This window comes from Sinohyriopsis cumingii, chromosome 19 (genome assembly GCF_028554795.1).
Source record: "Sinohyriopsis cumingii isolate HCF-2022 chromosome 19, ASM2855479v2, whole genome shotgun sequence".
NCBI classification, from domain to species: domain Eukaryota; kingdom Metazoa; phylum Mollusca; class Bivalvia; order Unionida; family Unionidae; genus Sinohyriopsis; species Sinohyriopsis cumingii.
The window spans coordinates 1,942,237-2,014,325 of NC_142979.1; the positions used below are offsets into that span (position 1 = coordinate 1,942,237).

Consider the following 72,089-nt stretch of genomic DNA (forward strand, 5'->3'; position numbering starts at 1 on the left):
AAACTGCTATGCTACTTGTTTACACAAATTGATTATGCGAGGAGCGACGTATATGACGAAGAAACAGGTTAAATGTTATCTCGTATCAACAATGTAGGATAACGATTCACCATCCATCATTCTAGTCGTAAACCTCGTCATATAGTTCCTAATATTTTTCTGTGGAAGAAAAGGGGATCAACAGTTTCCAGTTTTGAGTATGAAGTTATCTTTTTTAAGGAGAACTACTGCCAACAGACCATCGTCTACAGTACTGGTAGGTATTATAAAAGTAAGGTTAACTGTGTGATGAACCATACAATGTTTTTAAGAAAGCAACAAAACCACTACAACCACCAACAACAATACAAATGAAATTGTTAAGTCAGTGTAAGGATCGTTTCATGATTAAGCCTAAGAGTGTGTGCCTTTAGAATGCTAAAGACGGATCGCAATACAAGCCATTGTTAAGCCATCTGGAGAATCTGCAGAGATATGTATTAACCGTTTCGGAAACAGAATTTGACATGATAAAACTCTTGTTGAGTGTATGATGGTAACTTTTTCCATTGGCTCGGTGGAGAGACAAAGGTTACGAACAATCCGAATTGACAGTACTACTGCAAATACCAATGTTGGTTCATTGTTAGGTGGCGAAGAAAGTATTTACGGACAAGAAAACTTACGCACATCTACCAGATGGGTTGTTTACTGTTCTACAAGAGTGAGTATCATACTTATAACATCTAAGAAAAGTAATGCATATTTGTAAGTAAGTAAGTGTGTGTGTGTGTGTGTGTGTGTGTGTGTGTGTGTGTGTGCGTGTGTGTGTGTGTGTGATTTGGATTTTTAACGTAACCTTAACAATTTTTCAGTCATATCGCTACGATGTCTGCAGTGTGGCAGTGTATAGTGATGTCTAGCACTGAGGAATCATGCCGCAGACATGTAGCATGATGTCCCACCAGTCACATTATCCTGACACCAGGCCGACCAGTCCTAACACTAACCGCTTAATGCTGAGCGCCAAGCGAGGCAGTTGTTAGTACCATTTTTGTAAGTCTTTGGTATGACTCGGCCGGGGATCGAACCCACGACCTCCCGCATCCTATGTAAGTAAGTAAGTAAGTAAGCAAGCAAGCAAGCGAGTGAGCAAGCAAGCATGCATGCATGCATGCATGCATGTATGTATGTATGTATGTATGTATGTATGTATGTATGTATGTATGTATGTAAGTATGTATGCATGTATGTATGTATGTTTGTATGTATGTATGTATGTATGTATGCATGTATGTATGTATGTATGCATGCATGAATGCATGCATGTATGAATGTATGTATGTATATATGTATGCATGCATAGTTCTTTGCATACATGTATATAATTTAATGTTAATTTCTCTCTAATGTTATATATGAGCGAACGAGAGAGTAACATATATATCTGTATAATTTGCGCGCACTGTATTTATACTTAACGATATAGAATGCAACACTAAAAGAATATATCCAATAAAAATAATAATAATAATAATAATAGTAATGATAACATTTTTCATAGGAGGAAACATTCATCAACTAAAACCAATCTTCGATATGGTCTTCTTAAAAATAACAAACTGTAGCACAGAGATTATTTACATAACGTATCAAAGAAATGTCATCAATGACCATGTAATCCAAAATGTACAGTTTAATCTGTTTCTCTCAAATTTACCCATGGGCAAAGAAGAAATACAAGCCTTAATGAATTGCTAGTTAATTGCAAAAGATGGTATGTATAAATATAATGCGGGTTTAGCTATAGATGGTACTTAAAATATCATATACAATCCATAATAGTTTTTGGAGTTGTAATTGGTGGACTACAGTGATTTATTTTAGGACAAAATACTTTTCTCCTTTACCCCGAGTTACTATATCTAACAATAACCATTACAGCTTTTGCAAATGGTATTATTACCCTGAGCGGATAATATGTGACGTCACATGTAGTCATGTGATATGTTAAATCTGTTAAATGTTTTCTATTCCTTATTGTTGTCTGGTGGAATATTAGTGATGCCGCCGTGGGATCCGACACAGTATCCCACGAGACAACACTATACGAGAACAGTCTTATATGGAGTAAGCAATAAAAGAATATTATAGAAGTACCAAGTCCGCAAGTTTTGATTCAAAGTCAGACACTGTATTTAAAGGAAACATTAACTCGTCTTCAGTAGCAGTTTTTAAACTTAACAATAGATAAATAAATAAATGGAGATATAAATATATAAACAAATCAATGCATAAAGGGAGAGGGGGTAAAGAGTAAGAAGGTCACGAACTAAAATATAGATATACATTTATGCATTCTGCCTATGTTTCCCTGCATCCCTAGGAAAATGACAAGCAATTTATGGTGCTTGCCATCGACTTTGGTACCACCTACTCCAGCTGGGCATGTTCAATGCGACATGAATATGAAGAGAATCCTACCAAGATCTACGTCCGCCAATGGATTGGCGGGGAACATTTCTCGCCGAAAGTACCTACAACCGTTTTAATCAGACCTGATGGGAAGACACTGGAGGCTTTTGGGTACGAAGCGGAGGATCGATACGCTGACCTCGTGGAGGAAGGACAGCACAAATGTTGGTACTACTTCGAAAAATTTAAAATGAAGATTTTCAATAACAAGGTAAGTACCCTATGTACGGATAATCCCTATGTACGTGTAATCCCTATGTCAATACTCATTAATTGTATGGCTTGTATGTTTGCTTCTTTTTTTCCTGCCGTGTCCACGAAACTGTTTAGTAGACATGCCTAATTTGAACTGAGATGAAGTTGTATTGAGAAGAAATATGCAAAGATTCGATTAGGAACTGTGCATTATAATTTCTAGCACGAGACAGAGTCTCATTCAATTTTGTATACGTACTTAATAAATTTATTATAAAAACGATGTTTTTTTTAAAAAATATTTTGATTTGTGTGCTTGAATTTTTGCTAATTTAAGAGAAACTTTATATAAATGTTTTCAAGTTTCGGGAAAGACATCTTTTCTGCTGCAGACTGCTTTCTTGTATAGTTATTAGTTATTAGTGTGTTTTAGGGTAGTATGAATAGCAAATATGATAAAGCAGTTTGCACAGACTGTTAAATTTTTTTTTCTTTGTGGAAATTGAAGCATGAATGGTTTAGAAGCTCACGGATACTATAGTTTCGTTGTAGGTTAAAAGCCTTTAAAATGATATGCTTACAGTGCTTTAGTTGAGAGGGGAATGAATGCTATATTTTCAAAAGTATATTTCGAAGATTTTGAAAATAATATTTCATAAAACTTTCTGCCTGGGTGTTTTACGGGCAATGACAACTTACGTTTCCAAAGACACACTGATACAAGTACTTATAGTACTGCATTTTTATTACTGACACATGGACAGCATAAAAGAGTGGTCTCAAGCGCTTGCTTTTACCGATCAATACATCTCAGGTCTGCCCGCGTAGGATCGAGTCTCGGACAAATGTGGGTATGTGAGAAAGCTTGTCAATAGCTTGGGACGATGGTTCTTATCGGGATTTTCCCGCGTTCTTCCCCACCAGCTATAATGCCTGACATGCGTAGCCTATCATGCGCTGATTAATGGCGTTATACCCACAACAATAACAACAAGAAATAAAAAGGGCAGATTTTTTTGACATTATTTAAATTTTCATTAAAGGGTCCTCGCTGCTATTTTTCCCTCTAATGCACTGGGCCTAGCGACTCATTTATGGATATTATATTTCCAATGTAGATTCAAGTATAGAACTGATGTCAGCCTTGCTGCTGAGTTGTCGGGAAACCTTAGAGTAAATGTATTGATGTAATGAATATAAGTGCTGTAAATGGACCTAGGCTGTCCCCCTTCTTTGTTTGGCATTGAACAAATCTATATTAGGAGATGAGAAAGTTAAATATTAAAAATTGAAATTCACTAGACCAGTAACAATTGTTTGTACAAATCATTAAGTTTAATAGACAAAGCTACCTTAAATTAAAGTGAATACAATGTAGAGAATTATGAATTAATTAAATACCGTTAGATCATTACACTTATGACCGACAAATTAATTGCAGTGTTGAGACAATGTTTCATTTCACTAAATAAATATTTTTACTATCGACTCTGGTCTGAACAATCAGCAACAGTGTAAATTTGTTTCCCATTTTCATGTAGTTGCAGATACAACTCAAAATATTTATTTGCTGGAATATTTTATCATAGACTATGGTCTTATACAGACGTGTAAAATAATCTTTTAAGGAGAGAAGTCTGCGGTTTTTGTTACAATTTTGGACTAAAAAGCAACACTTCGGCTCCTTGGATGTAAAAACTTGCTGTAACAAAACCTTCCCAATTTATCGTGTAAAAGAGCCTTGAATCGAATCCCTCATGGCAGTTAGGTTCAAACCATATTGCAGAAATGACTGACTTACAGACTGCCAGATAATAAAGTACGGATAGGCTTTAACGAACTATGAATATGTATTTATAGTTTATGAAGTTTGCATCAGAACACACTTCAGGCATTATCTTTTATCAAATTATTTACACTGCATTACATTACGTTAATTTTCTTGTGTTTTGAAGATATTCAGACACGTCCAATACAATTATTTTATCTTTTCATATCTGTTTATTTCTGATGACATCAACATTAAACTATCTTTTATGTCAAATTAATTGTACCGAAGTATAAATGCAAATTAAAAGCTTCACGTGATCTTAATTAGTAATTTGAAAGTATCATAGTGCCAGAATAAAAAATTGAAACTTCACACAAAATAATAGTTGTGACGCAAGCACACGTAGCTGCAAAATATATATTCTAATTTATTGGTTCAAAAGAATTTGTCAACACTTCATGTTAAAGAGATATGTTAAGTGCTTTACAAGAAACGGCATACGCACATGGTAAAGAGCCATTAGAGAATCAGCCGTTATCGTCAGACAACCAATCAAATTCAGCAAGGATATCCAGATGTCAAAACTAGACAGTTTGGAATCGTTTGATCAATAGATACCAAAACATGAGACTATAATTGATGAATGTACCAAAAGAAAAGATTGTATTGTATTGTATTGTATTGTATTGTAGAGTATAGTATTGTATTGCATTGTATTGTATTGCGAAACCAGTTAGAAAGTGTTGAAAGTGCATTTTAAGTGTAAGCTGTTGTTAAAAAAGAAACAGTCGGAACGTTTTCAAAGCAAAATGCGCCCATCTCTCCCATAAAATGAAGTGCGCCTATAACTGTTAAATTGAACTTGTATTAATTAATTGTCGTTGCTTTAACTGTATGCATGTCGTAAATGTCTGCTGCCACTTGTCCTTCACATAACAGATATAACTCTTATTAAGGTGATAATGTTTTCTTTGCGAATGTAAAGATTGGTTGGTTTGCAATCCTTTCATTTCCACTTTATTTATTTCCTTCTTATTTCTTCCAAGCAATGATTGATATTTGTGTGAGCAAGTGGACTTCGAAATCGCAGTAAAATGTTTTGAATGCTTCTTTTTATCAGTTGTCTACGAAGAGGTGTAACTTCGTTGCGTCTTATAAAACGGTATAAAACATTCAGACAATGCATTGTTCTTTACAAATTGACTTTATATATGATCACCAAGCCAGCAGGACATCCATCAACAACTATACCTTTATTTTCAACATTTTGCGACATTCCTATAATCATTTCAATTGTTTGAATGATTTAAGATTAGTGTTATATTTCTCCATGCCTATGGTTAGGCCTAAAGCAGCTATTTCATCTGCACTATGTAAATCAGCATCTTTACTAAAGAATGGTAATATATCAATTTTGCTGCTTGAAATTAAAGGTAAACCTTTTCATTTTCTTTTATGTAATTTCGTAATACAGTTACTTTTAACTTATGTTTCTGCCATGAAAACATGTTAATATAAACAAATTATCTATTTATGTCGACATTGTTGCTTTAATTATAGACTTATAAAATAGTTAAATCAACTTTCAGAAAAAAGGTTAAATTCAATGCAATGAAGCTTTGTTTCATTATTTATGTTTTGAAAATAAATGACAGTTGAGTGTTTTACTTTTCTGTACCTTCTGCTAATTGTCATCACAGTCTAATTGGTCGAATAGTTTTATTTATGTTCCGAAAACTCCTGAGTAGAGCCAGTCTGGAGATTTTCACGTTTAATTGTTATTATTGTTTTCGTATCTCAATAAGCGATTAAGACTCATGTATGCTAATAATAGCTCAAGTAGATAACAACAGCAACAACTTTCTTCATTGCAATTATTTGAAAATGTTCAATGTTGTATGTACAGGAGTTATCCCGTAAGACGATGGTGGAAGATATTACCGGTAAACCACTACCAGCCATTACGGTATTTTCCCGAGCTATACAATTTATGAAGGAGGACTTTTTGCTTCAGTTTAAAAGCAAGATAGACGGGACAATGGAGGACCGCGATATTTGTTGGGTGTTGACTGTTCCCGCGATTTGGAATGAGTCCGCCAAGCAGTTCATGAGGCATGCGGCTGTAACAGTAAGATATGTAGAAAAAGAAATTAATTTGTAATCCAGATGTTACGGATTTTTTTCTTGTCGACAGGTGGTGGCAGGTCTACGTCAAACTTTAATGAATAATTTATTGTGTATATTTATGTACAACACGCACCCAACTGCGAACAGGAGAGATCTATGTCTGTCATCGCATGTTGAGTAGATAGACCAGGGTCTATGCATTTCGCATGAAATCATGTGCGTAAGACTCATATTTACAATTGTATTTTGCGGATAGGGGCAAATTACAAGCAAATGAATGTGGCAAAGAGAGGTCTAAGTGAAACCATGTAGATGGTTATCTGTGTAAGATACTTTTATGTGAATACTTTTGCTTTCACCTTTAATTGTATCGGAATGGTATTATTATTATTATTATTATTATTACAAGTAGTAGTAGTAATAGTCTTATTATTTTACAGCAAAAACATGAGATTACTATATCTGAAAAACTGTTAGAACACAGTGGATTCATCATTTAGTTTTTCTAAAACATTTGAAAGAGCTTCTGGTTATTTCTACGAAGAATTCTTTCATCGATGTTGTTCCAAACATGATAGCAGTTTGGGATTAGCGATAACCTAAAAGTTGTAATTTTTTATAGTGTTTTCTCCAATACATATAAATCATATCGAAATGATAATCTTAGTAGGGGCCACGTCTAACTTCATTCGCTTACTTAGCTCGATTTCCTTAAAGAAAACCATGGTTTAAAGACCCAAGTCAGTATAATCACCATGCAGATTCTTCCTCGTAGGAAATGTATTACTAATATTTGTTTCTTTCTTTGATACCCTGAGACTTTACGCATGACCCTGGCTATCCACTGTGTCAAGTTTTACTGAAATTCGATATTTCTAATAAACAGGCATGCAGTGTGCGCCGAAAATATCTTACAATAATTGATAGATATGGACACTAACGTTGGAACGTTCCGACGAATCGGGTTTCTCCTTCTGATGTAGGGAGACTGCGACGGTCGTCATCAACAATATCTAAGTTTATAACATGCAAAATATTTGACGAGTCAAAATTCTCTCGTCCAAACGCTTTAGTTGATAGTTTTGTATGTTGGTATTCTAATTGTCTCTCGTTCAGGAATATTCATACAGAACCTGCATTAGACAACTTGTTCGAAACCAAAAATATTATTTGTAGAATGTTTATACCATGAAATATTTGTTTATGATTTCAAAAGGCCGGCATTAAAAACCAACATCTGTGTATAGCACTGGAACCGGAGGCAGCTTCATTGCTGTGCAACTATCTTCCAGTGAAGAAGTTCACAATCACTGGGTCACTATCAACGTTGCAAACGTTTCAGAAGGGATCCAAATACATGGTCTTGGATGCGGGAGGTATAACTGTTTCTTACTTTTTTATGTTTATGTTTCAAGTATCAATTTTACTTCCGGTCGTCTCTGTGTTTCTCTAATTGTCTTTATTTCATGAAAAAGACACCATTAGGTACATGTGTAGAGCATTCTTTAAGTTTCGTGTTAGCCGAAAATCCTTAAATCAGAGCAAACAGTTTCATGCAAAGGTTTCAAGTTAGTTTCAATTGTTTTTTCTTTGGTGGTTTCTTTGCGATGGGGCATTATTCTATTTATTATTTTTGTTAGACTGCGTATATGCGTTTTTGTTTTATATCCCGCTAAACTATAATTCGAATAAACAAATCGTACTGTTGCAGGTGGAACTGTAGATATCACAGTGCATGAGATAATCGGTGGAGGCAAATTAAAAGAGCTCTTCAAGGCAGGTGGCGGACCATGGGGAGGAACTACTGTTGATGAAGCCTTCAAGCAGTTCGTTATTCAATTGGTTGGATACAGTGTCTTCCAAAAGTTTTCTACAGAATGCACCGACGATCTGTTGGACATGTTTAGAGGGTTTGAAGTGAAAAAGAGAGAAATACAGTCACGAAAGGACTCCATGATCGCTGTTCGAATTCCAGTGTCTCTGATGACACTATTCGAAGACGAGATTGGGGAAACACTTCAAGAATTTATCAGTGAATCAAGCGTGTTCAAAAACCAGGTGAAAATAGCTCATGGCAAGATCAAAGTAGATGCTGCAATTTATAAAGATTTCTTTCGTAAACCTGTACAAAATATAACATCCTTCGTACGCACTCTGCTTCAAGAAAAGCAACTGACAGGCGTGAAATCCATCATAATGGTTGGAGGTTTTTCTGAATGTCAAATGCTTCAAGAATCTATGATGTCGAATTTCCCAAAAATCAGCATCATCATCCCACAAGAGCCTGGTTCGGTTGTACTTAAAGGAGCCGTTATATATGGTCATAACCAGGGTGCAATTGTAGAGCGTGTATGTAGGTACACGTATGGTATTGCGGGAGCAAAACCGTTCATAAAAGGAATACACAGAGAGGAGTTTCGAGAAGAAACCGACGTGGGACCACTGTGTAGCGGTGTCTTTGTTAAGGTTGTTGAGGCCGGTCAAAGCGTCAAATTGAACGAGCGCCGAGAGGCAGGTATATTTAAACTAAATATGGAAGATCAAGATACATATTCTTTCCCCATATATGTTTCAAATAAGGCATCACCAATGTATATAACAGATGTAGGATGTGAACAAGTCGGGTGTGTGTCAATCTCTGGCTTAGACAGATCTGTACCATTAAAGGATAGACACGTCGCTGTTTGCGTCATATTTGGAGGAACTGAAATTGAAATGGAAGCAAAAGAAGTTCACACGGGTCTAAAATCTACTGCTATTTTAGACTTCCTCCAATGACTATTTAGACGCTCAGTGCCTCATACTATTTATGTTTGACTATACTCACTATTCAAGGTTAGAAATATTGTTTAAAACTAGAATGAAAGACAGCTTCATCTGGAATATACACTATACATTGATTTCGTTGTATTCTAAATTGCCAACGTTTTAATAAAATCTGCTCATCCAAAACCTTGATGACAGGAAATAAGGTACGATTTTTATAGAATTGCACCATATATAAAGGAGAAAAGAAGAACAATGTAAGCCTAACCCAAACATTATGGTTATACAAGTGAATTTTTCAAATGCTTTTGGAAAGATCTTGGACCTTACTTAGCAGTGGCACTCAAACAGGGAATAATGCATACATAAAGACAGAGAATAATGCATACCTAAAGACAGGGAATAATCCATACCTAAAGACAGGGAATAATTAATACCTAAAGATAGCGAATAATGCATACCTAAAGATAGGGAATAATCAATACCTAAGGAGGATGGACCAAAACAAGATTATAAAACGTAGTATATTACGTATCTCCTAAATGTGGGACATAAATTCTGATTTCCAAAGTTATATATATATATATATATATATATATATATATAATATATATATATATATATATACACATACATACATACATACATTTTGCCTACTATTATGAAGTATTATTCTACAGAATCCTGTGATAGCACTTTCCGTTCTGTCTGGTGTATATTTATAATTCTCTATAATTAATTCTATATACCTTGATTTCTTTCATAGGAATCCGGAATGATTGTGTAGATAGATGAGAATTAATTACTAGGTCGTCGTGCAAGTGTGTCTGTTACGCACGAGAGCATATAACACCGATTTTGCGGCATCATTTTGTGGTGATGTGTGCTTAGTCGTGATTGAATATGGGCTGGTGTGTGCAAGCAAGGCGATGGGTGCCGTTTACCTGGTTTCGAATTTCCGTAGAGTACGAATTAAAAATTCTCTAACCTGTATGATAGTATTATTTGTATTAAATATTAATTCTGCCTACTATTATCAAGCATTCTCCTCCGGAATCAGGGATAGCACATTCCGTTCTATCTGTGTATATTTATAATTGTCTATACTGGATAAATCACAGGATCAGTATATACTATAATACAGAATACTGACGAAAGTGATATACCTGGAGTACTAACATTTGCTAACTTTCAAAAGGTTTTCATTTCAGTCTCTTGGACGTATTTTTTGCATACATTCCTTTCCTTTTTTAACTCTGGTCAGATGATACAGGATTTAATTAGAACCTTTAATCAAGTTATCACTGCAACAGTTCAACATGGATGTCTTGCTTAATTGTTGTTATTACTGGAGGATACAGAGAAAGTGAATCAGTCTACACATGTTATATGCAGAAAGTTTAGTTATCTAATTTAAAAACAGCAAAACAATACAGACGTTAAATGGTTAATGATTGGCAACATCGAATATGCAACATGATAGTTCGCAGATGACACAGTATTAATCCTCAATGGCACCTTCATTTCAGTAAATGTCGTGTTACAAGTTTTAAGAACGTTTGGTATTATTCCTGGTCTTTGAACATACATTACGGAAATAGAAAGCTGTTTTTATTGGTGGTGTTATGTACATCTATATTGTGCGCTTAACTTCTAACCATAATTAAGGGTTGTGGAGTTCTCGCCAACCTGACGTTTGTCATAATTATAAGTGGTAAACAAGAAGTTTACTAAATGTAAGTTCAAGACCATAATTTCCTTTATAATTTGATGGTCAGTCTCTGGAATAGTTTACAGTTGTATTCAGATAAAATTCAAGATTAATTATTTATTTAAGCTATTCATTGGTATTACAAAGTGTCCGCTGACTTTTTGGACTAAAACACTACTTTGGGATTATTGATAATTCTTTCAAAGGCATTCTGGATTGTGGCACAGCAAGACATTCAAGAGTATTGGTTGATCAAGACATTCAAGACTGTTGGAATTCATTCGGAACATTCTATACTAGTGGACTTGTTTTAAGGTTTAGGACTATTTGAGATTTAATTCACAAACCTGCTTGTATATATTAAAGTTTATCTTTGTAACTAAGAAAAATAAATTATTTGTTGATTTTACTAAACTTTTTGTATAGCTTCTTTCTTTTGCACAGACGAAGACCCAAAGTTGGAATAGTAGTAGCAAATTTATGGCCGAAAACATGGCATCAGGGATTTAAATTACAGTGGTAACAGTCTTTACATTATAAGGCATCACATCTTCTGTTAACTGAGAAAATGAAAACAAATTTATTAAAATAAATAGTAGAAAGTAAGGAACGTGTTAAATATATTGTATTCTAACACTTAAAGAATAACAGTATAAAAATGCGTAATAATTCCATGCTAAAATTATTTATATATATCCGATCCAGAGCCAAAATTCATATTATAGAAAAAGTCGAAATATTAAGTTGGAACTCAAGGAGATTTGCAGTAAAAAGGGATCGTTAGTAAAAGATGTTCCTGCCTATGTGCGAAAGATGACTGACCTTTGTAAATTTATCATGGCCTTGAAAATTACATGGATTTGCCGTCTCTTACTTTCTGAAAAATGTAAAAGATGCCAGAAATTTTGGAAAAAAATAACCCGTATGTAAAAAAAAGGATCTGGAGTTCTAGGCAAATATTTGACAGAGAAGTTACCCAAGAAATTAATTGACTTTATTCGATGTCATTATAATATTGAAAAATATGCCACTTCTATACAAAAAAGAAGGATTACATCAACTGAAAGAATGGAAACCGTAATTTGTTGAGGAGTGAATGGTTAGGATCAAGTGTTAACATTCACAAGAATATATCATATACATTTGTTATATTGTATGCCAAATATTATTGCTATTCTATTAGTTTCTTTAAATTTGTACTTCCTGTTCAAACCGATTTCTTTTTGCCTTATATCCTTTTCAATTTCTTCCTCGTTCTATTATTGTTCTTTAACCATACTGTTAAGCGTCATAATGTGTTTGTCAATCTACCCAGTTGAATGCTCTCTTTCTGTATCCAGAATAAGATTTTTGAATCATATAGCTGTTATGTATATTTAATTTGTATTGTTTGTTGTTATTTAATGATTATATGCTATATATATATATCTGTATTGTTTAGTTGACCATTGTTCAAATTCAAGTTGATGGTTTAACTGACCAGCGACATTTATTGTGTAAACATCATAATACATTAACTAATATTTCTTCATGATTGTAATTTCTTTTAAAAATCATGAGATTAAAGGATTGAAAATTATACACAATATCAAACGTACCTCGGGCGGCATAGTTCTGTCTGTGATAAAATCAATTTTTCTATACATAAAACTGCTATCGAACATCTCTGAATATATGTTTTGGTTCAAAGTTTGAAAAGAATTGCTTGGAACAAAAGATGATTTCATATTTGGAATTGTTTATATACATCCCAAGGGTTCCAAATACTAATCAATAGATGCAAACTTGAGGGCGAATTACTGCCCACACTCCATGAAACTCAGCATGTGTTCTTGTTAGGCGATTAGAACAACCGGACATCAGATATAGATGTCAACCAATACTGGCATCACAGATAATCTTGATCAAATCCAAATGAAAAGAAATGCCTGTGATAAAAAGTGGTCAAATAACTAGTAATCGCATGTTCGAACTTTGTAGAAATTACAATATGTATATAGCTAACACAGGAATCGGATATGACAAAGGAATAGGCAAATGTACAAGTAAAGGTGTAGGTGTAATAAACTATCTAGTTACCAATGTAGATGTTTTTTTTTGTATTGGTGTGGTCCTCTCAGTCGCCATCACAGAGAGGACCCCCTATTGCCGAAAGATATAAAAGGTTTCTATGTGTTTATGCTTTAGAAGGTTTTTGTTCATGATTTTTGTCCTATTCTCTCTGACATTCATGATGTAGTAACTTTTCGCCGTACACACTGAGGTGACTGCGTGCTCATTTGAGTCAAAATGTGTCATAATCCTGTTGTGGAGATATGATCAATAAATACTTGAAATGTACACGAGAAGTTTCGCTGCCACGTTTTGTAATTTTTGTAAGATGATTTGAAATACAGGTGTTGTTCCGGAAACATGGACTAAACGGTTGATTATACTGATATATAAAGCTAAGGAAAATCAACCATGTTCTACCAATTACAGGCCAATTACTCTGTTAAGTTGTCTTGGTAAGGTATTTACCGCTGTTCTTAACAATAGAATTTCCCTTTTTCCTGAAGAAAACAATTTACCTTTTCAAGCCTAGGAATGTTTTTGTAAAGAATACTCCATAATTGATAGTATTTGGCTAATGTGGGTATGTGAGAAAGCTTGCCAGTTGCTTCTCGTGGGTCGGTGGTTCTTTCGTTTTTTTTCCCCGGGTTCTTCATCCACCATTAATACTCGCCGCCATGTAGAGCCTATCGTGTGCTGAAAAATGGCGTTAAAACCTACAACAACAACAACAACCATAATTGATAATATTGTTGCATTGTATTCCTTAATAGATCTTTTAAACAGAAGACATAAACCATCGTTTAGCACTTTTTTGATTCTTCTTATGCTTTCGATAAAGTAGGGAGAGGCTTATGGAAAAACTGATTAACATTGTTATAAATGGAAAAATAGTCATGGTGATAATGCCCCTTAATAAGAAGAGAGTATTAAATCCCTGTTGATTGACAGCTTACATTTTTGAGATGACAACAGTTACAATTCCCACATGCGCAGCTGAGATCTGGGATTATGTGTGTGTGTGTGTGTGTGTGTGATTTAGAGTTTTAATAATTTTTCAGTCTGTTACGGTGTCTGCAGTGTGTTAGTTTATAGTTATGTCTAGTACTGGGGTATCACGCCGCAGACATGTAACATGATGTCCATCCCAGTCACAGTGTCCTGACACCAGGCCGATCAGTCCTAAAACGAACCTCTTAATGCTGAGTGCCTAGCGAGGCAGCTGCTAATACCATTTTTTATAAGTCTTTGGTATGACTCGGCCGGGGTTCGACGCTCTTACCATTAGGCCACCGGAGCAATTCTGGGATTATGCAAAATTAGATATTATGGAACGGATTCATTTAGATTTTCTAACATATGATCTAATGTTTAACATTAATGTTAAACAAACCAAGCATCTTATATCATGTATCTGAGGCTATTGCATGATTATAATAACGGTCTAGGCAGAATCAGATGGGTTGAGAGCATTCAAAACATCCTATCGGAAAGTGGGTTTCAATTTGTTTGGGTTAATTTAAACCTTCTCCCCCAAAAATGCTGGTTTGATGTAATACGTAATGAGCTACTTCATTATCAGTTTATACAAAAAAAATGAGAATCATCCATTATTAACGCGACAAGATCTGATAAATTAAAAATTTTAAAACGGATTTAAAAGAATTTTATTTGTTCAAAGACAAACATATAAGAAAAATATAATACAATTTCGAATATGTATTCATTTTTTACTTATAGTGAAGGAAGAATGGGGAAAATTTACCTAGATATGAAATATTGTGTGCTCTTTGTATTCAAAAACTGTGTGGCAGGTGAGTTTCCTTATCCCCTTAAATGGAGCTAGTTCAGACATCAAATAAATCAACCAGTACCCAAACACATCTATACCAGACCAAATGTAGCAAAGTTTACAGAATTATTGTGTTCTGAGTAACTTGGAGTTTTAAGAAATCGATCTAAAATTATTGATGTTATTATATCAAAATTTCCGTAATTTCTATTCATCTTTACTCGATGTGTTTATTTTTGTTTCCTTTATTGAGGAAGATAAAAGCACTATAGGTTAATCATTCTAAAGTAATGGGTATAACAAAGATCAATTTGTGTTCCATATAATTTATATCCTGTCGTATATCAATATACATGTATTTAAGTTTCAATACGTTCTTATTCAATTGAAGAATTGAGTGTAATAATGTAATAATGTTGTTAAACTGCAAAACGTTATTGAGTCAAATTGAAAGAAGGAAATAAAATCATATCTCCAATGTCTGATGTACTCGCATGCGAAGTGAGATACGTATACTTTACCTCGTTTGTTACATATTGTAACCCGATTGTAATAAAGTATTTGCCATTGTCATTGATTGTGGTTTAATAATCAGATCAGTATTAATTTTCAACATGTTTTCTTCGGTTTGAGTAAAAAGATATAGTCTTGATTCTGACCTTAGAATCTTCCAGAAATAGAAATTTCCCATTACATTGTCAGAGTATTTCCAGAAGTTATATATTGTTACAAGCCAGGGATCTTTACTTTACCGAGCGGTGTCAAACCCTGGCGCGATTCCTGCTAGAAGTTGTAAGTTTACCCCAAATTTCCAAAGACTTCAATACAACTTCAGTTGTAAATTAGAAAACCCGACATGTCCATTCTATACATAAATTTAACTCTAATCAATGCAAGACCACAGATCTCACAAACTGCCAAATATGTATCAAATCTATCAACCACACATCTGCATGGTTTCTCTTCGTTAGGTTTCCGTACCGCCAGCAGTTCGCGCCGTAGAAACTATGCAACTGTCCCTTAACACAGGGAACTATTTTAACTACGCCACCTTAGGCCAGTCAAACTATGGTTTCCAGGCACTTTTCACCAGTACAACTGCATCACCTTTTGCCACCATGGCGACATAAACAGTATCTGCCTAGTCCATTCTTACTGATTCAATTGTGTAATTTACCGGTTTCCTATTGTAAATACTGCCACTGCAGTCACACCACCAGGGTACACCACTAGATTTCTGTAGGGACTTTATTATTCTATCGACACTCATTCGGTTTGGACCTGAATTCACTAAAAGTTAACTATGGTATCATGGAACTCACTAACACTTTACTCCGTGACGTTTGCTCCAAGCAACTGGCTAATTATTTCGGACAAAGGAATATTTCTATTGCACCGAATTCCAATAATCAGACAAGTAATCACAAAAATCTAATTCCTTAAAACGGGGCGCTATGACCAAATGCGCATACTCCAAATTTATTACATTATCGATAACGAAAAGAAATCCTCACATCACCCATGCACATTGACACGGAGAGAGAGAGAGAGAGAGAGAGAGAGAGAGAGAGTGAGGCTTTAAATAATCAAACATAATGACCAGAATACAGAATGAATTAATATCTGTTTAGATATTTACTTTATTTTAAACTGTTTCAGGCCTATTTGAAAAGCACAACCTGCAAGCTAGCAAAAAGTGAAATAATAAAAGACAATGACGAAAAATGCGACAAAAAAAGCATCTCTTCATATATGAGCATTATTTATTTAAAAGCTTAACCGTTTGTTTGAAAATGGCATTCTGTGAATTCGTAAAAATTGATCCAAACGAATAGTATTACGCAGTCAGGTATCATAAAATTAATACGTGACATTGCATTAATCTTTTGATACAAATTTATATAATATTCAGCTACAAATAGTTAAGCTTCTGTTCTTGCATGCACCAAAAGGAATACAATATCCGTAAGGTATCATATACTAATAATATTTGGCTAAATTAATCTGCAATTATCACCAGCTCATTTATTTAAAATATCATCAAAGGCAAATCAACAGATTCAAGTACAACCACTGTCCTGTGTATTCCATCATTCCCTGGCGAGGACAGCCAGTAGCCCTGAACGTTGTATTATCTCGGTACTTAATGTTATTATCGGTACACATTAAAACCGTTTTATTGTTGCTGTATGGTTACAAACTGTTACGTTTCAATGGCTTTCCCTCTATCTATTCCTATAAAATATGCCAATCGATGCCCGTAAATGTAATCACATGGAGGGTATTTTCATTTGCTAGCTTAATACCGTATAGTGATAACAAAAACATCGTAGTTTAACGAGTGACAAAGCCCGAAACCACGAGTTAAAATACATTTTTTTTTGGTACCACAAAAGAAATAAACCCGGTATTAATACAGGAAAAGAAAAGTTTCTTTTTATTATGCACCAGACTTGCTCCAGAATCGAACTCATTTATGGGCACAACACTCTCAATGTGGTTGGGAACTCGACCCTGACTCATAACATGGAAACTGTTAAGATATCCACCCCATATTTATATGCAGTAAACGGACACAAGGGAAGAGGTAACTTTTACATCCAAGAATATCCTGGGGCATGTCCCCGAAGTAGGAGACCCTTATCCTATAACTTGGAAACTGTAAAGGTCCCACAGTATATAACACCCACAGTATATTAACACTTTGGATTACTTTGACTTTGATATTGAAATAAGCAGTCATAAAGTGTGAAATCTGTTCAGGTGACACTGTCGACATTTTGTTTGAAGAATATGTGGAATAAGTGTGCATTGTTACTTATTTAACTTTGATCAAAATCTTCCAAATTATTCTGCTAGGAAGGTTTACTGAAACTAACTTATTGGATTAATTAGGTTTGATAAATTTATATAACAGAACTAAAGCGTGTGTTTGCATTCTTTCTCGAATGCTACTGGTCATAACAAGGTTACAGTTAGTGAATTGTTTACAACTCTGGATCTGATAGAAGCAGTGGTACGACAATTGGTAAAATACTATACGCATAAAAGACAAGGGTATACAGTTTTCCACTTTCATGGCTGTCGGTTCAAGGTCAAAAGTAGATGGAAAATAATGTTATAGCTAGAGTTTATGTTGTTTATATTTGCTATAAAATTTACATATGATTATTATTATTTAAAATTAAATTTAAGGCCCTGTTGATATAATAATGTTTGCATTTATCAGATCTATCATTTAGTTAAAAGATAAATTTAGGTAAATTTATTTTTGTGTTTCTTATTTTATGAAAAGCAGTTTCGTTAAAGGTGTAATTTGTCAACCAAAAGATTTTTTAAAGTTTTGATAGAGTTTGAAACCTGTAATAATTATAATTTACAGTCACAAATCTTAAGAAGCTTTAACAAAATAATAATGACTTTTATCTCCGCGCATCTTTCAACGCAATGGGCATTATGTTTCCTGTTTCTCTCTCTGTTCCTCAGCTAACAACGTAGTGTATCTTCTACACCATTACAAAGACAGATTTGAATCTTTGGGAGTTGATTGCACACCGTAGCTATTAATTGTTCTAATGTGATCTTGGGATGGGAACAATATCCAAATGATGACCCCGGAGCGAGTTTACTTCCGCTGGGTCTGTACTGGAAGAAACGTTTGTTCATGTCAGTCAACTAATATTTGGACAGAAGGTATGGATTTCAACTGTCCACAACCTAAAGGGCATGACCCGTATTGCCTGTATTGGATGTACCAGTATGTCTGGCTTTGTTTTCAATCCTTCAACCACTATATGGTTATTGAGTGGGGATCTCGACAGTTTTGCAACTTGTGACCCAGGGGCAGCATACCTCCAGGGACCATCCCTGCGTCAAGTCAAGAGAGTATAACCCAAAAGCCCATTGCACATGCTATAATTGTAGTCTTAAGGATAACAAAACCCAACGTTTAGATTTCCACCTACAAATATTTAAAATATTTAGATTGGTTTGGGAAAAATTCGAACTAACCAGAGACACTGCTCCATCCCAAGAGTCATATTAAACAAACATTAATAGCAACCGTATACTCGTCTCCCAATGTTTCATGGTAGTGTAATGGTGTAGGAGATGCTAATGGAGGAACAGAGAGACAGAGATGCAGGAAAACACAATCCCTATCGCGTTGAAAGATGCGCGAAGATTAAAGTCATTATTATTTTTTAACCTTGCGGTGAAAGATTCGCGAAGATAAAAGTCATTATTATTTTTTAACCATTATAAACTTTATGACTGTAAGTGATAATGATTAAACGATTTCAAACTCTTTTAAATCTTTTAAAAAAAAATACTGATTAGTTGACAAAATTACACCTTTTAAGAAATAGCTTACCTACATAAATATTTAAAGTTAATGATATGTCTGATAACCGGACACATTATTAGGTCATTTGGGCCTTCATTTTTAATTTCAAATACGAATTATATTTTATAGCAAATATAAACAACATAAATTCTAGAAAAACATTGTTTTCCATCTACCGTATTAATATTATGTTCCAATTGTCTTAATATTTTTCATAAAATATAAATTTTCCATTCAATTGTCATGATTGTAGAACGAATTGTTGTGAGGTATTTCCATCAAGTGATTGGGAAAAATTGAAACCATCATTGACAACCTATGCACATTGCTGTTGGATATACATTATTTATATTACCTTAAGTGTTAAAATTAGAAAAACGTTTAAAATTTGCAGTTAATGTCTCAGTAGATGATTTCATGATATTTGTGACAGTCAATCTTCTAAAATTAGTAAGTATTCAAAGTCTTCTAATGTTAATTTCTTCCCTTTATATGACAACTTTAAAAATGACCTAAATTACCATATATATTATGGTACCAGACACTAACATTGATTTACACGAAAATATTCATACTAAATATGTATTTTCTTTCCAAGAGCACACATTTATTTACATGTATTTTGTAAACGGAGACTAAAACCATTATAAAGATGCTTTGTCCGTAAAGTATAGATCTGATCAGGGCAAAATATCCATAGAATCTTTCACCATAACAATTCCAATTCTGTCAGAGTAGGCTGTGTTTACGAAGAGTCTAAACAAATTAAAGATTTTAGGATTCTAATGTATAAGGGTCACTGCAAATACACTGCTAATCTGGTTAGAATAATGCTGTTACACAAGGGTCCTAAAGGTCATTCATGTGATGTGTTGCTTGAAAAACTAAATAAGGAATATAAACTAGAACAATTTCGTGAAGAATAATTAACTACCGAATGCTTCTGTAGTCCAGCAATGCACATCTAAGAATTCTTGAGCAGAGAAACTGAATTGTTATGTAACAGTAATCTGAATAAATCATTATTGAAAAGGGAGGAGTTGTGTCGTGTTATTTTGATATCATCCGGTGCAGTCATGCACTAAATTAATATCAAAATGTTGAGAGTATATAGTTACGGTTTGAATCGCCACGTTAATTTCCAGTAACGGTAAATTTACCCACTATATTGAATGCATGTCTATTCATCCATCACTATTGTAAAATAATGTGATTTAAATTTGCTACCAGCATCGATTGGAAAGTATGGCACAAACCAATGTATTAATAAACCAGTGTTTGTATAATTGTTTTGAGCTGCACTGCTTTCTCTTATATCAACTTCCTTTAAGCCGTTTTCCATAGGTTGGAAGAGTCCAGCTTCCTTGTATCTCTTGTACTGTCTGCTATTTCTTCTTTCCCCGTCTTCTTGAGCAAACCAATCCCATCTGTACAGGCGATTTTTCAATAAAACACATTTTATTTTGATTTAGAATATAGGGCTTCGACACTTATATTTACACTGAATCTTCAGCTTTTACCGTAGAGACCCGTGGTTGTTCGAAAATGTGTACATTATTAGAATGGAAGTTCACGCTTCACTGACGCTGAGTTAAGTGAACCATTCCCAGTTACCAGAGCCGTCAAGCAAGGCTTTGTTTTGGCTCCTATCCTCTTCAGTATGGTGTTCTCTGCCATGCTTATTTTGTACGACTATAACAAGAAAAGTCTCACATAAGCCTAATTCTTTGACTTTTCTGTTTTGATTTAATTTGAGTTTTATCTCATCATGTTTTGGAAAGATGTGTCTAATAACTTGACTTGCCATTCAAAGAACTATCCTAATCAGACATAGATAAATATAAGTAGGTATAGAATATAACGATTTACTTTTAAGATTTACAGCTATTGTAGTTTTTAAACGTATTACATATGGGATGAATCACTGGTTTCAGGAAAATGAGTTTCAGGTTTACTACAAGCCTCAGAATAAACTCAGCTCGATATGAACAAGAATATATTATCGGTAACAAACAGAAGCAAGTCCATTTGTAAATCGTCATTTGACATGATGAAGGAATGTTCATCGTTAGCTCCTAATAGGTCATCTACATATGGGCATACACTCTTGCTATCTCTAAAATTAATTACTACATCAGCAACGTGTTGTACAGCATATTCTAGTATGTTACAAGAGTCATTGAATTTACAAGATCTTTTTGGCCTCTCTACAAAACCATGTTTATTGGGAGTGTGTGAATCAGCACAGGTATTATAATGACATGGATAGTAATTATAGGTGGAACACACAGTCAACAGAACAGAAAAAAAAGATTTCTTATGCGAAACACATACGACGCAGAATTACAACTAGTAATAGCAAAACATGATGCAATTTCTTTATTGCAGTGCAATGAGTTCGTTAAAATTAGACAAACAAGAGAGCTGTTTTGCTTTTCCCCTCAGTAGAAAAATAAATTTGAATTTACATTTTTCTGACGCTGTTGTAACTGCCAATGCTTTTGAGAAAAGCTGCAATAACTCTCTGATTTAGATGAATGTGGTCTATGTGCTAGCATTCATAAATTACATCACTATGAAAAATGAGAAAGATCTATTTTTGATTGATGAAATGAAAAGAAGCCAAACGTTTTCACACATGGTCCGGCGAAGCAAATTGACTATATCCACATCAGAATCTCGGCAGACCAGACATAATCAGATTTATGTCGCGATTGCAGTAAGCCTGGACTAAATAGAATACACTAAGTCTCCCTCTACTACAGCTATAATCATTGCCACCAGCAATAACTATAGCTGCCTGGTATTAGTTAAATCCATTTTCATCAAAGCCTTTGTAATTGTTTTAAGTTTGTCTTCTCTTTCAGTACAGACTAGAGTGTAACTTAAACCACGAATTTGTATTGCTTTAAGTATCGATTGACCAGTAAGTAGAGTCTCCCTGCTATATGTGTTAAATAGCTCCTAGTGTTTAGAGATGTGCTGAATTATGGGATAATTCGAGACAAAAAAGCATGGGAATAAGGTAAAAGGAAGAATAAGAAATAAAGTAATTAAGGCGGCGCTCACTAGTTTCGTATTTTGCATGGGTTAGAATTTTAAAGAAAAAGAATTTCCCCGTGCGTCCTCACTGGTGATACTGGCTATTTAAAAATGACCATGAATATCTTAGACATAATTCAAAGAACTTTTAATTCCCTTTACTTTGGTATATGACTGATGGGTGTAATATGGGTCACAGAGTATACAGCCTGGCCTTACTTCAAATGGTCACCATTCAAAAACTGCTAGTTCCGCTTGGTCATTTTAACTTCCTGGACTTTAGAGGTAAATTGTAAAAAAAGAGCCGATAACTTTGTTTACATTTGATATATTTGGTAATTCATTCATTGCACTGTCAAAAGCTGTGATTGCCTAGTCTGACAAAGTTCATTGTCCCTATTTTAATAAATGCTAAATATAGTGTACTTTAGACTAATTCAAACTGACTTTTTTAGCACAAGGGAGCAGTCATTTTAGCTAGGTGTGTGCTTAGATCATTTACAATTTCCACAAGTACAATATCCAATGAAGTTTCAACCAAAGTACACGAAAGCAACATAGATGTATATCAACATTCTATCCATTGCGCATGTTGCAAATATAAACAACTTCACCTTACACCTACCACTTTCTCTGAAGTTCATAATATCTGTAGAGCACCCCTTAAATGGTTCAAGGTTAAAATGTCACCGATCATGACGTCACGTGAGTACGTCGGTAATAATAGATATCCGAGTTTAAAGGTTAAGTTGTGAAATGTCAGAAGTCATGACATCAGATAACAAAATGATTCATAATAAAAATAGGTGTTGGCAGTCACAAGTGTGCATTATTTAAGATCATAACTTTTGCAATGCATGATTTTATAAAATTAGGATAGTAAAAACTGCCATACAAATTAAAATTAAGAAAAATGTGTTAAATTCGGTAGAATATCTAAAAAATAATCTTTCTGAGATATAAATTTGTTGGTTTATAAAGCAACTTATTATATGCTCATTTTTTTTCTCCGTTAACTTTCAATTGTCAGAATCGTTCAGTATTTTACGATACTGAACATGCGCGCAACTTCATATTGCACTCATTAAGGAACTACTTTCTACTGTAAATAAACAATGGACGCAGATGGCCAGCACTTTTTGTAAACAAATCATATACATTCACATAGTAGGCGGTTTACGTTTTGGTTGATTACATTTGTTTCTGAATGAACTAAAGCGGATGTTTCGTGGACTGCCACATACCAACTGACTTGCTACATTCCGCGTTAACATTTTTGATGCAATGTTTCTGATTTAAGCGGGAGATCCCAGATTTCATAAAAATGCTGGGTACCTACAAATAGCATGCAAGTGACAAGGCAAAACTTTTCTTCTTTAGCTGGTAATAAGAATGGCAAAAAAAGATACTTACAGTTTTGCATTCTGAATTTTCTTTCTTAGTTCCGCAAATCCGACTTACATGAGCCATGTCATGGGTTCTCAATCCTGATTACGTCTTTTGAAATTGTACTGTAATTTCAACTATCTCCCAAGTGTAATTACACCCTCTTTACTGCACTCAGAATGAAATAAACTTTAACTTCCGTAGCGTCTTTTTGATAATTTGAAAGACTTCATATTTTTCCCACATTATGATATCCAATATTCAATGACAGAACAGAAACATATTTACAGATGTCAACACGCTTCTCCCTCGTTACTTCAGTCCGATGTATTTCAAATTTAAGTAGACCAAAACGCCATTTTCTTTCAAAAGTTATGTCTAGCGTGCTACTAAGTTCAAATTTATCTGGGCGGAGTTATGTGCGCATTAATAATGTTGTTGTTGTGTAATGATGAATCTGTGCTTGTGTATTTAGTTTGGAATACGGCATATATTCAGTTACCTTGCTTCTTGTAGTATGTTTTGTTTATATAATTAAGCCTTAGGTAGAATAAGAAAAATTAGCATATGGTTACTGCATTTGTATGGGAAGATATGAACTCGTTTTTTCGGATGGATATACTGCACTTCCAAGGTCGTGCAGTATTCCATCCGAAAAACTCGTTCATATTTTCCCATACAAATGCGGTAACCTATGTCTTAGACGAGAATTTCCAACAAATTGGATCTAACAATTTACGAAATTTGGAATGCTTGATGCCACCTCATATGGCCAAGCAAATAATGGATGGAACAAAACTAAAATGAAATAAAACAAACCAAATTCAAAGAATGACACCAACGCGGTGCATTTGAGTCTATCGAAACAGTTTCGGCGTTTATAGAACGTACTGTCTAAATGGAGCGAATAAGAACATCAAGTACATGTACTTTGAAAATTTTCATGATATCTTGTTCAGAAAAAAATTGCAATAAGTTGAAACGTTCAGCGGGGAAGCGTTTGTACTATCCATCCTGATTTAACACAGTGTATTTATTTAAGTTATCCTGCGACATTAATTTTAATATTTATTACGTAAGACAAAATTCTCTATTACTATGAATGTATGTGCTTCCAGATCGTATTCTTGTATCTTTAAGGAATAAGATTACTTTTCTGTGGAAATTATTTTTTTTTGTCTTTATTCTCTTTCTTTTCATTTATTACTCCCTCTTCCGACAATATCTCAAAGAAGGATGCCACAGCGTACAGGGATTGAGAAACCTTCTGAATCTATCCGTATATATCCACTTTTACAATAATTCCAACGATTTGCAAAAAGTTAAAACAAAATTTGGAAAACAAATTGATACTGTGGAATACTAGCAAATTCAACACAGTTTATAAACTAGACCCATTTTTGCGCAATTCTTTCTCCAGAAATAGTCCAACGAATCCGAAAGCAGTAACAAGAAGAAAAAGTAGATGAATAAACGACATATTCTTCAGCTTCGCGTGACAAGATATGACATTATGCGGAAAAAGAATCGGTATTTTCATTTGAAACTTTCCCCATGTTCGCCGATAGTAAGAAGGTAATGCAGTTGATTTTTTTGACAATGCCACCTTAGCTGTATTCTTGCGCTTAATATGAGCAACTCCTAAAATAACCACAATAAAAAAACCGAACTCTTTAAGTTATACATTTTGTTCCACAAGGTCAATAGTGAAGAATGAGAACCGGTCTTAAATGATTTACACTTGTTAACGCGACGGCCGTGTTTAAAACTTCCTCTTTCCTACAATGTACACATAATGTTTACAACAGTGTACAGTCGAGATCTCTGTTTTTCGGGGGGAGTAACTGTATGATAATTAACCGTCAAACTTGGTAAGTACTAGACAGTGATCGATAAAAATATACGGAACAAATAGCAGGGAGAAACGCGCATGTGTGTGTGTTCGATTGGGGGGGGGGGAGAGGGAGGGAGGGAGTGACAAAAATAAATGAAATGCTGATTCTATGTACGTTTACGTTTATTAAGTCTGGGCATCATCCATCAATATCGTTTAGTAGAGTTGAGGGGGAGGGGGTAAACAATGAGCCAGGGGTACGTGTGCCCAAGGGCCTAAATCGTTGGAAACTCCTTCATTTTAAGCGATTTTAAACATCTAACTGTAAAGAAAACTTAATCAAGGAAACGTTCCACTTGTTCCGCGGTCAGTTTTTAAACGGTGGAGGGGTGGTTGGGTAGAAGGGTGTCGTGCAGGCTCAGCCCCTGCAAGCGTTTTTTTTTCTTTTCTTCTTTTTTTTTTTTGGGGGGGGGGGGAGCGGATTTTATAATGCTATCATAGATTAAGATTCATGGAAAGAGTTACGAACTACTGTCTTTAGTCGAAATGCATTTATTTGTGTCCTGATTTGTATTCTATACTAGAGGTAGCGTAGTTTAGATAGATAACAACCGAATAATGCAGTATCGTGTATGCTCTAACCTACAAGGTAAAGGGAATATGTTTCACCCATGTGATTGAAATACATGTACAACAACTGTACTCTTTTATCTGAAAACAAATGCAACATGACCCTAATCGGGTATATTCACAATACGTGCAGATATTTATAGCAGAATCGAATAATAATTAACCTTGAATTTATAATTTAAGAGCGGTAGTTTTATTTTCTAGTACTGGATGTCAATCAATAACTAAGCGACACAGACTAAACAAGAGAGTGAATCAATCAGCGAGTATGACAAAGACGTACATAAGTATTTATGGGTTATATATTGAAAAAAAGTCGTAAAATGATGAAAGATGGATGGAAGCATTCATGCATGTATGCAAACACAAGTTAGATAAGTAGGTAGGAATCATTAAGCCACTGAGGAACATAACACACTAGGTTTTAAGTAACTGATAAACCTTGATGCATAAATAGATAAATAGTTCTGCATTGCGACAGACAGACAAACAAACAAAGTCATAAGCTGATCGACATAAATGAAAAGAAACATAGGTAGATATATATGGTAGATTCATATGTAGACGCAGTAGATAAATATTAAAAAATAAATATAACTTTTTGTGTCTGCCTATACATCTTTTGTGTGCACAGGAAATGGATAAACCACTTATGGTGGTAGCCATCGACTTTGGTACAACGTATTCTAGCTGGGCATGTTCAATGACACACGAGTATGCAGAGAATCCAACAAAGATATATGTTCGCCAGTGGATTGGCGGAGAACATATGTCACCGAAAGCTCCCACAACCGTTCTGATCAGACCAGATGGAACATCTCTTGAGGCATTCGGGTATGCAGCTGAGGATCGGTATGCTGAGCTTGTCGAGGAAGGACAGCACAAACTTTGGTACTACTTCAAAAGATTCAAAATGAAAATTTTCGACAACTTGGTACGTCTGTGTTACCCACTATATGTATATATATATATATATATATATATATATATATATATATATATATATATATATATATATATATATATTGTATTTAAATTTGAGCTCTGCTGAATATTCTGTTTGTGAAAGTAACACGTGATGTCGTCTGTAATGTCATATGTTGTCTTTATGCAAAGTGCTGTTTTATATGTCTTTACTGGTGAAATATACAGAGTGATATGGGGAACGTTTCCCTCGGAAAGAAACAATCAAGACCCCTTAATAATTTCTTCTCTAAAATTACATATTAATTTTTTTCTTCAAAGCTTACAATTATATGTGACCTAAAAGGTTGTTTTACCGTGTGCTATCATTGCGATTAAAATAAATTCTAATCGTTGTTCATTTCACATAGGAATTATCCCGTCATACAATGCTAGAGGACATAACTGGAAAGACACTTCCCGCCATGACAGTATTTGCTCGAGCCATAGAATCTATGAGGAATGATTTTCTGAGTCAGTTCAAAAGCAAGCTCGAAGGACGAATCGAAGACCACGATATATGTTGGGTGTTGACAGTTCCCGCGATTTGGAGCGAGTCCGCCAAACAGTTCATGAGGCAAGCGGCTATAACGGTAAGATATCCAATGCGATATTTACATATGAAACATTATGTGGCGGTGGTGGTTTATGGTTTTAACACCATTTTCAGCACATGATACGATATACATGCCAGCCAATATATCTGCTGGAGGAAGAACCCGGGAAAATCACGGCTAAAACCACCGACCCATGGGATGCTACTGGCAATCTTTCATGCACCCACAGTGGCTCAACCCGAGACCCGAACCCCAAGCGGACAGAGGTGAGATGGCGGTGATCAATATAGGCAAGCGCCTATACCACCCGGGGCTATTGAAACATAATATGATAAATGCCAGAATTTGCAACTAATTATTATTTCCATGCGGTCGCCTTCGCGTCCTTTAAGACTGTTTTCCAGTCACTTAATTTTGGCGCTGTGTATGAAAACATTAACCGAAGAACACAGTCATTCCTTATTAGGACGAGCCACCACGTTATGTAATCTTTATTAAATATTCCGAGTTTGTTTTATATATGGTGATTTAGCAATTATTAGCTTGTCTACATCGTGTAATGTCTACACATCGATGTTGTCTTAAGGTGTTGAAATTTCAACACTTTCAATGTTTTGACGATAAATCTGTCATCCTGTGTTACGTGTAGACAAATACTACCACTTAATTTAATAGGCAAGGTATTTGTAACGTGCTTGATAAAAGAAACGAATCGTTATGATTACTTATAGGTTTTTTCAAGAGTCGCGTGCTACAAAGGTTATTCTTTACTTCAGTTGTAGTTAAGGATTGTTCTTCAAAAAGATTTCTAATGAGGTCTTCAGCATTTAAAAAACATTATTTGACTAGAAATCTTACTTGACTGTCTATCAAGATGACATCTGTTTTTAGAGAGAAAAGATGCGACATTTTTATATATGTTATGCTACCATTTAAATCTATCAACTCAAATGACTATACAGTTAATTTCCATCAATATTCATCAACGTGTATATACCAGATAAAGTTCCTACGACCACCATCATAGGAACCATTGACGTTCTGGTCTTACCTGTGTTGTGTGCATTAGTTTAAATTTTACCATTTTCACTGGCTTATTTCACTTCTTCATATGTACAGGCTGGTATTAGAAACGAATACCTACGTATAGCACTGGAACCAGAAGCTGCAGCCTTGCTGTGTAACTATCTTCCATTGAAAATGTTCACCATCAATGGATCGCAGTCCACGTTCCAAACCTTTCAGAAGGGGTCTAAATACATGGTTTTGGATGCGGGAGGTAAGACATCTTTTCAATCATGTCTGTAGAGTTTGGTCTCGTTTTCATCTTTCATATCTCTCGATACAATCTAAAATTTAATCTCTATCTTTAAGTTTTTCCTGCAATTGCTAGTATACGTACTGAGTTATTTGCCTGGTAAGTACCTTGTTTTGCTGAATTTAATGCTGCCGACCAAACGTACAAAATCATTTAAATTTTTATTTTCGAAATAATAGATATCAAGGACGACATAGACTATAACAGAACAAAAATCTTTTTTATACCTTGCTTCTTGTCCTCCATTTCCTCATCTTTATCGTATTCATCGTCGTCATCACTGTTGACTTCATCATCTTCGTCTTCGGAATAATTTAACCGCGTATAGTATTTGATTTCCAAGATACGCACATTTCTTTCTTCAAAAGAGCAGTTCTTTAAGCAAATTTTCTTCAAATTATATTGAAATCAATTTGTGTATATTTCATTATCCATATTTACGATGGAGACCACAACATGTAAAATAACTTTCGTATCACTACAGGTGGAACAGTGGACATAACTGTGCACGAAGTAGTAGGTGGTGGCAAACTTAAAGAACTCCACAAAGCTACTGGAGGAGCATGGGGAGGTACAGCTGTGGATGAAGCCTTCCGTCAGTTCATCATAAAACTGGTAGGAAATCCAGTTTTCCAGAAATTTTCAAGAGAGAACACCGACGATATGCTGGACATGTTCAGAGCATTTGAGGTGAAAAAAAGAGAAATGCAGCTAATGAAAGAATCCACGATAACACTCAGGATTCCCGTATCGCTAATTAGAATATTTGAGAAGGACACCGGGGAGGTGCTGAAGGAATCAATCTGTCAAACAGAATTTTCAGATAAGATCAAGTTACTTAATGACAAACTCAAAGTAGATGGTATGATCATCAGAGGCTTTTTTTCAAAATCTGTTCAGAGCATTACAAATTATGTCAACGCTTTGCTAAAATCCAATCAGTTGGAAGGTGTGAAGTCCATTATAATGGTTGGAGGATTCTCTGAGTGCCAAATGCTTCAAGAGTCCATCGTGTCTAGCTTACCAGAAATCAGCACCATCATCCCACAAGATGCAAGCTTGGCTGTACTGAAAGGAGCCGTCATATATGGACACAACCAAGATGCAATAGTCCAACGTGTATGTAGGTATACCTACGGTATTGCAGGAGCAAAGCCATTTATACAAGGTGTACATAAAGAAGAGTATCGAGCAGAAACAGACGTGGGACCACTGTGTGACAACATGTTCATTAAAGTTGTTGAGGCCGGTGAAAGCGTAAACTTGCATGAGCGCCGAGAGGAAAAATATTTTAAACTCAACATGGAAGATCAAGACACGTATTCATTCCCAATATACGTTTCGAGTGAAGCCTCGCCAACCTATATCACAGATGACGGGTGTAGAAAACTGGGATGCGGGACAATTACTAATCTGGATAAAGCTGTGCCTTTGAAGGACAGAAAGGTAGAAGTGAGTATTATTTTTGGAGGAACTGAAATGGAAGTTGAAGCCAAGGAAGTTCATACAGGCCGAAAATCGAAAGTCGTCGTTGACTTTCTCCAGTAATTTTGGATCCAGTTTAGGTAATCACACTATACGACTCGTGCATTTTAAATCGTGAAGGTAACTAAATGCCCTACTCATTTTCGATGTGTTAACTTTATGTGTGAGCATACAATAGTATTCAGAGATCTGTGCTTCATATGAAGATAAGAGTACGAAATTTAGAAAAAGTGAAATATGTTTCGCAGTGCTGTACCAGAAAGGATTTGATATGCATTTGTTGAACTGTATTTCGTTACATCAATCTTTATTTTAAAAAAATACAAGTCATCGAAAATTAGCTCTTGCACATGTCAGCTTTTAGAGTTTATTAAACATATTCGGAATTAAAAAGAAGACCAGATCTCGTTTCATCGCTTATGTTTATCTTATATAAATTGGCAGATATTTTATTTTAAGAGAGGTGTTCGTACATGACTTGTGGAATGATAGTTTTCTGGGTCCACCGTATGGCTGAGTCGTCTAAAGCACTCGCTTTTTATCGATCACTGCCATCACCCAAGGCTCAGTCAATGTGGGTATGCGATAAAGCTTCCCAGTAGCTTCTCGTGTGTCGATGATCTTGTCGGGGTTTTCAGGGGTACTTTCCACACTAGTTATACTGGCCGCTATGTATAGCCTATTATGTGCCGAAAAATGATATTAAACCCCAAAACAACAACGGCAAAAACACAATTTCTTGTCTCATTCAAGGCTACATACACACTCATCGCAATGATAGTATTACAAATAATGTGTAATTTTCACTACTAAGCATTCCAGTTGTTGGATGATCACGTGAAGGGATGATCGCTTGATGCAGAAATTCCGGATTTACTGTAAATTATTTGCGACTGGATATTTTCATTATTTCATGTGGAATAGTAGAATGCATTTGAAATATACACATTTTATTTAGAGTCGAAATTCTATCACACAATAAGAAACATTACAGTTCGTTCCACACAACATCGCAAATGATATCCGTTTCTGATTCTCATTGAATCTTCACGTCAGAGTCCCGAAATGTAACTAAAGTTACTGAATTCGTTTCGTGCATGAATGATATAAAAATAATTCATCTTAACTTACAGCGCAACACCATTCATTCGATACACGCTGGAAAATGCTAGTCTGTGTACACGTAATCCGCCATGTTCGTCCTGATTTCTGGAAAATTAAACCTCATAGAAATCAAATGGAGGCAACTATGTTATGGCTGAATAGGAAAGCTAATCAATCCCTAATAAACAAACTTACTCTTCACATGTTATGGCAGCATCAACGAATTTGACGTAAACAGACCACCCTGTGTTAGCATGTAATGGGTGACAAGTGTTACGCTGTTTGTCGATAGAAATGGTGATAAAATGGTTTGTGCGCGAAACGAAATAAGCAATCTTACGTATGGACGCTGACGTGAAAATTCACTGAGCTACAGATATGGCTATCATTCGCGATGTTGTTTTGAAAGAAACTTTAACTTGGTTGAACTATTTTGCAAAAAGGCGAGGTTAGTAAAATTCCGTAAAGAGAATACTGCGGAAAAATGTCATTTGAATATGGACCAGTCAGTATCACATAATGTGATAAGTTAATATGTTGTCATGTCAAAACTATTAAACTGCACACACTATATGAAAAGTGTACCGACTAAGTGATAAACGCCTGTCCAGCATGAAAGCGACACGGTAGATGATGTCATTTTAAATTGGTCGTGAAGAACATCTGCCATGTTCCTTGAGTTTTTAGTATTTTAAAAAAAAATATTTTAAGTCCTATCAATTATAATCTTTTGTTTGTAACATAATCCATTTTGCAAAGTACAAGTTTATCTTTATATATCCATGCCTGTGATACTGAATCTCTTTAAAACACTATTTCCTATTAAGAAATGAGAGAATAATATATCATTTGCGTTAACGTGAATAGGAAAATCCCAAGCCAATGCTTATGATGGATTTCATAAATCTCATTTTCTGTCAGGAATGTAAAATGCTGATCTCCTTCCAAGCCTTTTCGTATTCTAGTCAAATATCTAGTCTGACCGATAATACATTGACGTAGTATGTATACAACGTGTGACAAATAAGTGGTCTTAATCTGATATGCCCAAATGATTTATAACAGGTAATACATGTCACTAAAGATGATAATAACTTTTATTCTTTATAGTGAGAATGTGCTTACTATCTTGCTTTATTGGTTTTTGCAGACTGAAATTAAAGATTTTGACTAAAAGAATTAATCGATTGCTTAACGTTAATCGATTGTCTTTCGATCATTACGCTTTGCTAATCACGTCTTTACCAGAACTGGTCAGATCAATACCTTTTTTTTCTTTTCGTTTTTCAGTAATAGGAGGTTATAATCAAACGTCTCGACTCGGCCTCGCATGTCTGTTAGCTTCATGAAATTTAGTATCATGGTTACCATACCACAAAACTGAAAATGCTTGTTGTAGATGAAATCTTAGTAATGTCACGCGTCTCTCAGAAAATAAAAGACGAGAATTATTTATCCATAAAAGATCCAATTTGGTTTAGTAAAAGATAAACGACTGCACCCGATGTCGACATAAACGTAAACATGCTTCTGCACAGGCCAAACCTAAACTTTTCTGTCAACTTCTCTGTTATGCGTCTGTATATGACATGTTTAATAGAAAGCTTGCAAGAACGAAAAAATGATCACTCCATACCAACGTTCGCAAAAAATAGGAAACACGAAAATAAGTATTCAATAATATAGACAAAATCCATCACAAATAAATATATTTAAAATAGTCAGATGTGGTGTATTAGCTATTTGTAATTATGAAATAAAAAATGAGGATATATTTGATAATGTTGATGCATATTCAAATTAAACTAAGGAGCGGCATATAACCTACGTTCACATGTAAAATATCGTTCGCAAAATGTACTAGACCTACGTTGAAAGATGTTCGATTATTGATTCACATACTTTGAAGTATTTATCTACCATATTCATTATTTATATCAGTGAAATGTGCAAATAGTACATTCACAAAAATGGGAACGCGGAGCGTAGCATCGGGTCATAAAAACAAGATATTAAGTTCGTTTTTAGTCAAGTTGATGCTCGTGTCGTATAATTGAGTCATTTTGAGTGTTTTAATACACCAGTATTCGAAAAATACATAATAAACACAAGCAGGCACTTATTTTGTCACGCGCGTGACTTTGCTACCATCACCACGTTCTTGTGAGATTGAACTCAAATGGGGTAATAAGGTCAAAATGATGAAATGGCCTTACTACATAGTCACAGCGCACGAATACTATGGAACTAATCAAACTAAGTCAAAATTCTAAGCAACTCATGGAAAGTGATCGTTCAGACGGCATTCTTATCGGAATTCAAATTTTTAAAACTGTTCTGAGAATTTAAAGATGGAATAAAATATTTATATTATCGTAGCTAGCTTAAAATTTGTCAAAAATGACAGGTTCTGTTTATATTCTATCTACATTATAAATGAAAATTAACCGAGTTACCCCAAACTATGAAACGTCTCCCAGTCTTTAAATATACATTATACGAAAAATGTCCATTCGGAAAATTTCTGTATAGAGATTAACCAGAATTAACCCGAAAATGATTCCCTGTGCTCTAAAGGCAATACGCGAAGGAGGTGTTCTTATGTAAATACCATCTTTTCTTCTTTCCTTTTTTCCTTCTGAATATTTTTATTCATATTATTATATGCTCTAGAATAAATGTAATCAACGCTATCTTAAGGCACACAACTTCTGGACAAGAAATATTCTTATTCAATTACTTTTACTGTAGCAAATTTTTGCTACGGAAAACGAAGGTAGCATGTTTCCAACAAGTAGTATTATGTTTTGTAGCATTCTCGTGTGTACTCTTCTGTAAACAATAATGTGTCTGACTTTCTTTGTCACATGAATTTATTTCTAAATATAAAGAAATAGTTATGTTTGTAACAAAAGACTTTTAACAAATTCCTGACTTAGCAATGAATACTGTTGTGCAACAAACGTTGCTCACAGGGAAGCCTCGGAAGGCTTTGTAAGATTTTATTCACAAGGCTGTAAGTGCCCTTCGAAATTTCACTATGTCTTCCAGGAAAATAAATTATTTGTTGATTTTGCTAAATTGTTTGGTTTTGCTTCATTCTGTTACATAGCTTAAGACCGTAGAGTCATAACAATACATAAATCTATCTTTCTCTCAGCCTCCTCTCACACGGACGCCCACCCTTTCCATGTTAAATTCTCTCTCTCAAATTTCTTTCAGCCTCCTCTCACACGGACACACCCCCTTTCCATATTAAATTCTCTCTCTCAAATTTCTCTCAGCCTCCTCTCACACGGACGCCCACCCTTTCCGTGTTAAATTCTTCCTCTAAAATTTCTCTCGGTCTCTCGGTTGTTTCACACACGCATATACTGACATTCATATACACATTTTATAATCTTTATTTCTCACACATAACGATACATTAACAATAATACTACGGTGATGATGATGATGATTTTTAGGTCTTTGTCCTGTTAAGTAAGGCAATCTTTCTTTTCTCCCTCTCCCTCTCTTTCTCATGCCATTAATTACGTGAAATAAAGCGACAGAAAACTATGTTAGATTAATTTTGATATTTCTAATAGACTTGCGTACCAAAAATGTAGGACCGTAGTGTTTCATCAAAGAGTACAGTTCATTGATCATATTTAATGTATGGTATATTTTTAAAAAAAGGTGATAAAAGCCATCTGATACATTTTACAGTACACGACATCTTTGGGTACAGGCCGTCATATTTTATACTGCGTGTCTTCAATGTATAAGTTTTGTAACACTTCTCGGGGAAAAAAATGCGTTATTTGCTGTGTGATTCGGCAACTGACAGTTTATACCACGATAAACTAAAACAAACAAAACCATTAAACTCTTAAACAATTGCAGTTGTAGCAGCTGATAAATGAAGTGAATATTTCCATTGGTCAGAACATAACTATGTAATCTTACCCAGTTCCGTTCATTGCTGCATAAACTGTACGGAGAACTACTTTACACTAACTTATCTAAACAGGACCACGTGCAAAGTAACTAATATAACACTGAATCGGAAGGATACATACTGCACACCTTTAAAACCAAAATATAAACGGTGGGTTTATATTTTATTTAGAAAATTTAATAAATTTGACAGAATAAAATAACACAACTCTGTAGTTTAATGAAGATAAATATTTATTTCTTTTTGAATAGATTGGAAAAAACTGGGAACTCAAAATCTGCCAAGAAGGATATTGGGACTACAACACTTTCACTGCGGCTAGTAATAAATGAATTTAAAATCTTAGGTAGATGGATTTCAGGATTGGGAGGAAGGGTATTAAAAGACTAACATTATAACAGTTGAACTCACAGCCCTACAATGTTGTAAGACATGGACCTTGATAGTTACGATGTAGCGGTGGGTGGGAGATAGATCCCGCTACTCCCCCATCGTAAATGTCGGGGTCGATTTGTTGCACTGTTTGACTATTGGACCCCCATCACTATAATCATTTACCGACATTCTTAATTTCATTTACGAGTAGCCTCTGTAAGTAGCCTAAATTGTTAATGAACACGAAAAAAGATTTAAAGAAACGTAAATTTGTTACTCACGTGTTTAGACAATAACGATTCTGCCAAGTCACAATGAACTCATGAAAACATCAAATCCAAGAGGCCTTCTTATGGCAAACGATATTTACTGTGTGATTCGGCTACTGACAGTTTATACCACGATAAACTCAGAAACAAACAATATTACACTATTGAATCAATATAACAATTCATGACATTGCTTTCTTCATTTGCTGTTCTGACGAAGAGACAGACGTTAAAACAGATTACTTCATAATTTGCTCAAAATCCACATTTTAAAGTCCACCGAATGATTATAACATTGTAGTGTTTTGACTCGCTCCTTAGGGAAAACTAGGTTTCAAACAACCATGGCTAACAAAACACCCCTGCAATTCACATAAGCCAAATCGTACAGCGGTCATTCAACAATGTTTTATTATAACTCTAGTTGTCAGATACAGATAAATGAGCACACAAAAATGCTATACTTGATGTTGAGAAAATTAATTTTTATATAAAGGAGTTAACATTTATTTTTACACCCTTTCTTTTACATCCTGCACTGTGTGGTCAGTAAATGAGTGAATGTTGGTCATTCCAACAGACATGATAAATTATAGGCATAGTTTTATCAATATAATTATTGTTATAGGCCAAGTAACCCTACACATGACAAACTTAAATTAGTGTCAGTTAAAGAGCAGACAAACTCCTATTTCTCTCCAAAATAGAATCAATATGTTTAAATGTTACAACCGAATAAACATATCATGTGAAGAAAACAAAAACATACGACGTAATATTCATTTCAGACAGAGGGCAGACAAACCTACATTTCCAGCCAAAGTAGAACAAACATTGTACACTGTTACAAGCAGATCCACGCATCCAGTGAAAAGATCTATGAAACAAATTTTAAACATTTTGTTTTCCTTTCAGTCTATATATGGCGGTCTAATGCTAAATTCTCGTAGACATCCATCATCTTTTTACATGGGAGTCGCGCAAAAACTGTCTTACTACTACTACTACTTCTACTACTACTACTTTAGACAGAGAGAGTTTATTTCATATTATTCCTGTTTCGTTATGGACAGGTATTATTATATTTCCGCGAAGTTATAAAGTTAATCAGACGAAAATGATAGGGTTCAAACATAACATCTAATGAAAAAAAAAGATAACATGTAAAGAAAAGGATCTTAATTAACATGTAATGAAAAGAATGTTAATTAACATGTAATGAAAAGGATGTTAATTAACATGGAATGAAAAGAATGTTAATTAACATGTAATGAAAAGAATGTTAATTAACATGTAATGAAAAGGATGTTAATTAACATGTAATGAAAAGAATGTTAATTAACATCAATAAAATGATCTTGCGCGGAAAGCAATACATCACAGTTGTAAAGAATATTTCGATTTACATGAATGCCTAAAGGCTTCTCTTTAGATAGTTGAATGAAATTTGCCAGGCAAAAAATTATTAAAAAAATAATAACGTTTATGTGCGTAACATTTTCAGCTGTCAGTGGTCATAGACATAAAGTAATTGTCGGTGGTGTATTAGATTGACGGGGAAATCATTTGCAATGGCAGTTTTACATTGTTCTCAGTGCCAGTAACATGGTATGGAGAGACCTCGTTTTTCTTTTCCATATGGAATCTCAATATTGAATGTCACATTTAAACTAATCGATTAATCGATCGATCGATTAAACTGAATTAAGCTGAATTAATCACAATGAAGATGAAGATTGCAGGAGAAACTTGACAGTTTATACTCTGTGGAATTTCGTTAAAATGAGTTCATATTAAGTGGGGTTATGACAGATACCAAATCACAAAGACGAATGAATGTGACAGATTAATAATTAAGGACAATAAGTCAGCTACAAAACAATAGAACCATGATACTGAAAACAATGAAAGTGGATTCCTTTGTAACCATACTATATTGGCATTATTTCAAGGGGCAACCTTAAACAAGTAGCAACGAAGCAAAACAAAAATGACATCTAGGAATAAATACTACAAAAAAATACAGACTTTGTGAAGAATATAATAACAACAGCCGTTAAACGTTCTTCAACAATTAATCAAAATATTTATTACTATGAGCAAAAGATAATAAAAAATAACGAATTAAAATAAGTAAAGGTCATTAATATGTATATAATACGGTCTGAACTAGCTAGTTAGATACTGATATTTGTTTCACTCTTTTGTAGGAACCCGTTTTTCCATTTTGTTAAAAAAAACAACTTTACTTCAATTGTAAAAAGCAAGCTACTGGTCAATTTCTTAAGTTTAAACTAAACGCTGTTGATAATTTCGTTTGCTATATCCGTTAAATATACAGCTAATTAATTTTTTTGCTTTCAATATTTTACAAACATTTTTCCTGTTTAGAATTTTGTGTTGCATTTTATTTTATTTTTGCTTTACCGATCTCAAATTTTATGGGGTTTTCCTCTTTGTCATACATTTCAAGGTTTGATTTCATTGGTTATGTTTTTATATCACTACTGTTAATTCATCCACATAGCGCATTAATTTTCTTCTTTCTTTTTCTCGATCGCTAGAAAATCAAAAGCCACATCCTTTGTGAATATACCCTCTTTCAAAATGTTTGGCTTGGGTTTCCAATGTTTGTTTTACAAGAAATATTTATATTCTTTAAAGCATTATGTTATAATACTGCTTCGTACAATATCTTATTTCAAATCTATTTACTATAAACTAAAGTAGATTTCGTTAGGGTATATCGTATTTCATATATCAAAACTGTGTTTGATAAATAATTTGTATTCTTCAGCTACGTGTATATTCAAATGTTGAACTAATTCTCGAGAAGTTTCCAGTCCCTCATTTTATAAACCTTCTATATCAAGATTTTCGTTTTTTTTAAACTTTATTATCATTAAAATAATACCTTTTATAAATAGGATTATCAAACGTCGGACTTAAACCACTTTCAGACATATCTGGATTAAATTGGATCAAGAACAACTTTAACCAGAATTAGGTTTCTTCAAAGAGAGAAGTAAAGCTAGCAAAGATTAATTGAACATGATAAGACTTACTTACATAATAAGACTTACTTACACGATAAGACTTACTTACACGATAAGACTTACTTACACGATAAGACTTACTTACACGATAAGACTTACTTACATAATAAGACCTACTTACACAATAAGACTTACTTACACGATAAGACTTACTTACACGATACGACTTACTTACACGATAAGACTTACTTACACGATAAGACTTACTTACACGATAAGACTTACTTACATAATAAGACTTACTTACACGATAAGACTTACTTACACGATAAGACTTACTTACACGATACGACTTACTTACACGATAAGACTTACTTACACGATAAGACTTACTTACACGATAAGACTTACTTACACGATAAGACTTACTTACATAATAAGACTTACTTACACGATAAGACTTACTTACACGATAAGACTTACACGGTAGATCTTACTTGCATAAAGAAGATTGCAATCTTGAAATGAAACTGAGTATAGCAGATGACACATATAAGGAAATAACTGATAAATATATATCTGAAGGACTCAAACATTTTAATGACTAATTGTTTGCTAGTTTTAATCCTGCAGGATGCAATTACCAATATAAGCATTAAGAACTAGCTTGAAAACTTTAAAAACATTGATTTAATAAAAGAATATTGTCATGTGAGGGAATAGAAAAAAACACATAGTCAAGGACACGCAAAGCAAAACGATGAAATAAAAAATGCTAAATAGAGATAAATACCATAAAACGCGCTGAAATACAATACTAAATATCTCGTCATTAATACAGTTAACAGTTTCAAAATCCTCAACGACTCCAATATGCTACTCTGTTTCCTTTCTCGATGGCATGCTTTCATTTTTTATCTGTTTTAAATATCTGTATTGCGTGATTATGAAAGCATTATTTTCTGTTCAGGAACGACAGATCAGAAGAATGCTAATGCATAACATGCATAACATGTTCTATTATCAAAATCACTAGTGCCGTCAGGCTCAGTGAAATTTAACCATCTTTAACAAGATTGGAGTGAAGAAACAACAAGCATGTTTTTAAAATTGTGTCGGATTTTCAATTTTGTTTTAAATCTTGTAAAAATCTATTTCTTGCCAGGAGGTTGTTTTGGTCACGTTTTCTTTATTGTGTCACGTTTGTCTCGTGTACATTTTTATTATACATATTCTTTGTTTTGTTTCCTCCTCCTTTTAATGTATAAGGTCTGCAATAGTTATATTTATTGAGCTTATTTATACCTTTAATTGTACTACTGCAATTTTCAACAGTAGTTAAGATAGCTTTATCTCGATAATATGATAATAATTGATAACACGATAATTATTGATAACACGATAATTATTAATAATACAATATATGAATCATGGCATCAACAGCTTGAAACAGGACCTGCCTATGTTGAAAACAATCTTATTATCATACAAAGTTCTCCGTTCCTCTGATGGAATTAACTTTTGTTATTTACGTAGATAGGTTTTGTATTTCTGAAACAAAACCTGTTATTTCGTTTCATATTAAATTGGACAAGGGTCTTAAATCACCATGTACCGTTACGATAGTTCTACCACTTGCCAAGCATCAATATGGGTAGAAGAAGGACATGCAAGAGAAAATAAGTATATGCTTATTTCGGAGTAAAGCTAATATCATTTCAGGTATCTCCTTTATATCTTCTTACAAGTGATGCAAGAAATCACACGAAGCCAAACGGACGTCATTCTGCTGCGGAGTAATACTCGCAATAGGAACATCTTTAGTTGTGTTTGTCAGTTTTACATAAAGAGTAAGGGACTCCAAATATAAGAAGTATCCACTGCAGATGCAACCCTACATAAGGTGTTCATCATAGTCATGTTATACTATACAATATCTCCTCAGAAATAATTAAGCGTAAAAACGATAACGAGAAGATATATTGAAAGTCATGTGACCTCTGTATTCTGCTAGGAAGATGCAAAACACTTCCTGACTGAATTATACGAAACCCGTTCTCAAAATTGACAAAATCATAATTGAAAATGAAATTATAAAACAACAGTGTAAAAAAAACTAAATTTGGAAATGAATATGAAATCTAAAATGCAAAAGGTGAACTCAAAAAACCCAAACTTAAAATCAAAAAATTGAAAATTAAAAATTAAAAATAATAATTGACAAATTAAAAATGAAACATGAGGATTGAAGAAATTAAATTTTGAATGTAAAAACAAGCAAATGAAAAATAACAATTAAATGCTAAAATTCAAAAAGCTCAGATTACAAATTTAAACTTTAAAAAGTAAATATCGAAATGAAAATTAAAAACTAAAGTAAGAAACGGAAGTCAATCAAACCAAAATTAATAATAAAAATTGAAAAAATAAAAAGAACAAAATTGAAAATTAAGAAACCAAAATTAAAGTGCAAAAAACAAAATTAGCAAATGCAATTTGAAACAAAATGAGAATTGAAAATTATAAACCTAACAGAAAATAGCTAAAAATAAAAAACAAAAAGGCAAAGAATAATAAAATTTAGATTTAAACAAAATTTAAGCCAAACAGAAGCAAAATAAAGGTGAAAATTAAAAGGAAAAGGAAAAGATCAGAAATTGGAAGCAAAACTGAATTTCAAATATTAGAGATTCAAGAACCTATTACATACACGAGAATCTAAATATGATATTCATGAAAAAAAAAACAAACTAGAAATTCACAAAGAAAGAAAATCAAACAAATTGAGATATGAAAAACCAAAAATTAAAAATTATAAGATATTGTGCATTATTTTATCTACATACTTTTACATCCTGCCTTGGCAGTATATATTGGGTATTAGTCACTCCATCAACATGGTAGACAGTAAATATGGGGCGGTGAATAGTGTTATGTATATTGATTTAATTATGTCTGATTGAATATATATTTATTTCAATTTAATTGTTTGTCAGTTTTAACTTTTTTAAATATCTTTCATTACATGATATTGTAATGTAAATCTATTCACTAGAGATGATACTTTTTCAGAAAATAGTTTGACCTTGACTGTTAGTTTATAAACACAAGGTGTTTCAAAATTCGTAGAAAGTTCTATTTTATTTTAAAATGATCGGTTGTTGTCGAGGTCATGATGGGACTTCATCTTTAACGTGCAAAAAAAAATACTTTTTATTTCTTAGAGTAAAACGATTGGTTTTCATCAGTGTCACACTAGGTAGACGTGATACTCAACAAGTACTCATTTTCTATAACCTCCGAGAAGATGATCACGTGACCCCTTGTTTAAGTTTTACAAGACCATATAACCTGTTTTGGAGAATTATTCGGAGTTTCAGCTGGGCTTTTTCGTACACTAGAAGTTGTATGTTGTGCTGTTTTTAGTTATTTCAAATTACTTAGATTCAAAAGGATTAATTCGGTTATTTTTCTGGAAATTACATGTGCTCATGTGAGATTCTTAATCAAAGACAGTTCTTATAATACATTTATTCTGGTATCAAAAACCGGAGTGATACTTCTTGTTTCTACAAGGAACTGCAGAATTCAACACTACAGATTTCACCAAACGTCATCGTCTTCCATCTAGGATTCTTCATCGGGATTCGAACTTGAAATCAGATGAACATTTTCTTATTAGGACTACTAAAATTTTATTCGTGGATTATTCTTGGATTATTTTTGGATTTGATTCTATAAAATCGTAAGTTCATATTTGTTTCATTTGTACAGAATTTTTCCATGAAAATTATTATTGATTTTTCAAAGCTTGTTGTTTTCACGCTTTCTTTCGTTTCTGTTCATTCCAGCCTAAACACGTAACAACAAAAATTGGGGCGCTCGTCCTAAGGATAATTTTGAATTTTGGATAGAATATTTCAGAAAACTTTATTTTTTTTAAAATTTAAATTCCCCTAGTTTACATAATGTTTAGTGAAATCGGCAAGCTTTTTCTAAAATGTCATCAAAAGTGGAAATCGTTCTTTCAAATCCTACCCAGGAACAATTAGATCTTTTCAAAAATGATGATTTGATTCAACTTACCAGAAAATACGATTTTCCCGCAGTAAAGTCTTCCTTAACGAAACAGGAAATAATAAATATTTTGATTTAGTATTTGGTAAAAAAAAGAACGTTTTGGATAACATTTCTTTGGTTTCAATCAGTAAGTCTGTATCAGACTCTGAAACAAAAATGAAGGAATTAGAATTAAAATACAAGATGGAATTGGAGTTGAGGAAGCTGGAGCTTCAGAAAGAGGAAAGAGAAAAGCAAATACATTTACAGTTGGAAAAAGAGACGCAAGAGAGCAAATATCGATGTAGAATGAAAGAAATGGAACTGGCAAGTGAAAAGCACATTCGTAGTTATAAAAAATCAGAAACTATACAAAAGAAGCTGGACAGACTCATGTCGAATTTGCTAGAGAAAAAGAGCAGTTATTTGACAGATGGTGCTTAGCCAAGAAAGTTGAACAAGATTATGAAAGTCTTAAACAACTTATATTACTTGAAGAGTTCAAAACTGTGTCCATAGTGACATTAGGTCTTATCTTGACGAGCATCAGATTGAAACCATGGAAAATGCTGCTTGAGCTGCTGACAAGTATTCTTTAATTCATAAAGTTCGTTTGGTAAATAAGACCCCTACTCAACAGTCTTCTGGCAGAAATGTATTTCAGCCTTATACAAGCCCTTCTAAACATCAAACTTCAGAGATACAAGATCCTTGTTTCTTCCTACGTGTACCTATTGCGAGGAAAAAGGACACGTTATTTCTGATTGTTACAAATTGAAAAATAAGCACCAGAATCAAGACAGACCTATTCCAAATGCTCTTATTTCTAAGAGGTCAAGGTCACGGTCATGTATTGAAAGCGATACATTTGTTGGGTCTAATAAACGCCAGTCTGGTGTGATTACGGAGAATTACAAACCATTCATATCCAAGGGTTCTGTATTACTCTTTGGTGATTCGGCCAATCATATCCCTATTACAATTTTAGGGGACACAGGAGTTTCTTAGAGTCTTTTATTGGCAGGTACTTTGCCATTTCTGAGAAGTCTTCTTCTAATGAGAGTGTTCTTATTCAGGGAGTGGAGTGCGGCTTTGTTAATTTTCCTCTCCATTATGTAAATTTGTCTTGACTTAGTTTCAGGACCCGTGACAGTCGGAACGGTCTCTGTTGTACCCGTTGATGGTATTCATTTATTACTAGGCAACGACCTAGCTGGAGACAATGTTCTGATTAATCCACTTGTAACTTACAAACCTTGCTTGGATCAGAAAATATACCAAATTGAAAAATAATTCCGTGATGTATTTCCAGCTTGTACAGTTACCAGAGCTATGGCAAAGAAAGCTCTTGAAAATGATGTAGATAAGGAAAGTATTCCTTTAGCTGACACATGTATTGGTCAGGCTTTCGATGAGGTCACTTTCACTCCTTGTTTGGATCAATCATAAGGTATTTATCGCAGTGATCCTCTTTTAATGAATCATTCTCTCGATTCTAATCAGGGTGATAAACGACCATCACTTGTCGTTGAACAGGCAAAATAACCTGAGATCTCCTGCTTATTTCAAAAGGCCATTAGTGAAACTGAAGCTACTGAAGTTCCTGTCTGTTATTTCATTAACAATGGAATTCTTATGAGAAAATGGAGACCTGCAGAGGTACCTGCTGATGACGAGTGGCCAGTGAACTATCAAATTGTAGATCCGAATCCTTACAGAAAGGAAATACTTAGTCTGGCCCATGAACCTCCATTTGCTGGTCATTTAGGGATCAAAGGATCAAAAACAATTATCACAAGATCTTAATTCACTTATATTGGCCAAAAATCAAAAGTGATGTTGATACATACTATAGATCTTGTCATACCTGTCAAATGGTAGGAAAACCAAATCAGAAAATTCCCAAGGCTCATCTACAACCTACTCCTGCCTTTGCGAACCATTTAGTAGAATTATGATAGATAGTGTTGGTCCCTTATCAAAGACCAAGTCAGGTAACCAATACCTATTGACCATTATGTATGCGTCAACAAGGTTTCCAGAGGCAATTCCATTGAGGAATATGAAATCTAAAACAATAGTAAAAGCGTCGAAAAAGATTTTTTACTCAATTTGGCCTTCACAAATCCGTACAGTCTGATCAAGGTTCAAATTTCATATCTGTAATTTCCCAGCAGGTTATCTACGAATTAAGGATTCAACAATTCAAATCTTCTGCCTATCACCCTGAGAGCCATGGGGCATTCGAAAGATTCCATCAGACTTTGAAAAATATGATTCGATCATATTGTTTTGATACGGGCAAAGACTGGGATGAAGGCATTAATTTACTATTGTTTGCAGTTAGGGAATCAGTTCAAGAATCTTTAGGTTTCAGTCCCTTTGAACTGGTTTTTGGACACACTGTGCGTGGACCATTGAAGTTATTGAAAGAAAAACTTCTTTATAATGAAGATTCTGAAATTAATCTTCTTGATTATGTTTCTAATTTTAAATATTAATTGTCAAATGCTTGTGAGGTAACAAGAGCAAATCTGCCCTCTACTCAATTCAAAATGAAATCAAGATATGATAAAAACTCGAAGTAAAGGAGCTTTTTAAGCCTGGCGATAGAGTCCTCGCTCTCTTGCCAGTACCACAAAATCCTCTTCAGGCCAAATATTATGGTCCCTATCGGATTCTACTGATATTGGAGTGACAAATCTTTTAATTCAGAAATAATTACAGATCTGGACCAGAAACTTTCACATTTGCAAGAGCAAGAAAGAAATGAACTTAAACAGTTATTATTTGAATATGAGCACTTATTTCCAGATGTTCGTACAAGGACAAACAAAATTTTCCATGACGTTGAAATTGTAAATCTCAAACCTGTCAAACAACACCCGTACAGGATGAACCGTCTCAAACAGGAATACTTGAAAAAGAAATTCAATATTTGCATGAGAATGATTTCATAGAGCCTTGTAAAAGTGACTAGAGTTCACCATGCATACATGTTCCAAAAACAGATAAAATTTTCCGGATGTGTACTGATTATAGGAAGGTGAATAGTGTGACAAAAACAGATTCATTCCCATTACCAAGACTCGATGACTGTATTGATAATATCGGGAATGTCAAGTATGTCAACAAATTTAACCTTCTGAAAGGATTTTGGCAGATTCCATTAACGGATAGGGCAAAGGAAATTTCGGCATTCGTGACTCCAGATGGATTTTACCAATACAAAGTAATGTCGTTTGGGATGAAAGAGTCGAAAAGGACATTTCAACGTCTCATGAATATGATTATCTGATCTAGACAATTGTGATGTTTACATCGATGATGTCATCATCTACAACGACACCTGGAAAGAACATTTAGCAACAATACGGAAATCGTTTGACAGACTCACTAATGCATATTTGACAATTAATTTTTCTAATAGTGAATTCTTCCGTGCTAGTGTAACTTTTCTAGGACACATCGTGGGACATGGACATTTTTAACCCTATAGATGCTAAGGTCAAGGCTATCTCTAACTTTCCCATGCCTGTTAATAAAAAACAACTGATGCGATTTTTGGGTATGGCCGGATACTACCAAAAATTTTGTTCCAATTTTTCTATAATTGCTGAACCCCTGACAAATTAATTGAGTATGAAAAACAAGTTCCTTTAGACTGAAAAATGTCAGGAGGCTTTTGACAAATTGAAAGTCATACTTAAAAGCGCGCCAGTTCTTACAGCTCCAAATTTCAGCCAATCTTTTCAACTATCTTTTGTTGCAAGTCATGTTGGGGTTAGAGCAGTTTTGATTAAAGAAGATGAAAATGGTATTGATCATCCAGTGTGCTATTTTTTTTAAAGAAATTAAATAAGCACCAAAGAAATTATTCAACAATCGAGGAGTGTTTGTCTTTGATATTGGCATTACAGCATTTTGAAGTTTACCTAAGTTCAGCTCCTTCTTCGATTATTGTATTTAGTGACCACAACCCCCTTACTTTCATGAGCAAGATGAAAAATAAAAATCATAGACTACTAAGGTGAAGTTTGTTATTACATGAATATAATCTTGACATAAGGCACACCAAGGGAAAAGATAATTTAATAGCAGACTGTGTAATTTATCTGAGTTCTTTTAAAACTCATGTGTACTTAGTCTGTGGTAAATTGAAAGCTTTATGTATAAATCTTTCTTTTTCTTTGTGTTGGAAGTGTTATGTATATTTGATTTAATTATATCTGATTTAATACATATATTTATTTCAATTTACTTGTTTGTGAGTATTAATTTTTTATTTATCATTACATGATATTGTAATGTAAATTTATTCACTAGAGATGATACTTTTTTCAGAAAATACTTTGACCTTGACTGTTAGTTTATAAACACCTGGTGTTTTGACTAAAGAAGATGAATAAATCCTGACCTTGTTTCAAAATTCGTAGCATCTACGTAAACAAATTCTATTTTATTTTAAAATGATTGGTTGTTGTCGAGGTCATGATGGGACTTAGTCTTTAAAATGTAAACAATATTTTCTATGTTTTATTTCTTAGAATAAAATGATTGGTTTTCGTCAGGGTCACACTGGGTAGACGTGCTCCTTAACAAGTACTTATTTTCTCTAACCTTCGAGAAGATGATCACGTGACCCCTTGTTTACGTTTTACAAGACCATATAACCTCTGCTTTGGAGGATTATTCTGGGTTGTAGCTGGACTTTGTCTTACACTAGAAGTTGTATGTTGTGATGTTTTTAGTTATTTCAAATTACTTAGATTCAAAAGGATTAATTCGGTTATTTATTCTGGAAATGACATGTGCTCATGTGAGATTCTTAATCAAAGACAGTTCTTATAATACATTTATTCAGGTATCAAAAACCGGAGTGATACTTCTTGTTTCTACAAGGAACTATAGAATTCCACACTACAGACTTCGCCATACGTCATCGTCTTCCATCTAGGCCTCTTCGTCAGGATTCGAACTTAAAATCAGTAGAACATTTTGTTATAAGGACTACTAAAATTGTTTTCGTGGATTATTCTTGGATTATTTTTGGATTTGATTCTATAAAACCGTAAGTTCATATTTTTTCATTTTTTTCAGAATTTTTCCAGGGAATTAAATTATTGTATTTTTCAAAGCTTGTTGTTTTCCCTCTTTCTTGTGTTACTGTTTCTTCGAGCCTAAACACGTAACATAAGAAAACTAAATGATTGCATTGAACCACACATTTGTGTGGGTGTTCGATAATAGACCTTTGGGTATTGGTAATTCCAAAAGCGCGTTGAATAGTAAGTGCGGGTTGTTAGACGGTAGAGAAGTGGATATGTTTCACTCGAACGTCATTTTGATAGTAGGGGTGTTCAATAAGTTTTGGTGTTGATTGTATAGGGTGGGTGTTACATACTAGATCACTGGGTGTTGGTCATTGAAAACAGGTTGTTGATGGTATCGTGTGGCTGAGGGATACTAGATTAACTGGGTGTTAGTCACTCAAAACGGCTTGTTGATGTTATAGTGTGCGATGATTTATAGTAGATCACTGTGTATTCTTTACTCTGTGAGGTGTTAATGGTATAGTCCGGGCATTGTATATTAGCTTACTGGTTACTGGTCACTCAGATAATATATTGATTGTATAGTTTAGATATTGGACAGCAAATAAATGTGCATTTCGCACTCCAAGGGTATGTTTATAGTATAGTGTGCGTGCTGGTCACTGAAAATGGCGTCTTAGCTAGTATACGTAGGATAGGAAATGCTTAGTAGGTTGTACTGGTCAGTATATCTATGTTAAATTCCCATTACATGATCTAAATTTCATCATACACGCCCATTATGCTACTGAAATAATACGTTTTATGTTTGGCCACGCAGAATAAAATAATAAGCAAAACATATACATTTTATTTTTAAAGCATGCTTTTCTTTCTTCTCGACTTTAATCAGAAGGATCTTCTCGGTGCTTCGGTACCGATGCCCTCCTGAAATTTGATAGTCTGAGCGAGACTTGTTGGGATTAGACTACATTTTGTAAACATGACAAGGCATGCGCCGTGATAGACTCCAAAATGTCATGAAAGTAAATTGTCTACAACGACAAAGAAACGAAACATCTAAGCTAGGAGACAAGAAAGACAAACGTAACATATTTGATATCATTTTGCAAGGAAAAGGACACTGGCTTGCAAATTGTCCCAGAAAAGTGAAAAGAGAGAAAAACAATTTCATTTTAGAAGCACAATAAGGATAAACAGAAGACGAACCCTTTCCTGAAAAAAGAATGATTTAGAGTACGAGAAGTAAAACAGCAGAAGAATCCATTCATTATTAAGAGAAAAGACAGTAAAAGAAGAAGAAAATTGGACTTTAATGATGAGCTTTATAATTAATTGTATAATCCTACAAGAAACGTAAGTATCTCAATCTCTTCATATGTTTACTTTTCAAGTATCTATACGATTATCAAACACAGTTCAATATACAAGAATTCTTTTTTTTTACAAACACAGACACTCCATTTACCTTATATGTACTATAATTTTGTTGTTATCAAACTCGTTCAGAACATTTTACACAGACACACACACACACACACACACACGTTCACTCTCTCTCTCTCTCGATCTTGGTTTGCCACGAATAAGTATATACGAAGAAGCAACCTTTCTGACGATAGGAACAGACGTTGGGTAAGACAGGTCAGTCAGCGTGCTACATCTTTGGTTGGACTTTAGAAAAACATGCGCCAACTTGTTTTTAACTTGATTCCTGTAGAATCGATGGAAGAATAGAAATGTGGATTTGTGAACATTCAGGTTATTTACTTTCTTTAGCATAGACACATGGTCTGATTCAGTGGCAAAATAACACAGTACTAGATCATGGAAAGTCTTGTCGTACACCACAACCTTGTAAATGCTTAACATTTTTGCTTGTTTACCAGTTGTATAAGAAGACGAAGGGATTAACCCTATTATTTCCCCGTCCATAAAATAAGAAATATTGATTTGGAAAAAGTGGAGTTGACATGGTTTTACTTTTTACATTATTTTCTGTCTCTCATTCTTTAGTTTGGCACAAATTTATATCCTACGTTGAATGGAAAGCGAACAGAAGTAACAACTATATAAAGCCTAATGTATCTATTTCCATAGAAATATGGACACTCTCTGTGTGTGTGTGTGTGTGTGTGTGTGTGTGTGTGTGTGATTTAGATTTTTAAGGCTCTCTGCATTTTAACCACGGGCACATAAAACAATTTTTTTTTCTTAACAAGTACAATCGTCTCAAATATAAAGCAATAATTTGATGTCACTACTTTAGAAGAAACCTTAGTCGTACTTCAAATTCTGATCTACTTTTATAAAAGGCGATAAAATTATCTCCATTTCCTCTCTTCATAAGTCATTTGTAATTCATTGCATCACGTCTAAAGTGATGAACATTTTTTAAATACCAAGTGACCTCATACGGTATTAATTCCATTGTAGGATAAGCTCGAATTTGGATTATACAAGTATGCCACTCTTTGTCCTTAAGCATGTGTTTTGTTCTTATTCTTTAATTCTGATTGATATTTAAGACACATACTTCGATCTCACAACCTTGCAAGAAATCTTATGTTCATGCCAAATTTCTCATCTTGTTTGACAGTGTTGCAAATTGAACTGTATTTCCTCCCTTCATATCTCACATTTCATTCATCGTACGTAAACAACATCGGTAATGAATGACCTAACACTGGGTCAAATCAGTCATTATACTAATCTCTAAGACAGAAACAAAATAAATTTAGAACAAACTGAAAAACCACATCATCTTAACTTAACAGTAAATATTTCTTCAGCAAAACGTTCAGACTATATGATTATTAAGCGACAATGGGTAGTCATGTTTAATGAAATAATTGCGATATAGGACAGAAGAAAACGAAAAGCAGTATACCAAAAAGTCTCAACACCATTTGACTTTATAAAGGGTTTACACCAATGCTTGTGTTTTGAATTGTGAAAGAAAGCTGGCGCTTGTTCTTAAACTTGTCTTTGTCCTTCTCTCCATCTAGCCTTGTTTTCTCCATTTGCACATAATTGGTTGGGTTATAATGGTACGAGGGATCTGTAGAAGTGTTTAAGAAATGAAGATACTGAAATTATAGGGCCTTCACTTCATTTACGATAATAGGGACTTACAGGGGGATAGACATTAATATTGTTCATAAGGGATTTCAGTTCCTTTTGATATTCTATTACATCCTAGCTGTATGGTCAACATATGAGTCTGTGCTTGTGTCTACAAACGACTTATTGATGGAGGACTGTGTCTATATATTCCAACTTTTTGGTGGTTAGTACGAAAAGGTGTTGGTAACTCAAATGGCGTATTGGATGTCACCCGACATAAACAGCAGTGATAAAGCTAGGAATTTCGAGATTTAGCCTTGACCAAAACAAACGGGTTTTTAAATTATACATGTTGTTTCACAGAGTCAACCGCGAATAAAGCAAACCAGTCTTGCGTAGTTTGCATAGTTTAAAACTTCCTAGTTCACTCTGCTGATAGACATATATGCATCCAATACACAAACATAATGAACGGTGTTAACAGGCACCATAGTGAGGTCTGTTTTTGTTTCTTTCGAAGGACTAACTGCATGACAGCTAACCATCAAACATGGTAAGTGCTAGACAGAGATCATTAAACAATGGGAAACAATGGCAAGGGAAATGTGTGTGTGTGTGTGTGTGTGTGTATGTGTAGAGAGAGAGAGAGAGAGAGGAGTTGAGTTTATCAAATCAATAAATGCTAATTATATGGGTTTGTACACGCCTTTAGCCAGAAGCGTATCCAGAATATTGTTTACTATCGTTGGGGAGTTGGGGGTTGGGGTGCTAAACAAGTAGGCTAGAGGTCTGTAGGACGGATACCTATTGTGGCCCCATGAGGCAAAGCCCCTGAAAGATCCTGAGTTTCAAATATCTCCGAGGACCTAACTTAACTGTAAAGAAAACTTACTCTATGATACGTTCTGGTAGATTCTTGCTCATTTCGAGGGGGGGGGGGGGTCTGTCTAGCTCTCGACTTCTTATTTCTCGATCAACCACCAATGCTGTTGTATTTACTTTCTAATGCAATCAGACACTAAAATGCATAGAATGTGTTAAGACTTAAAACTGTTAAAAAGTATTAAAGCTGTGCGATCTTTTTTCTCCAGGTATTGATCAATTTGTTATGTTATATTAAAGTTAGTGTACTGTCGGTACATAGCAACCGATCAATACAATAATGCATATGCACTACCTTAAAAGTGCAAAGGTGAAGAGAATACATCTCAGGTGTGTGACTGGATTACATGAACAATTTGTTCTCTGTTCTCTGAAAACAAGTGTAATTTTGCGCCAGCCAGCTCATTCACAATATGTGTAAGCATTTATAGCAGGCTCGAATAGTTACAAACCTTGAAGTAACGTAAGAATGCCTGTATACTTATCCATCGTTATATGTATGTATGTATGTATGTATGTATGTATGTTTATATTAACATGTTTTACCGATGGAAGGATGGATATAACGTGATGAGAGATGGATGGAATGATTCATGGCAGAATATAAACAAAAGTTTGATAAGTATATAGGCATTCTTACGTCTCTAGTAAAGGTAAACAAGCTAGAATGAGGCTTAGCTCTATATTGAGGAATTGGTATCGCTAGATGCTAACGTAGATAAATAGTTATGTGGTCAGAGAGACCGACTAACTGACTGACTGACTAACCGATTAACTGACAGACTAACCGATTGAATGACTGACTAACCGATTGACTGACAGACTAACCGATTGAATGGCTTACTAACCGACAGGAAGAAAAAGCAAAGTGGACAAAGTAGATACATATAAAGATTCAGTATAGATATATTAGACATATATTAACACACACACACACACACACACACACACACACACACATATATATATATATATATATATATATATATATATATATATATATATATATATATATATAGGAAAAGGATAAACCACTAATGGTGGTAGCCATCGACTTTGGTACAACCTACTCCAGCTGGGCATGTTCAACGAAACAAGAGTATGCAGAGAATCCAACTAAGATGTACGTTCGCGAATGGATTGGCGGAGAACATTTGTCACAGAAAGTTCCCACAACCGTTCTGATCAGACCAGATGGAAAAACTCTTGAGGCATTTGGGTATGCAGCTGAGGATCGGTATGCTGAATTTGTCGAGGAAGGACAGCACAAACTTTGGTACTACTTCAAAAGATTCAAAATGAATATTTTTGACAACTGTGTAAGTACTGAGTTATCCGCTTAATATCTTCGGCAGATTTATGTTTTAATATAGAAAGCTTCCAATTGCGAATGGTTCACCGTTACCATGTTTTTGAGATGCACATCTAATGCGACATTACTACTTACCCTCAATAAAAACCAGTGAACATCCGAGATCTGCTAAGTAAATGTAAACATGGGGAAATTTTCCCTCTGAACGAGACGTTCCCAATGACTCCATGATAAATTTTTGAATACATATCTACCAACCTGGAATATAATTGAGTAATGAAGGAAGGACAAAAATAACGTCATTTTGGGGTTCTGATTAATTGTCAGTTATTTGTAGAAAAATTACGGATAGATATGGCCTCAAAGGTTTTGCAGTGTGCTAACCTCTAAGGAAAACAACTGTCTATTGTTTTGCTGATGCCACCCAAAAGACGCTAGTAGAAAAAACCAACCCACGGTGGGCTTTCATCGTGCCTTTTAAAATTTCATTAGCACTTGATTTTAACTTATCTTTCGAGTAGTCCAAATCATGATAATATAGCTTGAATCGGTTAATACCTATACGTTTACGACTATCGAATGATCCACATCATGAGACTCAATTATATAATATGTATCATAGACTAGCTGATACCTTTTGAATTCATTCTAGCGAATGAAACCAGGTGTTATGTTTGTTATATGCAATGAGAACACAATATCCCATGTCTTGCGTAAACTACATTCAAACGAGATTCGATTATTGAGTGCTTTTATAAGCTGACTAGTTACGTACGGTATGAAGATAGTTAATCATTGGTATTAGGAACTGGTCTTAAACTAATTAACATAAAGAGGCGAAACCAACACGTTTAGTAAAATCAACAAATAAAATTTGTTCTCGAAAAAAGTTACAGAATAAACATTTAAGAAACAATTAGAGTATTGTAAATTAGATCCCAAATAATCCTAAATGCTCCATCACAAGTCTAAAAGAATAGAATGTTCCGAACGAATTCAACAAGTATTGGGTGTCGTTATGTGCCAAGAGCCTTGAATATACTGATGTATTAATAGTCTTTAATTTACCACAATGATATAATCCAAAATGCCGTTGAATGAGTCCTCAAAAATGCCCAAATAGTGTTTTAGTCCAAAAGTTCAACGAGCACGTTGTAATTCCAATGAATAATTTAAACAAATAATTCCTCTCAAATTATAATTGAACAGAACTAAATATGATTCCGCATTTTTAAATTTAGATGGCAATGAGTAATTTTGTTTACCGCAACTCTATATAAAAACCCAAGAATCAATAAAATTACCAGGATATGGTCACAAGTTCGTTTCCAGAACATTCTAAGTGTATTAATTAGGCTTGCCCTTGAGTTCAAATATCAGTACAAAACTTATTTATAACTTACAAACATGACAAAACACGCGAAAATAGTTAGATCAAAATTCTTTCTCAATTTCGGACAAAAGTTAAGCACACAATGTAAATTAAATATACATAACAATGATTGTATTTGACAACAAGCACCCCCCCCCCAGAAATACAATATACAATTTAGGTATTTCAACCTCAGGTGAGATAATTATAAATATTGTCTTAAACGTAAATTTTTATATAGCACCTCCACTTCTCTTCTTATAAATTCTGTGCTTTTTTTTATCAAATTCTGTACGGAATTTAAAGGGACATTGACAAGTAAAGGGAGGTAATGGCTATGCGACAAAGTCATAGAGTATTGTACGAAAAAGAAATTCTGATCACTGTTAATTTCTCATAGGAATTATCCCGTCATACAATGCTACAGGACATAACAGGCAAGATACTTCCAGCCATGACAGTGTTCTCTCGAGCAATAGAATCTATGAAGGATGATTTTCTGACTCACTACAAAAATAAGCTCGAAGGACGAATCGAAGACCACAATATATGTTGGGTGTTGACAGTTCCTGCGATTTGGAACGAGCCTGCCAAGCAGTTCATGAGGCATGCGGCCGTAACGGTAAGATATACAATGCCACATTGACGCATGAAGCATAAGATAATAAATGCTATAACTCTTAACCAAAAATAATTTCCTGCCGGTCATCTACTCCTCTTCCTCGGCTCCTCCTATTTTCCTCCATGACTGACTTCCAGTCACTCAACGGTGGCACTTTTCTATTGAGTAGATAGTTATCATTCATAATAATGAAAACATTAGTTCAAGACAAATGTCATTTTTTAAAATAAGAGTCGCCACGATTTATAACCTTGACTGAAATGTCTGGTGTTATTTTACATATAAGGGTCTGACAGGTTATCACCGGCCTTCATCCAGTAATGTCTACACATCGATCTAATCTTAAGGCTTTGAAAATGCAACATTTTCTTTTCAGTGCTTTGACGACAAAATTGCTATGTGATATTAGGTGTCGATAAATACTACGACTGAAGTTTGATAGATAGCGTATTTTTAAAGTGCTATCTCTCAGGCATGTATATCTTTCTGGGTACTTCAGCTATTCATTATATTATATCTAACCTCAGCAAAATATTGAACCTTGGACAATGTCTGACTTTGTCGTTAAAGAAGATAATTTTCTTTTAAAACTTGAGTCACCAAGATTAACCAGGACACTGTTTGCCAGCCTCTCCAAAAGATCACGATATCGTCCAAATTAAAGTTTCTAATGGAATATTTGTTTCAAACCTTTTGGTTGGGTAAATACATATAGGTCTATAAACTGCATTCAACAGCAATGTCTTTTTGTATTAATTGAATGTAACTATTCTGGACAGTATTCACACATAGATAATATTAATGCCATTTTTGGAAGAATCTTTCATTATTATTGTAATCTAGAGACATTATTCATCATCGTGATTTCTCGTTTTCAAACTGGCATAAATCTTGCGCTCTCTGGTGACTGTGGCTCCTATAAGCAAATAAGTGATTATTCGTATCTATTATTCTGTGTAAATCTCATGCATGTATATATTTGGCTGTATTTTTCAGCTTGTTTATCCTTCTGTTACTCTGTTAGAACTGGAAATCGTGGTTTGTCCACAGGCAATGCACTTTGCATTACTTGCCACAGTTTGACATAAGCTTCAAAGTATTTAAGTGCCGCAAATATCACAATTAACCGCAATAATCGACTCTCACTACCTTCGGGCACAGGTGAGACAGAACAAAATCTCTCTTTCTTCATACCTTTCGTCTGAAAATGGATTTAAAACTGAGTTGCAATGTTTGCTTATAGGTTTGTTCAAGATATGTGTGAAAAATGGTGTTGTGCTTTACTTCAGTGCTTTTTAAGGACTGTTGTTCCAAAGAGATTCTAAAGACATCTTCAATACTTTAAAAAAATTACCAGACTAGGAATGTAAGTTGAATGTCTGTCACGATGACATCCATATTTTAGAAAGAAAAGTGGTGCAAGATTATACCAACTTTGATCGCATTTTATGTTATGCTATAAATTAAAAATATCGACTCAAATTCTCTAATATTAATTTCCATAAACATTCATCAACGAGTGTAATCTAGACTGAACTATACTATCACCATTCTAGGGACCATTGCCTTTCTGGTCTGACCTATGTTGTTTGCATTAGTTTGAACTGGACCATTTCACTGGTTCATTCCATTTTATATATTTAAAGGCTGGTATTAGAAACGAATGCCTACGTATAGCACTGGAACCAGAAGCTGCGGCCTTGCTGTGTGACTATCTTCCATTGAAAATGTTCACCATCAGTGGATCGCAATCCACATTCCAAACCTTTCAAAAGGGGTCCAAATACATTCTTTTGGATGCGGGAGGTATGTCTCTTTTTCAGTCGCCTGTACTGGCTTTTACATTTGTTTTTATTTTTCATCTCTGTTGCTTTCTGTTTCTCCCGACAATCTACATTTCTCTCACTATAGTTAACTCTTTTCTGCAACTACCAGTATCCACACAGAGTTATTTGGCTTGGTAATTACCTTGTCTTACAGAGGTTAATGCTGCAGACCAGATATGAAAAGCATTTAACGTATTATCAGCCAATCAATATGTATCATGTATTTCATTAACCACAACATACATGATGGTCATCTCCCTTTCTTACTTTACACCAATTTCCTCGACATCATTGTCGTCTTCATCGTCATTATCATCGTCGCCATCGTCGACCTCATCCTCATCACCGTTGACATCATCCATCGTCGTCATCGTTATCATAATCAGCAGCATCCCACTTTATGTACTATTTGGTTTCACACGTGTGAATGTCATATGCAACGTTTCTTCAGACGTTTTTAAAAATATTCTTTTGTATATTCCATTTTTTACTTCAATATTTAAGAAGGAAATCTGCAGAAGTGAATTGACTCAGAATGAAACTTTTGTATCACTATAGGAGGAACAGTGGATATAACTGTACACGAGGTAGTAGGTGGTGGCAAACTTAAAGAACTCCACAAAGCCACTGGAGGAGCATGGGGAGGTATAGCTGTCGACGAAGAGTTCAAGCAGTTCATTATAAAGCTGGTAGGAAATCCAGTTTTCCAGAAATTTTCAACAGAGAACACCATCGATTTGCTGGACATGTTGAGAGGATTCGAGGTGAAAAAACGAGAAATGCAGCTAATGAAAGAATCCGTAACCACATTTAGGATTCCAGTGTCGCTAATCAAACTATACGAGAAAGAGACCGGGAAGTTGCTCAAGGAGTCCATCGGTCAAACAGAATTTTCTGATAAGGTCAAGTTACTTAATGACAGGCTCAAAGTAGACAGTGCCATCATCAGGGGCTTCTTTTCAAAATCTATTCAGAATATCACAACTTTTGTCAACACTTTGTTAAAATCCCAGCAACTGGAAGGCGTCAAATCCATCATTATGGTTGGAGGGTTTTCTGAGTGCCAAATGCTTCAAGAGTCTATCGTGTCGTGCATACCCAAACTCAGCACTATTGTCCCACAAGATGCAGGCTTGGTGGTACTGAAAGGAGCCGTAATATATGGACACAACCAAGATGCAGTTGTGGAGCGTGTATGTAGGTACACCTACGGCATTGCAGGAGCAAAGCCATTTATACAGGGGGTACATAAAAAAGAGTATAGAGTAGAAACCGATGTGGGACCACTGTGTGATAAAATGTTCATTAAAATTATTGAGGCCGGTGAAAGCGTAAAATTACATGAGCGCCGAGGGGAAAAATACTTTAAACTCAACATGGAAGATGCAGACACGTATTCTTTCCCAATCTACGTTTCGAGTGAAGCCTCACCAACCTACGTCACGGATGACGGGTGTAGAAAACTAGGATGTGTGACAATTGCTGATCTGGACAGATCTATGCCTTTGAAGGATAGGAAAGTAGAAATGAGTATTATTTTTGGTGGAACTGAAATGGAAGTGGAAGCCATGGAATTTCATACAGGTAGAAAATCGACGGTAGTCGTAGACTTTCTCCAGTAAGTGTTGGTTCCTGTTTAGTTTATCAGACTATTCGACATGTGTTTGTTAACTGTAAAGGAATCACAATTCCAACGCATTTCCAACATGAAAACGTCTATTTGAAAGCAAATTTTTCTTTGTAAAAACTGAAATCTATCGCACATTACTCTATAAAAAGTGAAATAATATGAATGAATAAAAAATAACGACGTTCTTAAGAAAAGAAGCGCAATATGTAAACTCATCAATTTTTGTGAAAGACTCCAATTTTGCCATAGATTTAATCCATTTTAATTTCATTGCATATGACAGAATATATAAGGGTTTGTTGTATAATCTATCAAATCAAAATGGTAATTTAAGATTATAACTGCTTGAGTGGATGTTTCTTCTTTTGCATTAATTTATGTGATAATAAAAGACTATATACTGCTGTTGCCAATAGAATGAAAGACTTGTAATTTATAGTAACGTAAAGCCGTTTTTATACGCAGTTTCAAAACAGTGGATAAAGCAAGTATTTTCTTGTGTAGTGGAATCGTGGGAGTCATCTCAAAGTGTTACTGACTGAAATTGTACCCATATCATATCCCCCCTCTCTCTTTTAAAATAAAATAATAAAAGGGTGAGCCCTTTATATGTTTATTTAAACGGTAAACACATACTAATGCCAAGTTCATCCATAGTTAATGTTTAATGTTAATAAGTGAAGCTGTAAAGAAGTTTCAGCATGGACATGAAAGATAGCTGGATCCACACATATAGAGAGACAAAGTAAATTCCATATACCGGCAGCTTATTGATATGAAAATATAAAAGGAAATATTTTGAAAAGGTAGTAAGCCTTGGCTACTTTTCAGAAATGAAGTGAAATTTGCTGGAGTTAATAAAACAGGTTTTAAAAGAATCAAGTATGACTTACTAGGATAACAATGAAAAAAATAAAAATTAAAAGATAATAGTAATTTACATATACAACTGCATTCAACGATTTTTCTCCTTATTGCATTAAACTCAGGGACTGCCCATATAATTTCAGAAAGGGGTTGTTGGATGGAATAGTTTACCCCAAAATTACAAGTGTCTAGCCCTCAAATAACTTAAAACTTCTCTCTCAGATTTGTGGACAAAAATTTACTATATGAATTATATTAATTGAAAAGAATGAATTATCATTGAGTGATAGATTTTAAGAAAGTTTGTTTATTAAAGAATGGCCAAATAATGTGTATGTTCTCAATTATAGATATAATTATTATGGGCAGATAAGCTCGATACAGTTCGATGTTTTTATACCGAGTAAAAGTCAATGACAGTGAATCAAACTGTATGCATCGCTGATAAATGTTTTCTATTAAAATATTTCTCCCTGTCTAAACTTTATTTAGCTTGCAATGCACACATATTGGATGCTTTGAACTGGGCGTGAAACTAACCAGATTAAATTTTCTGGCTGTCTATACAACGTCACACAATGTGTGGTGTTTTGGTTCGAAAAAGTCATCCATGACGCAAGCATAACAAGACACTAGTAGTCGCCAAACAACCGTTCCAGCGACCTTTAAAGGTATCATTACACTAATTATCTTACTTTCGTACGTTCTTTATTTTTCTTTATTTGTCTTTGGCCCAATCCAATGCATAAGTTATATGTTTAGATGCAAAAGCTTTTGGTCTAGTTCAAGACCATAGTGAGAAACTAACATTGTGATAAACTGTATTTTTCAACTGCCTTGGTATTCCATTTTTGAGTTTACTCAGCTTAAATATATAATCATGACTCGAAACACAGAAACATGTCTGCTTTTTTTTTTTAAAGTAATCATGTTTACTGATAAACGTTGCGTTATTTGGAGCGTATTATTATCATGAATGTGTCACGCATTATGAATTAACTCTTCTAGTTCAATGTCATCTAATTGTTTGTTATGCAATGGCTAGATTGGGAAAATGCTGCTTACGTCAACTGACCGGCTCTCTGTAGGTGAACAAGTAATAAATTCAGTCATTACGAAAAACATATATTTAGTTTTACAGAGAAGTAAACATTCTCGTCATTTCTGTCCATTTGGTTTGTTGGTTTGGGTGTCTTCTTTTCCTACAATCGAAAATTGTATGCGTTGCTATGACTTTGACAATGGTAATTTATGCCAATTACTTATGATATTGTAATAAAGTTTTTGTTACGTTTTCATTTGCTTTTGCAGTGCAGTGTCATCAAGGCTCTTCGTAGTGTAAATCCGCAGGAGTAACCAACCATTAAAATATTATTATTATTAGTAGTAGTGGTAGTAGTAGTAGTAGTAGTAGTAGTAGTGTCGTTGTTTCGTTATAAAAGTCTAACCGATTTATTTAAAAAGTGAAAGCTAAATATACATCACAAAGACAAGAGGTTGAGACAGACAGTTTATGAAATGCAACTAACACATGTAAAGATTAATTTTATCTATATTTCATATAGAAAATAGAATTTGCATGATTTTACAATGATGTGCTTGTCAAGACTATCGCCTGCGTTGCGACGTTCAGTTCACGATAATCAAGCATACTTCACGAGGACAAAGGAGTCACACTTACAGGATCTCATTTTTTTAATACTCATTTCCTGCATTTGTAATAAACACATCTTGAGACAAAACAATAATAGACCTTTAATATCTCAGTGTTCTCATTGTGGTGATGGTTGGCTTTTAACTACAGTTTGAGAACTTTATGTATGTGTTTATACATTACTGAGAAAAACTGAGGCTGTGGACGCGAGATGGTCTGCGTGGATACCCAACATGCGACCCATGGATTACCAGTTCGACATTCAACTCTCCAGTTTAACTCAGTTGGAAAAGTGTCTCTCGATATAGTTTTTGGCATTCCAAGTTGACATATGTTTTTGCTAAAGAATGAGATGAAAAGAAGCAAATTGTATGACCTGCAACTACTAACCTTCAAAGTGTTGAAACTGCCCCCCCCCCCCCAATTTTGGAAGGCACATGCAAAGGTTTCCGACAAAGTATTATTGACTCTCGCTTTGCCTTTGACATATTGACTTACAATATTAAATATTTTACCCCTTATTCCTTATAAAAGTAATTTATATAACAAAATCAGACTTGACCTATGTCTCCTCAAGAGAAATTCGAGTACTGTATATTGGTTCTGTCCACGAGGTCCTCAAAAGTTAATGACAGGAAACTGATGGTCAAAGTTCTAAGTTCAAACAGCAGTGGCTATAACTTCTTAAAATTTCACACCTGATCCGGATCTTCATAATCTAAATTCTCACACATGATCCGGATCTTTATAATGTAAAGTCTCACACCTGATCAGGATCTTCATAATGTAAAGTCTCACACCTGATCAGGATCTTCATAATCTAAATTCTCACACCTGCTTAGGATCTTCATGTTGTAAAGTCTCACACCTGATCAGGATCTTCATAATGTAAATTCTCACACCTGATCCGGATCTTCATAATCTAAATTCTCACACCTGATCCGGATCTTCATAATGTAAAGTCTCACACTTGATCAGGATCTTCATAATGTAAAGTCTCACACCTGATCAGGATCTTCATAATGTAAAGTCTCACACCTGATCAGGATCTTCATAATCCAAATTCTCACACCTGATCCGGATCTTCATGATATAAAGTCTCACACCTGATCAGGATCTTCATAATGTAAAGTCTCACACCTGATCAGGATCTTCATAATCTAAATTCTCACACCTGATCCGGATCTTCATAATGTAAAGTCTCAAACCTGATCAGGATCTTCATAATGTAAAGTCTCACACCTGATCCGGATCTTCATAATGTAAAGTCTCACACCTGATCAGGACCTTCATAACGTAAAGTCCCACACCTGATCATGATCTTCATAATTTAAAGTCTCACACCTGATCCAGATCTTCATAATGTAAATTCTCACACCTGATTCGGATCTTCATGATGTAAAGTCTCACACCTGATCCGGATCTTCATAATATAGAGTCTCACACCTGATCAGGATCTTCATAATGTCAATCCACGAAGTCCTTTAAATGTTACTGAGTAAAATCTGAAAGGCATAGATTCAAACAGTAGACATAACTAAGTAACTCTAGGTATGACCAATATCCAAAACAATGCTATGTTTTGCAGAAAAATGGATGAATAGGAATAGTCCCATGGGCATCGAAAGTTAAGGACATACTATTCAAATACGGATTTTGTTATATTTGGTATGCATATGATATATGAAATGAAAAAGTATTTTTGCTCTATTTTAGACAACGTCTTAAAAGCATCTGAACCTAGCATTTGAATTCTGCTATTTAAAAAAAAACATAAAACATATCACTATAATAAATTTATGATCTTTTTCCGTTCACTGTACATTTAACTATGTTATTTTTTCGACCTATCTGCAATATCACTATGCGGTGATATTTCCGTTCATATTCCTGCTTATTTCTGTTGTGGGCACTGGATCTTTTCTCCTTTGTTCACTTAAACTTGTTAACTATATTTGTAATATGACGTTCTGCTTTGCTGCAATATTCTTATTTAACTGTTGTATTGTGGGCCTACGGTGTACATAATCAAACAAGTATTGTCATTTTGTAACTCTGGGTCTTTTTAGCTAATTAAACTAACACCGTTACTAAATCTGGATTTAAACCCGTGATGTCCTTTATATGCTACTTAACGGAAACGAATATATCACGTGATGGAGAGGCCAAGTAACACTAGATTCTTCTCCACAGGTATGTGTTCACATCATCAATGCATTCGTAATGAAAACGAGTTGACCACCCCACCCCCCACCCGCTCATCAGAAGAAATGAAGAATGAAGTTTGGGTATCATTACATGCCCCTCTCCCCTTTGCGCATTGTAAATATTGTTAGACTGTTAGATAGTCAATATGAATGGATTCTGAAAGAACTAGGGATTTATACACGTTCGATTCGGCGTACCTAATAACATTGGCGCGTGGGTTCCAAAGAACACGACTTACTGGTTCCAGTTTGTGTGTGCGATACGGATTGAACATTCTCATCGGTCCTAACTCATCCTTTGATGAAATAACGGATATGGCAAAAACTATGTGTTCTCATGTTGGGTAATTAAGCAACAGTAGGCAATACAAGCATTAAAGAAAAAGAAAACATGGACTATTATAACGTTTGAATGAAAGGGCAAACTGGACACACTATTTAAATAACGAAATAAAAACAACAGAGGTAATTTATAAACATCTAACAATGAGTAAACTATATATTTTTGCTGTGTTAATGTCAGATTAAGATAGTTTTATAACAAACATCAAAGATGGAGTGATCGCGTTTATCTTACAGAAAACCAAATTCGTTTGACTTGCTTTGAACCTGTGGACAAAGGATGGAAGTTGTGTGGCGAAAATGAACACAATCTTAGACCAGATAGTACTATCTATATGTACTAAAGATATTTTATTCCACTAAAGTTATAGTAATGCATAGGTAGTAAAGGCAACATGTCATGATAATGCTGTATTTGTATGTTAAACAAATAATACTAATACTAATACTAATACTAATAATAATAATAATAATAAACAGCTAAGGAAAAATGAATAACTTGGCAAATATTGTTGCAAACAGGTGATAAACGGATGCATGAGTAGAATTTTGATAAGGTTGCATCATGTATTTTCACTGAGGTCATATTCATGAGTTTTCAGTTACGTGTGCGTTCTATATAAGTTCATCCCGACTTAGACTCAGTCGTTAGCGTCACGAGGGACTATACTGAATGTCTAGTTGAGCTGTAATGGCTTGCGAGTTTCGCATCGATTTTCGTCGATTATTATTCGTTTTCTCAAATCAACAGTTTCACCAACATATTGAGTGGTAAAGTTTTTTTAATGTGAAGAGACAGATTACATGTTTGGTTTACATGCTAACTTCTAAGTGAAAGCAAAGATAACTACTTTTGTTGATTTTCAGAACGATTTGGTATCAGGCATATGTATGGCTTTTGACATTTCTGGGTCCATATGAAAGATATGGTATAACTTCTTAAAAAGTGTCCCTCAAACTTTCGGAAGACTGGATCTGCTGTCGATGCTTCCAAACGGTATGTTATAAGCTTGGGGCTGTGAGGTGGAAAACTGCTGTAAATGCTTCCGAACGGTATGTTATAAGCTTGGGGCTGTGAGATGGAAAACTGCTGTAAATGCTTCCGAACGGTATTTTATAAGCTTGGGGCTGTGAGGTGAAAAACTGCTGTAAATGCTTCCGAACGGTATGTTAAAAGCTTGAGGCTGTGATGTGGAAAACTGCTATCAGTGCTTCCGAACGGTATGTTATAAGCTTGGGGCTGTGAGGTGGAAAACTTCTGTCAATGCTTCCAAACGGTATGTTATAAGCTTGGGGCTGTGAGGTGGAAAACTGCTGTCAATGCTTCCGAACGGTATGTTATAAGCTGTGAGTTGGAACGTAACCACTGTTAAGATCTCGTAGACTACCTTAGGTTGGGGTGGAGTGCTCCCAGTATTATCTTTAGTTATTACAGAAGACCCACCCTGGCTCGTTTTTGTTAGAAATTGAAGTAGTGATCGAGATGCAAAGCTCCGAGCCCCCAGTCAGCGATGCCGACAGTTAAATTACTGAATACACAAAAGGTGAAATTCAAATAAGCAACAAATTTAATGCCATTCGATTACAGATAGTCCTTCCTCAAATGAAATTTAATATTCAAAACCCTATCACTCGTCTTTCACTCCACCAAGTGACGGCCCATTTCATCATCTGACTTAGTGTGATAGATTTTCCTCCTGACCTCTGTTTCTACCCATCTGTAGTATTTCTTGACTGGTACCCAGTACCCCTTCAGTCCAACAACCACGTCCTTCACCCTTCCACTTCCTCCACTTCCGTTCTCTCCTTTTCTTGTCTCCCAGAGACTCGGGACCAACTTTACCAGGGTATTTCCCTTCTCTGTCACCTACAGCTCCTCCGGTCCCTAAAAGCTTCCTGTCCGAAGCTCCTTTGTATTCCCAGAATAACAATGTTTCCCGCCAATTTCGAATGACGTTGGAGTAGCTTAGAACTTCCTTATGTAATTCCAGCAAGATGGTTTAGAGAGTACTAACGTTTAGTTTCAAGACACTAGATTTAAACTTGCGATTCCAATGGTGGCCATGCCTTGCTCAGTTCCGAGTGGATGTCGATTCACCCATGGTCTACATAATTAGCAGACATTGCCCCCTCCCCGGCAGTCTGTTAAGGGTGGATTTACGACCCCCACTTGATGTTCCTTTGAGCCTAACACCGGCCAATTCATGCCACTTACCTGTGAATCGCACGCAGCCAAATAAGGCGCCAGTAACAAGATCCTATGGCCATGTTATATACAACTGGCTTCCCACCCGTCCTTTTGATGTCGGCTTACACTATCGTAACATAAGCCGGCCGGCCAGCTGTGTACACATCGCTTTGGCACTCATTGTTCGCAAGGCTGACACTCGCAACATTTATGAAGGGAATAATTAGCCTCAGGGTCTAGCATGCACATGTTGCAATCTGGCTATTGTTCCTTACTTATAACGTGACAACCACGAATAGTATTTGCTTGCTTGTTTTCTTAGTTTTGTATTTAAATATGTCTCTTTAATCGAAAAGTCTTGTTTTTTTTAAAAAAAGTTTCTTCAATGCATTTCCTTCTTTATCCTCTCCAGCTAATGTGCCCTTAGAGCTCTCCCAGTCTCTTTTGAAATGAACATATGCGTTTGGTGCGTAAGTTCACGTTAAGAAAGATTGGTGATAAGTAAGTACTTGATTTGGCAGCTGGTATGAAACAGATAATTTCAAGAGTCAGATAATTTCCATTGCTTCTATGTCCTTGTGGATTAACTGAGTCTTGAAGATAAGACCGGTTGAAATGGACAGATCATTTTACTGAATAAATGGTTATCATACCCACAACTGATGACATGCCACTTGTTTTTATGTTAATAAAACATTTAAAAAAGACTGGACCTGTTTGATAACTGGTGTAAATCTAATCGGTAGTCGAAGCCCTTGGCGAATCACAAACATATTGTGTCGCCCATTTTAATCCAATTTGATTCTATGTTGTCAATGAATATGCACCAGCTTAGAAGTCTACAGGGTCATCATTTAGGGGTATATTGCTCGTGACTTCATGTTTCAGTTGTAGGACGTGCTGCTTGTTGAATATAAAATTGTTAAATTTAAGAATATGGGTTTAATACTTCACCAAATTATCCATAGGAGGAGAATGAGCAGGTCGACTACCCCTCCATTTGTTGCAGGCCGTGATATTGGTGTATAAGGAACATACATCCATAGTACGAGGTAGCATAGCATGTATGTATGTATGTATGTATGTATGTATGCATGTGTGGTTTTCGAGTGGGAAATGGTCATAAGAAGAATCTGTTTTCCAGCAAATGATGCATTCTTTCATCACCCGACTGCTATCATAGTGCGCACGAAAAGGCTAAATCTCTCTGACTGAAATCATCAATACATCATTCTTTCGCAATAAGCAAGAGAAATATTAATAGCAACACATTTGCTTCCTGAATCATACAAGGCTTGGAGTTTGTTTCCGTCAAGCATGACTCTTTCACTGATCAACCTATCTTTATGTACGCATTCGTTTGATAAGTTTCTAGTCGAAGAAGTCGTTGTAATTATTATGTATTAACACTTTTGGGCGTTGTTCGTGCAGAGTTGTCGACGGTCCCTATTTATATTTTAAAACTTCAGTTAGACTTTACACTGCATTTATTTACGTGTCAGCCTAACTTGTTGTTCTCTTCGCTTAAGATGTGGAACTTTTCGACTGGTATTTCTTAAAGCTGAATTAGTATTCACAATGCATCATTTTGCAATTGACCCTAATTTTTCGTTCCATCGATCCTGATTTTTCGTTACATCGACGCTGATGTTTCATTCAAGGATGTAAGAAAAATATCCCATGACTTTGAATTGGTGTTCTGCAGGAAAAAAACGCCCTCGGGATCAGAATTATTCGATCCTACTTCGATTCATAATGAATTATTCGAGTAATCCCACATGAGAGTACCTATTGACACTGAAGATAATTCCATTATGCTTATGATGTATGTAACTGTCGCCATGTTTCATGCGTTTTTAATATCTAAAAAATAATTTTCCCAGTGTAATATTTAATTTATATTGTGTGCTTGATTTTTGTATATATCCGTGACTGAGGGTTGTTGATATAGCTTTTGATTCCTGACTTATGTCATGATTTAAATTGGTTAACAAGATGTTTTTTAGAAATTTGGGTTCAAGGGTTAATGGAATTTTCCATCAAAATTATTAGTTTTCCAGAATATTTTGTTGCGACGAAGGTCAAGTGAAATATTTATAAATAAAGGTTAGGTAAACAAGTATTCATTCCTGTTTTAAGATCGGTCTGTGTAATCATTTACAGTTGTCTTCAGATATAATTTCAGAGGAATTGTTTATTTAAATATATTCATTGTAATTGCCAAAGTGTTCATTGACGTTTTGGATTAAAATAATACGGTGGGATTATTGAGAACGCATTAAAACACATATTGGATTGTATCATTGTGGTACATCATGATACTCGAGACTATTGGAATTCGTTGGGAACATTCTGAACATTTGAACTTGTGATAGGACATTTAGGATTATGTGGGATGATTTAATTCGCAATACCGTAAATCTATCTTAAATTTTAACTTTTGTAACTTAGTGCGATAAATTATTTGTTATTTTACTAACTATGTTGATTTCGCTTCTTTGTGCTACATAGTTTAAGACCTAGTATTGTTACACCAGTCAATAACAATAGTATTAACTTATAACAAACTGTTTGCAGTAAACTAAATTTGTATGCTCTTTCTAATGACGTAAATCTTTCTGAAGATGATCTCCATCAATAAAAATACATTGAATCCGACGTAACGTAGACGGAATGAAAATAGTAAAAAAAAATCATCTGTGTTGATGCTGAGTAGGGAATTCCCACACCAATGTTTATGATGTATTCTATAAAGTTTAGTTGTGGTCAGGAAATGTAAAATGTTCAGCTAATGATCTCCTTTCAAGCAGTTTAGTATACCAGTCGAATGTTTGCGGAATGAGTGAAAGAGATGGGATGAAACATCGAATACATAATCTAGCCATATAAATAATATAGGAAAAATAAGTGCTTGAAATATGCAATGTCCAAACAATTTGTAAACGAGAATACACAACTTGAAAGACATGATTTTTGTATCCTTTATGGCGTATTACAGATAGTAATATCCTCCATGTCGTACTTCATGCAGCCTAGGAATAAAGATTCGGCTGAATGTTAATTGATTGATCTTATATAACTATGCTGAGCTATTTGGGTAAATAGAAGCATTAAGTTGAAAGACAGTTCTTATTTCGAACTATAACAGTAACTGGAAATCGCAGCTAAACGTCTTGATTCGGCATTCTATGGTTGTTAACATCAGTAACTGGAAATCGCAGCTAAACGTCTTGATTCGGCATTCTATGGTTGTTAACATCAGTAACTGGAAATCGCAGCTAAACGTCTTGATTCGGCATTCTATGGTTGTTAACATCAGTAACTGGAAATTGCAGCTAAACGTCTAGATTCGGCATTCTATGGTTGTTAAAATCAGTAAAGTTCTGTTACGTATGTCCTGGGTACCATTCCACTAAATCTAAAAATGTTTGATCCCTGAAAAAAAATTTCTAATGTCGTGAGTCTCTCAGAAATGTGAGAAAGACAATGACACAAAATATACCTACATGACTGATAAAAGATCATGATTCTTTTCCTTTGAGTTACGCTGTCACCTTATTGTTTCCACGTCTAATTAATTAAAATTTGATGTCGGCTTAACTATTATATGTCTCGGCATATCTGGTGAATATAAAATATGCACAAGAGAACAAAATAAAATTGTGCACAAAAGAACAGATTAAAATAAAAATTATAGGTCATTCTGTACTAATATGTATAGGACGTTGTGTATAAAGTTGAGAATAGAATAAAAATAAAGAATGGCAATAACCAAGTGAAGGAAGCGGGTTTAAAATTAAATTTAAACGTGCTTCCTTGTACAGCGACTCGCTGCAGAAGTGATGCTGAATATTTGATAAAAGGGAATTACTATTTACAGCTGCTCATAACTATGAAAAGTGCACAAGTATTTTTAATATGTGCACTTAATTAAATCATTTTGAAATTAAATCATTTTGACTTTCAAATAGATCTATGAACAGCATCAACATCGGTAATGTTTACCTAATATGTAAGTGTTATGTCACTAGTACAGAAAAACAGTTGAAGCCAAATTGCCATATGGTATAAGGAACAGAAAAAGTTTGATGTGTTGTTTTCTTTGGTAGTGATCGACAAAAAATAAGTACAAAGAAGTGATACAAACATATACTTCCCAAAGAAGTGTTGCTTAAATGAGCTGCAATTTGTCCCGAGAGTTTTGAAAACCAAAATTGCTTCCAACCCACCCCCAAAAGTGTCTCGGAAAAGTCACAATTATTTAATGCACTTTTGACATTTATGATGGAGTCGCTTTGATGAATCTGGATAAATAATGAATTCCATTCATGAATTACTGAAGGAAGAAACAGGTTGTAACAAACATGTCGTGTATCTTTCATTGATTGGAACTTGCTGATGTTATGTAAGTTATATAGAATAATTATTCTCTTGTATAATTTTCTCTTGTATAAAAGAAAAATTCCGTGTTTTCTTTCGTCGTGATTCAAGACTTTTCCATCCTATTATTAGGCGTAAAATTTCTATAGATGCTAATTTTGTTTCGCCAGTCACGACTGTGGCTGGCACATTTTGCATTTGTTTGAGTTCACTTTTCTCAGCTAATATACAGTTGTCCCAAACTGCGTTACCATATGACAGAATATGCCATACAAAAGACAAACATGTCTAATTTTCTTAAGATTTCACATGAAGCTAAAATCTGAGTCGCGCGATGCATTAAATTTTGACTGTGTCTTTTCTTCTCAATGCTTCATTTGCTTGTGCCCTAAGCAGATGTTTGAGAAAACAATTCCAACATGTTTGTGTGAGTCATTTCTGTGGTTCAGCATACTGTGGTCTCAGGATATTAGCATTTGATTCATCCAGTATAGTTTTTCTATAAAAAAAATTGTTAAACGCTTCAACTTTGTAAACAAATTTATGAGTATCGAACATTTGAAGATAAGGTGTAGAATGTGTGCCGTGAGCTCTGATGCAAATCTTAAGGGCGAGCAACCGGTCTTCAGAAAATATAGTGCCAGATCTAAGCTCGTGTGCTCATTTGTCAATATGTAGCTGTTTGGCTTCTAGAATCACGATCAAGGAAATATAGTCCAGTGAGTGGGTGCATTACGAGAACTGTCATTCGCAAAACGTACTATATCGCCACGTGTGGCTGTTTGTTTATTGATTCATGAACCTTATAGTCTATTTCTCCCATATTTCGTATTTTTTCTAAGTTGACCGTGCAATACTGGTTTCAAGAAATAAAAGAGAAGCGTTACATTCGGTTTTTAAGCATGAAAATCATTTTACTGTTCAGACAAGTTGATGTTCGGTTACCAGTTACTTGCATTGTCAGATAATCACGTCCCACGAGTAATATGACACTAGTCAAAGTTGTAACCAAATCAGGGATCGTGATCGTTTAGGCTGAATTCTTATCAGGATTTTTAAAACTGCTTTGTAAATTAAAGAAGAAAAACACAAATAACATCATCATCTAACTATGTTAAAGTTTATTTTAAATGAAAACTGTTCTTTACATGCTATGCAACATAATGGTGGATTTATAGGGTTATGGTTCACTGAAAAGTCTTTCCGGTTCCAAACTGTATTTGAAATTTATTTCAGATCAGCCAGTGTACAATTGGCCATCAGTCTACACTCAGCCAAGGAGAATGGATCCATCGGTATTTATTTAGGTACGGTGACTGGATGCATTACTCTATTCAGCGAGCATTTCAACAAAGTTTTACAAACGGATCTTAGACTGTGTCTGTATAAAACACTAGGAGCTATAAAATCTCTATGTACCTTTGACTCAATATATTTCAACAGACAATATTGACTCACTTTCAGGCAAATTTAAAAGTGTGAAAATTATAGCACAAACAAATCCAATTCAGTT

At 34.6% G+C, this 72,089-nt stretch overlaps 3 protein-coding genes across 5 annotated transcripts in view; 2 read left to right on the plus strand and 1 right to left on the minus strand.

Annotated features, from left to right (window-relative positions):
• Positions 1 to 569: 569 nt before the first annotated feature.
• LOC149775050 (uncharacterized) lies at positions 570 to 30,831 on the plus strand. The gene is made up of 9 exons (XM_089944331.1): positions 570 to 703; positions 2,366 to 2,665; positions 6,327 to 6,548; positions 7,764 to 7,923; positions 8,259 to 9,322; positions 26,740 to 27,039; positions 27,440 to 27,661; positions 28,745 to 28,904; positions 29,428 to 30,831. The coding sequence occupies exons 2-9, from the start codon at positions 2,384 to 2,386 to the stop codon at positions 30,489 to 30,491; spliced, it is 3,474 nt and encodes a 1,157-aa protein (XP_089800457.1). The 5' UTR covers positions 570 to 703; positions 2,366 to 2,383; the 3' UTR covers positions 30,492 to 30,831.
• A 20,770-nt stretch (positions 30,832 to 51,601) lies between these two features.
• On the plus strand, positions 51,602 to 59,346 carry LOC149775051 (heat shock 70 kDa protein 12A-like). Of its 2 annotated transcripts, none has more exons than XM_089942979.1 (5): positions 51,602 to 51,847; positions 53,202 to 53,495; positions 55,261 to 55,482; positions 57,129 to 57,288; positions 57,867 to 59,346. In XM_089942979.1, exons 1-5 carry the CDS (start codon positions 51,845 to 51,847, stop codon positions 58,928 to 58,930), a joined length of 1,743 nt encoding a protein of 580 aa, XP_089799105.1. In that variant the 5' UTR covers positions 51,602 to 51,844; the 3' UTR covers positions 58,931 to 59,346. The 2 variants fall into 2 exon arrangements, with proteins under 2 accessions (XP_089799105.1, XP_089799104.1); XM_089942978.1 differs by having other exon boundaries at positions 51,604 to 51,847; positions 53,196 to 53,495.
• Positions 59,347 to 66,787: 7,441 nt separating this feature from the next.
• Positions 66,788 to 72,089, minus strand: part of LOC149775052 (heat shock 70 kDa protein 12B-like) — a 9,736-nt gene continuing 4,434 nt past the window's right edge. Inside the window, exon 3 of one of the 2 annotated variants that reach the window (XM_089942981.1) lies at positions 66,788 to 69,631. In XM_089942981.1, the coding sequence (XP_089799107.1) occupies positions 69,569 to 69,631 (63 nt within the window). In that variant the 3' untranslated portion in view covers positions 66,788 to 69,568. Of the gene's footprint in view, positions 69,632 to 71,671 lie in introns of those variants that run through there. The other variant, XM_089942980.1, reaches the window with a different exon arrangement.

Coding starts and splice junctions, on each gene's coding strand:
- LOC149775050 (XM_089944331.1), top strand. CDS start 2,384: ATGGTGCTTGCCATCGACTTTGGTACCACCTACTCCAGCTGGGCATGT. Junction 27,040..27,439: donor TGAAAATTTTCGACAACTTG/GTACGTCTGTGT, acceptor CATTTCACATAG/GAATTATCCCGTCATACAAT. Junction 27,662..28,744: donor TGAGGCAAGCGGCTATAACG/GTAAGATATCCA, acceptor TCATATGTACAG/GCTGGTATTAGAAACGAATA.
- LOC149775051 (XM_089942978.1), top strand. Junction 53,496..55,260: donor TGAATATTTTTGACAACTGT/GTAAGTACTGAG, acceptor AATTTCTCATAG/GAATTATCCCGTCATACAAT. Junction 57,289..57,866: donor CATTCTTTTGGATGCGGGAG/GTATGTCTCTTT, acceptor GTATCACTATAG/GAGGAACAGTGGATATAACT.